Source organism: Danio rerio, chromosome 7 (assembly GCF_052040795.2).
Source record: "Danio rerio strain M-AB ecotype USA chromosome 7, GRCz13ab, whole genome shotgun sequence".
NCBI lineage: Eukaryota > Metazoa > Chordata > Actinopteri > Cypriniformes > Danionidae > Danio > Danio rerio.
Window position 1 is genome coordinate 57,328,163 of NC_141027.1, and position 69,338 is coordinate 57,397,500.

The 69,338-nt window shown below is 34.7% G+C and overlaps 3 protein-coding genes across 58 annotated transcripts in view; all 3 read left to right on the forward strand.

Annotated features, from left to right (window-relative positions):
- Positions 1-15,902, forward strand: part of myo9aa (myosin IXAa) — a 256,784-nt gene extending 240,882 nt beyond the window's left edge. For 30 of the 50 annotated variants that reach the window (XM_087258425.1, XM_087258438.1, XM_087258463.1 and 27 more), the window contains 7 exons: positions 177-282; positions 3,693-3,824; positions 3,947-4,070; positions 6,702-6,755; positions 9,407-9,609; positions 11,383-11,525; positions 13,998-15,902. In XM_087258425.1, the coding sequence (XP_087114551.1) occupies positions 177-282; positions 3,693-3,824; positions 3,947-4,070; positions 6,702-6,755; positions 9,407-9,609; positions 11,383-11,525; positions 13,998-14,410 (1,175 nt within the window). In that variant the 3' untranslated portion in view covers positions 14,411-15,902. 50 annotated transcript variants of the gene reach the window in all.
- A 1,043-nt stretch (positions 15,903-16,945) lies between these two features.
- scamp2l (secretory carrier membrane protein 2, like) lies at positions 16,946-34,559 on the forward strand. Of its 5 annotated transcripts, NM_201194.2 has the most exon segments (10): positions 16,946-17,072; positions 19,557-19,634; positions 24,069-24,146; positions 24,385-24,499; positions 24,585-24,713; positions 27,044-27,203; positions 29,467-29,568; positions 30,469-30,586; positions 33,189-33,329; positions 33,332-34,559. In NM_201194.2, coding segments are annotated over 9 exon segments (978 nt in total). In that variant the 5' UTR covers positions 16,946-17,015; the 3' UTR covers positions 33,332-34,559.
- A 2,462-nt stretch (positions 34,560-37,021) lies between these two features.
- Positions 37,022-59,736, forward strand: enosf1 (enolase superfamily member 1). 3 transcript variants are annotated; one of them, NM_001076742.2, is given in 15 exon segments: positions 37,022-37,180; positions 37,304-37,409; positions 43,096-43,211; positions 43,284-43,370; positions 43,487-43,513; positions 45,355-45,427; positions 45,552-45,590; positions 46,380-46,462; positions 49,244-49,366; positions 49,986-50,120; positions 50,197-50,238; positions 52,101-52,230; positions 53,260-53,359; positions 55,924-56,005; positions 59,123-59,667. In NM_001076742.2, coding segments are annotated over 15 exon segments (1,326 nt in total). In that variant the 5' UTR covers positions 37,022-37,096; the 3' UTR covers positions 59,222-59,667.
- The last annotated feature ends 9,602 nt before the right edge of the window (positions 59,737-69,338 follow it).

Below are 69,338 nucleotides of genomic sequence, written 5' to 3' on the forward strand. Positions count from 1 at the left end.
GAGACCAAGCAAACCAAAACAGAATTTTAAAATGCATTAATTATTCATCTTTATGCACAGTATCCGTCAACAGAAGCATTGACCTTATGGATCCTCTTTTTAAACTTTAGGTTGAGATAAATTAGACTTTTATTGGTGCATAATGTTTTCTAATGGATGCCAATGTCTTTCTTCAGGCCTCCAGGACAAAAAGGAAGTGATTCGAGGAGTTTACTCTGTAATCGACCAGCTGAGCAGAACCCATCTAAACACACTGGAGCGCCTTATTTTCCATTTGGTCAGGTGAGACAACAGCATTATTACAATAAGTTTCCATTAGTTGATGGTAGTTTGTGTATTTACTAACATGAACCAAGAATGAACAATAATTGTGCAGAATATATTAATCGTAATTTAATGTATTATTTAACTCCAAAGTAATGCTTGCTAACATTAGTTAACACACTGTAAGTTAACATGAAATAGCAATGAAGGACTTAATTTGTTATTTGTCTCATTGTATAAGAAAATACACATTTTTTTACAAAGTTGAATAATACTTTAATGAAGGTATTATTTATTGTTTGTTCATGTTAATAAATAACATTATACCAAACATTAACTAATAGAACCTTATTATAGAGTCACCACTTGATTACATCTGAATCTATGCGTTTTTCCAGGCTTCTCCTTTGTTTGTTTTTTTGCGTGTCACTCTAGCGTTTGTCTGTTTCTGAAAGGATCGGATGTCAGAAGCACTTCAATAATCACATGCACGTAATGTTCATCAGCTCAATAAGTTCGTTATTTCAAACATAGATGCGCACGCAAGCTCTATTGAGAAAATGAAATCACTTGTGGTTTAGACAGCCTTGTAAATAAATACAGTGCACAGATTCTGCTCTTCTTCTTGGCTTTGTGACCATTCATCAAGACGATGACAAGATTTGTTTAAGCTTGGGTCGACCATGGCTCGTTATTATATCTATATATTTTTACGGTGTAATGTCTCGACTGTGCATTTAAAAATGTCACTTCCTTTGTTTTCATTCTCCTGCTTGTGTACGCACTGGTGATGTTTTTGTGTAAACCAATAGCAATCAGCTGTGCATCTAGCTCCGCCTTTTGGTACCCTTTTGTCATGCTTGCTTGATAAACCAAAAGGGTACCCAAAAAGCGGTACAGTACGGTTAGCTTTTTGGTACCTTTTGACACTGGAAACGGTCATAAAAGGGTACCATAAGAGTCAAAGATAAGACATCTCATTTTAGTGCCTGCATCAAATACAGTTTACAAAATGTTTTATATAGTGCCAGGACTACGCTTAAATATAGAGGGGACGGAGCTTTTGCTAGTGTTAACACCAAATAATGGAACAGCTTACCAGTGTCAATTCAAATGATATCATCTCTTTCTTTGTTTAAAGTAAACTCATCATATCAGTTTCATATGTATTTTTTTATTTAAAGAAGTGTATAACAACTTAACTTTCATTCAATTTGAGTTACTTTTCATTAAGTGTTGTAAACTTTTTTTGTACAGCACTTTGGGCAACAATTGCTGTTTTAAATGTGCTTTATATCAAACAACTATACTTAGCAAGCTGATCAATTGCAATTAAGGTGTCTAAATAATGTTTACTACAAGTTTTTTAAAAACAAACTCCCCAAATAGGGATGAAATAATTATATTAGTCACCAGCATTACAGATTATGCATCTTGTACTAAATACTGTATACAATGTTTCGCATAAATGAGTACACCTATTACAGATCTCTCTATTTTTATACTAGTATTTTATACAGGATGCTTTACAATAATATAGTTGTACATATACAGTAGAATAGTCAGTTCTAAAGCCAAAACTGGAACAGAGTAACAGTAAAAAATTAAATTAAATAAAATCACAGTCCAAAATATAGTACATTGCCAGCAGCTAGCTCACTGCAACTCTCACATGGTTACCCACTGAAGCTAAGCAGGGCTGTGCCTGGTCAGTACCTGGATGGGAAACCACATGGGAAAGCTAGTTTGCTGCTGGAAGTGGTGTTAGTGAGGCCAGCAGGGGGAGTTCAACCTGCGCTCTGTCTGGGCCCTAATGCACCAGTATAGTGAAGAGGACTATATACTGCTCATCTTTCAAATTTGATGTTGACTCTCTGTGGTCATGAAAAATCCCAGGATGTCCTTTAAAAAAAAAAAAGAGTAGGGATTTAACCCAAATTTGCCCACTGGCCTCTGTCCATCATGGCCTCCTAACCATCCCTATATCCGGCTTTATCACTCTGTCTTCTTTCCACAATCAGCTGGTGTGTGGCGTGCGGTCTGGCGCAATATGGCTGTTGTCGTGTCATGCAGGTGGATGCTGCACACTGGTGGTGGATAAGGAGATTCCGCCCCAATCTGTAAAGCGCTTTGAGTGTCTAGAAAAGCACTATATAAATGTTAGGAATTATTATTATTAAATCTAAAAACATAAATACAACTTTAATAAACAAGAAAATCAAAAGAAACATAACAAATATAAAATGTACTTCAAATTATGTCGTTTGTACATTTGTTGCAATAACATGTTTAAATTGAAATGTATTTTCTTTCTATTTCTAAAGACGTTAGGTGACCAAACTCTTATTTTAGTTGCTATTACTACTAATTGATAACTGTTTATTAAACTATTTTGTTTAAATGCATTAATTATTTTTGGGTATATTCACTGAGGAAATGGATAAAAATATAAAACGGTGGTACAGTGGGTAACACTATCGCCTCACAGCAAGAGGCTCACTGGTTCGAGCCCCGGCTGGGCCATTTCTGTGTGGAGTTTGCATGTTCTCCTCGTGTTCGCATGGGTTTCCTCTGGGTGCTTCGGCTTCCCCACAAGTCTAAAGACATGCGCTATAGGTGACTTGAGTAAGCTAAAAATCGTCCATAGTAAAAGAGTGTGTATACCTGTTTCCCAGTGATGGGTTGCAGCTGGAAGGGCATCCGCTGCATAAAACATGTGCTTGATAAGTTGGTGGTTCATTCCGCCGTGGTGACCCCAGATTGATAAAGGGACTAAGCCAAAAAGAAAATAAAAATAAATGTAAATACCAAAATACAATCATTTTCAAAAGATGTACTCATTTAGCACTGTATTTGGCATGATTTTTTTGTCATATAAAAAATTGTTACACCTAATAACATTCTGTAGGTGCCTGTAAACCATTGCGTATATACCATGATATTATTAATATTAATATTAATAATATAACATTCTTACTCAGGAAAAAACTAAAATTTTAAACAGGTTTTTAATATATATATATATATATATATATATATATATATATATATATATATATATATATATATATATATGTATGTATTGTGATTCAAAAAGAATACCACAAATCTCGGGTTGATGTGTCTGGAGGGGGTCATATTGAACATCTATGGTCTTGTTTTCTACAGAAAAACACTTGAAGTACTCTTCACATTGATTAATTACCCAAGGTTTTATCATGTTTCTTGCCACTTGCTTCCTATTTGGTTTTGGTTGTCATTTTTTGAAGTCATGCCCACAGGCAAATCTAATTGGCTTGAAATCCCAAATCTGCATATGCAAGTACTTATATTTAACATTTTGTCCAGACTCTTGACTTTCAGCGAGGACATAACAATTATTTGATGCTGGCAATATCATTCCTGAGTTTTGTTTCTTTTGTCTGCAGGATTGCCTTGCAGGAGGAAACAAACCGCATGTCCGCGAATGCGCTGGCTATCGTGTTCGCCCCCTGTATCCTGCGCTGCCCTGACACCATCGACCCTCTGAGGAGCGTTCAGGACATTGGGAAAACCACAGCGTAATGAACAACTCTTACCTAAGTTGAATTCAATCACAGTACTAGTGATTGGAGTAAATTTTACAGTACTAGTACTCCACGATTACTGTGTCCATTACATCAGTGTTTTGTTGTTTTTTAAGGTGTGTTGAGCTGATCATTTGTGAGCAGATGAATAAGTACAGGGCCCGGCTAAAAGACATCAATACTTTGGAATTTGCAGAGAACAAAGCCAAGAGCCGACTAACGTTCATCCGCAGGTCCATGGTAAGAGCGGCTGAAAGTCCTCTTTTTTTCCAAACTTTTAAAGACTTCCACAAAACACAGATGTTTAAAGCCACGCCAAGTAGCACATGCTTCTGGATCAACTTCCTTGCTGGAACGTTCTTATCAACATTTTATTTTAGAGGTAGTTAATGATTAAGGTCAGTTTTGTTGACAGGAATATTGCTCCACGAGCAACAAAAGATTTAAATTCAGCAAGCAAGACGAAGCCTTTCAAATGTTGGTCTTGGAACAACATTCTTATCTCAATTCATGCTCTTTAAATGCATACCAAACCTAGCCGAGAGAAATGGCAGATTGATAAGAACTGATCTGCAACACTCAGCTATAGCTTAATTTGAACCTAAAATCTGACTGTAATTTACGCATATTTGCAAATGTACACATGTTCAGAATTTTTTTTTCGTTTTGTAAGCAGGACTTTTATATTTTTGAATACAGAATCTTAACTGTAATGAATCTATATTGATTCTTTTAATCGAATACTGTTTCAGTTGATTCATGAATCTTGTCTATATAAAGTACACTATTTGACAAAAGTCTTGTCCATCTATCCCAATTGTAGGAGCAACAAATAATAACTTAACTTCTAGTTGATCATTTGGAAAAGTGTAACAAAGTAGATTTTCCAATGAATCATCTGTTGAACTGCATCCCAATCATCACAAATACTGCAGTAGACCTATTGGAACACACATGGACTCAGGATTCTCACAGAAATCAGTCAAGTTTAGTGAAGGAAAAATCATAGTTTGGGGTTACGTTCAGTATCGGAGTAGATGGTAACATTAACAGCCTGAGGTATCACGACATTCATGCTGCCAGTTCAGCAGGATAGCTTTCCTTCTCATACTTCAGCCTCCACATCAAAGTTTCTGAAAGCAAAGAAGGTCAAGATGCTCCAGGATTGGCCAGCCCAGTCACCAAACATGAACATTAATGAGTATGTATGGGGTAAGATGAAGAAGGAGGCATTGAAGATGAATCCAAAGAATCTTATTGAACTCTGCACGCTTTCTTTACCATTCTTAATGACTTTATTAATAAGTTATTAATTATTAATAAGTCCTCCAAGCTCATGGGAGTCATACACAATATTCATTCTTTTTCCACTGCACCATAAATTTATATTCTATACGGTACATTATTTCTGTTAAGTGACAAGACATTTGTCTACGCAAAGTCAGACCTTACTGTCCTACTTGAATAAATAAAAATCAAGACATGATCATATTTTATTTTGGTAAAATAAGCGTAATCTAGAGGCCTTTGTCTTTCATACAAGCCACTTCTGATGCCAAATGATTAACTAGAAGTCAATTTTATTATGTGTTGGTCCTAAAACTTGGATAGGTGACAATACTTTTGTCAGGTAGTGTATAGTTGCTATAAAATAAACTCAAATGAATACATTAATTTCATGTAATTACTCTGTAAGTGATAAACCATGGGGGAAAAAACAGTACAGCACCTTGTAAATATTATTTACAGTATTATTACATTTACCCTCGTAGAATCCTATTCATTGTTTGCATCTTGTTAGTCCTCTGGAGAAACAACCCTTACAGTACTTACAGTAAAAAAAAATAAAAAAAAGCACACGGGCTTGTTAAAATAACATAAAAATGTGACAAAACGAGTGGTGTAGCGGACAGGCACAAACTGTGTTGATATTGTAATAATTTTGCCAATAACGTCAACTGATGCTTCCATTAAGTCATTAAAGTTCCAAGTGGTAAAAAAATTGTTCTTACATTAACAAAACCACATTCAAAATAAGAATTGTGATATATACTGCATCTCTTTAGTGCATGGTTAAAGTAGGAAGTATTGTTTTTGTTAATGTAGGAATTATTTAAGTAAAACAAAGTGATATTTTTGTGTATGAGATTTAAAGGAGCACTCTACATAAAAATGAGCCTTATTTTACAACTCCCCAGAGTTAAACAGTAGAGTTTTACCATTTTTTGAATCCATTCAGCTGATCTCTGAGTCTAGCGGGAACACTTTTAGCTCAGCTTAACATAAATCATTGAATCAGATTAAATCATTAGCGTCCGGCTCAATAATAACCAAAGAGTTATATAATTGTCCTACATTGACTCTTGATACATCATGTACTAAAATCCATGGAAATGGGGAGTTACAACTGATATGATTGTTTGTAATATATTTTATATTTAGGTTTTTGCCATAAACATAGCCAATGCTGCTGATATTGCATTAAAATGTGAATTAATTAAATAAATAAATAAATAATAGGAAAATTATCAAACTTATTTTTGACCTTTTTGACCGATATGCTAACAGTCTAGTCTGATTTAATGATCTGTGCTAAGCTAAGCTGAAAGTGTTACTGTCAGAACTGAGGCTGATTGAATTCAAAAATGGAAACTGTTTAACTCTAGGGGAGTAGTAAAATGAGCCTTTTTATTTAATTAATAGATGATATTATTTTTGCAGTTCTGTAATTACACTACTATTATAAAAACTGTACCTGCATCATAAAGGAAGTTGCTCCAGGATGTTCTACTTAAGTGCATCACCCACATTTTCTGTGTCTTGACACTAACCCCAGTCTCTCCTCTCCCTTCCCTTCCCTCTCTAATCCAGAAACCCGTAATAATTGCTGTTAGATTTATGAGCATAACCCGCAGTGCTGCGGCGGTAGGTATTCATTTACTCACTGTTTATTATAAGTGTCATCACGTACACCGCGTCCCAGCACTGTGTGGTCCGTCTGTCTTCATGATATAAGACGCTTGAGCAAGAAACTCTACAGCTTTGATACTGGTCACTCAGCACATCATTCATCTAGTGTATAAAGTCACTTTGGTTACATTTCATTCTAGTAATGTTGCATTGCATGTCTGGGGAATTTAGAAGAAATCTTTTTGTTGCATTCACTCCATCTTCCTTTTTTTTTTTTACTTGCTTTCTCTGGTAATGAGCAGTCCGGTTCAATGAGAAAGGTAACCGCTTCAGGCTGAATGGAGTCAGTGTTGTCTGTTCAGGGTCCAGAATTAACTAAGAGTGGCAAACAGCTACCAAATCAGACTTTCCTGCCTGGTTTACAGCTAAATAAAGTCTCGGCCATTGTGTAAAAATGCATTTATAAGCCAATCAAATCATGAGATACAAACGTTCATTTTGGACCCTGCATTCATGTTTTGTTTCCATAGAATGTAGCCTGATATAGAGAGTCTTAATGGGATAGTTCACCTAAAAATGAACATTTACGCACCATTCACTTGCTTGTTCAAAAAACCTTTATGAATTTCTTTCTTCTGTTGAACACAATGGAAGATATTATGAAGAATGTTGAGTGACATAATTGAAAAAAAAAATGCTCTGCATAGTATATTTACATTTAGTCATTCTGCAAATGCTTTGGTCCAAAGCGACTAACTGTTGAGGAGGCATTTAGTGATTTAACAAGAAGAGGCAATACAAACAAGAAGTGCTAATTATTAGGGGTGCGACGAGATGCTTACTTCACGAGAAGAGACACGAGATTCAGTTCACGAGAATAAGATGAGATATTTACAAGATTTTTTTTAAATCCTTGAGGAAATCATTATCATTAAAGGTGTTGTAGGTGATCTGCCAAAATGCTAATTGGTTAGCATATTAGCTTTGGACAGCAGGGGAGGGACTGAATATTCAGAGTAGCATGATAAACAATATAGGGAGCTATCATTGTTCAGAAATGACCCAATGTGAATACAAAAGCAGCTTCAGCTCAATAAAGCAGGCTAGGCTGAATAGCGCTATTTACTGAGATTTTTTTGTTCAACTAAATATAAATCTACATTATCGATGCTGTAAAATGAGACTGAAAACTGTCACAGCAATCTTTTACCAGGAGATTTTAGAGGCTGAACAACACGTCTGTGCATAGAACCCATTTATAACAACAACATCTGCATCAGCTAAAATAGTTTTAAAACCGAACATTGGACTGTGAAGAGATTTTCAACCAGCACAGCAAAACATGCTTCTGAAGACGATCAACTACTGCACTTTTAAGGTCGTATATTCAAATAAAATCTTTATTTAAAAAGAAAAACATCACAAGTTGCAAAACTATTTAGAACTTTTTAAAATCAACTTGCAATAAATGTTTTTTTTTCCTATTTTAATGAATTTTATGCTGTAAAGAACATGCAAACACTGTGAAATATTTAATATTTAATAAATTATGCCATAAAGGACATGTAAACACGCAAAACTGTTTGCTATAAACTCTACTGACTGGCTTTTACCCTCTACAGTTTTACATGAAAAATCAAACTCCTTTCCACAAATTGAATGTAAAATGTATCTGATCATGTCATTTTTGGTATTTCATTTATAATTTTTCAGCAGTTTACTTTTATTTAGAGACATTTCATGTCAAACTCTAAGCTACTAAATGCAAGTATAAAGTAAGGACTGATAGGAGGGAGTTGTTTTAATGGAGTTTGATACAACAAGCCGAATGAAAAGAAAACTTCAGTTTTTTCCAGGTGGCGTAAATGTGTGTTTGCTGATGATGATGATGATGATGATGACGATGGGTGTGTGTCTCCAGGAGTTCACTGTGTGTGTGCGCTTAGAGAGGTTCTTTACTGACTCAATAGGTGCAGAGAATAGTATCAAACAGCCATGTATGTAAGGAATATCCTGTCACAAAATTCAGCTAAAAGTCCTACACAATGGTAATAGTTTGATAATGGAGTGTACATGTCTGTACTGCACCTCAATAATGCCACCACAATGGGAAAATTTCAAGTTTTCATTCAAATCGTGTTTATGACGAATATGAATCTACAGTGTTATTTCATCTTATGGTTCATTTGTGTGGCTGCAGTTGTAGCAGCGGTTAGGTCGTCACAAAAGCATAACACAGGAGCAGCCCAGGTGACCAGGTGTGTGCAAAACACTCGATTTATGGTTCAATTCCAATCCTGCCTCCTATATTCTGTGCTAAATTCACCCTAACAATCCATCACAACTCAGGAAACAACCTCAATGAGAAATCTCGTTGTGAATTCTTTTTGAGATCTCGTCACACCCCTACTAATCATATAAAGGAACAGTTAGTGCTTAGAGAACTGAGTAAGGAGTTTAAATAAAGTATATTTTTGTATTCAACAGAAGAAAGAAACTCAAACAGGTTTGGAACAAGTGTTGGATGCGTAAATGAACAGAATTTTTGGGTGAACTATCTCTTTATGAGTGAAAATGGCAAACACAAAAGCAGAACAATTACCAAACTATTACTTTCTATCAGTCTGAAGTTGCAGTGCTCTGAAGTGTTGGGTTGTGTTTTTCAGGGTAAAGGCCCCGTGCACAGGTTGAGGTATCGCACACCGTCTCCTCCAACGAGTCCTCGCTCTCCCACCGCCCCGGAGGTCATGCAGGATAGCGGAGAAGAGGAACCGGGCAGAGATCCTGAAGTCTCTGAGCAGCAACAGGTCGCCATGCAGCAGGAAGAGAAAGTACTGACTGAACAAATCGAGAGCCTGCAGAAAGAGAAGTAAGAGAAGCATTTATCTTGTATACTTTGGACAGCAAACTGGAAACAAATACTAAGGGTTTTATGTTTTAATATATATACATACTTTATACAAAAATATATAGTATATTAATATGATGGCAAAATTGAGTTTTCAGTCATGTGATGCTTTTGTTCGTTTATTCGTAGTTCTGCTTAACAGCTTACATATTTTTGTAGAAGTCTTGATAGTTTGATAAACTTTTAAGGATGAGTATTTATTTAAAATAATAATTATTTTTTTTTGTAACATCAGACATTTCATTACTTTTAAAAACACTTTTAATAATTTTTGTCATTGCTAAATAAAATAATTATTTAAAAATTTTACAACATATTTAAAATTTAAAAATGATAGTATTTTAAACATTTATTCAACATTATTATTATTTATAATAATTATAACTATAAACTTTTTACTGAGCACAAAATTAGCTTATTACAAAGATTTTTGAAGGATCATGTGACTGAAGACTACAATTCCTTGCTGCTGAAAACTCAGCTTTGCTATCACAATACCTTAAATGATCAACTAAGTTAATAGTGAAAATATGAATGTTAATATGTATCCATATTGGGGGTTTTATTTTATTTTACTTATAGTTAAAGTCAGAATTATTAGCCCCCCTGACTTATTCGCCTCTGTTTTATTTTTTCCCCAATTTCTGTTTAACAGAGAGAAGATTTTTTTTAACACATTTCTAAACATAATAGTTTTAATAACTCATTTCTAATCTCTGATTTATTTCATCTTTGCCAAAATAAAAATAAAAAAATATTTTACTAAATCTTTTTCAAGACATTTCTTTAAAGCTTAAAGTGACATTTAAAAGCTTAACTAGGTTAAATAGGTTAACTAGGCAGGTTAGGGTAATTAGGCAAGGTGTTGTATAATGATGCTTTGTTCTGTAGACCATTGAAAAAAATAGCTTAAAGGGGCTAATCATTTTGTCCCTAAAATGTTTTTTTTTTTAATTGCTTTTATTCTAGCCGAATTAAAACAAATAAGACTTTCTCCAGAAAAAAATATTATCAGATATACTGTAAAAATGTTCTTGCTCTGTTAAACATAATTTAGGAAATATTTAAAAAAAGGAAAAAAAATCAAAGGGCGGCTAATAATTCTGACTTCAACTGTCTTATTTTACTTACATTCAGTAAATAAGTAGTATTAAATAAAGTATGAATTTGTATTAAGAAATATCCATAAATTAGCAGTTTTACATATTTTGTAATTGAAGTTTTTTTTATTTTGTTTTACTTTTTTCCCATTTATTTGTGCTTTTGAATGGCATTATGGGCATATTGATTTTTCTTCCAACAAATTGTAACCTCGAAAAGTTGGAAAAAGGTGACTTTTATGAACATTGTAATAGTGTAAAGTGCTATATTGTTTGGGTTGGTGTTGTATATTACGCTACAAAAACCTTGTAATAAACTGCCAGCATATTTTCTGTTATTTTACAAAATTATTTCAATATATTGCTTCATATACATTATATTATTTCAAACTACTAAAATGTCAATAAAAGTGGCTTTGTTAAACTGTTGAGTAGATTTTTTTAACATTACAAGTTGACAGAGCGGAGATCAATGCCCCATAATGCAATTCACAACCATGAATAAACAAAAAACATTTGTGAATCACAAAATATGAAAACTGTTCATTGACAAATATTTTTAACAGTGTATTGTAACTTTCAGAAATAGAGTATTATTATGAACACATGTAAATTTAAGTTGATCTGGTCACAGGGAAGAGCTGACGTTTGAGATGCTTGCTCTGGAGCCACGGGCATCTGATGATGAGACCCTGGAGTCTGAAGCCTCGATAGGCACAGCAGACAGCTCTGAAAACCTCAATGTGGACTCTGAGGGAGCCACTTCTGACTTCTCTGGTAAGATATTGCTGGATCTTCCTACTAAACATGTTTGCATCTAATTATACTTTTAATGATATACATAGATGTATTTTTGTGAGCAACAGATTTACAACGAGAATTTAAAAGCTAAAGGAAGCCTGAATATGTCTGTTCAAATACTAGATGTATAGTTATGTTATTTTTTGTTAAAATATTTAAAATAAAGTAGTTTATATATATTTTTTTTTCCAACATCAGAATATCTTTTTGTGAGCTCAACAGAAGAAAGAAACTGTGGAGGGTACAATACAAAAATTGTAAACAGTACAATGGTATACTTTCTAAACATTTTAGGTACCATAAAATCCACATGAAGCATGCGGCTTCATTTAGATCACCCAACCCCACCCACACATATAATGCAGACACTTAATATTTAAAGGTGCTGTATGTAAGTTTTTCACTCTTTGAAATGCTCGTACACACCAGGACTCCTTTCGTTTGCGTTTCCCTTCATCGTTTTTCCAAGACGTTTTTACTTCACTGGCATTTTCACTGGCGTCGAGCAGAAGAGTATGCAAAATCACTCCAGCTCTAGCGATGAAGAAATGATTATAGGCCTTTTTCAATGACGGTCGAACGCACATCCTGTAGACCGATTATTGCTTATCCCTACTTTCGGCCAGAGTAATGGAGTCAGATACACTATAGTTTTCACTACCTCTCTGAAAACTTAGCCAACATTTACCATTTACAGCGGATGTCTTGTGGACCGACATTCTATCGCTCAGTGGAACAATAAGCAGCTCCACGTTCATATCACCTCTGGGCACCATTGACAGTTTTGCATTTGAGCGCCTCCAAGTGCCGTTAACTGCAACTTCAGCAGCTCTGCGCACGTGAACAATGGTGCCAACCTGATTGGTGGAGAAGGTTTTAATGTGGCACGTCAAAACAAAAAAACAAAAAAAAAGAGCACGAGGCGTTTCTTTAAAAATGACGCCTTTACACCAACCATTTTGCGTGTTGGTGTGCACTATCACATTGACCCTCTTTTTTGAATCATGAGGTGTTAAACTTCGACTGAAACGTGAGCAAAAAGCATCCCTGTGCAAGGGCCTTAAAGCATAAAAATATCATAATATGTTTGAAGATATTTTAAAAAGTGAACATTCTTGTTTATCTGAAAAACAATGCTGAAGTCAGTTATTCTGCTTTAAAAACATGTTTTCCGTGCCGGAACAGCTGTCTGTTTAGGTCAGTTAACCCGCAAAATGACAGTTTTGGCAATTACATTTCAGCACCTTGGGTTGCCTTGTTGCAAAACAGCGTATTTCATTCAGTTAGTCAGGAAGGCTCTCAAAGCATGCACTCTAACAAAATTGTAAGGTTTATAATCCAATTAATGCATATTAAACCTCTTTAACATTATTAAATATAGATGCCGAATCACTGATATGTGTTGGTTTGCACTGAGTCTCAGTTCTAAAGTTCAATTTCAAACAAGTTCATTTTATTTTTTTTAAGATCTGAGGCAAACTATCTGCTGCTGCTTTCAGTAGTATGGCAATAAATGTAATGTGAAATGGCATTCAAACTCATATCATTAGCATTTAAAACTAAATAAAGCAGACAAGGTTACCTGAGGTGATCATTGTCAGTTTTGTGTTGTTCACCTATGAGATAAAGAAGCTGTTTCTAAAGTATACATTTCCGGTGTTGGTTAGAACAAAAACTCCTAAAATATGGAAATATTCTTTCTATCATGTGCCGACATACTACTTTTGATGTTTTCAATCTGGCAACCTGCACTTGCGTGAGTCTTAAACCAAGCGTGTAATACCTAGTTCAACCACTGGGTGTCAAATTTATATACTGCACCTTTATTAATATTAAATGACAAGCTAAGTGCATTTTTAAGCTACACTTTAAAGTAAATTTTAACACTTGTTAATGCTAATGCTTGTTTTATTTTATTGCACAGTTTTGACCACCAGGTGTCAGCAAGTAAAGCGTGTGCTTTACTTTGAAACAGTGAAACATATTCCAAAACAATTTGTTTAATTTGGCGGCTTGGTGGCTCAGTGGTTAGTACTGTCGCCTCACAGCAAGAAAATCGTTGGCTCGAGTCCTGGCTGGACCAGTTAGGATTTCTGTGTGGAGTTTGCATGTTCTCCTTGTGTTCATGTGGGTTTCCTCCGGGTGCTCCGGTTTCCCCCACTGTCCAAAGAAATGCACTATAGGGGAATTGGATTAACTAAATTGACTGAATTGAAAGTGCATAAATGTTAGAGTGTATGGGTGTTTCCCAGTACCCAGAATAGTTGGTGGTTCATTCCGCTGTGGTGACCCCTAATAAATAAGGGACTAAGCTTAGGGAAAAATAACTTTTTCATCACTAGTACACAGATATTTAGAAAATGTGTTTAAGTATTAAAGTACAATAGGCCAGAGGTAGCTTCAGCGCTAGTGTTTTTAACAGCATTGCTGTTCTCTTTGACTCAACAGAGCGAGGCCCAGCGCTGGCCGCCACGAGGCCCAAGAAGTCTGAAGGAAAGAGCAGACGAGTTCTGCGGAAACAACCCGAATCTCTGGACTCCATAGATTCCTGTTCCACCGTCTCCTCTGTGTCGTCATCCTACATGCAACCGACCTCGAGAACCCATAAATTAAGCTTGCAGTCCAAATCGCCTTCCAAACGGTTATATCTGTCAAGCCCATCCGAAAGCCTGGACCAGCCAGAGCAGGACGGAGAAGAGAGGCCGCAGTTCACCAGCCGCGGGACCTTCAACCCAGAGAAAGGCAAACAGCGGCTGCAGGGGGCCAAGAGCTCGCCTCAGAGACACAGAGAGCAGAAGAAGGATCCCGAGCTGTCGCCGCAGCAGGTGGTGGTGTACGGCAGCAACGAGTTCATGGTATGAAGGCCACACGGAAACACATCCATCCACAGAGAAGAGCTCCATCCCTCCCTGCTAGCTCACTTTTGCTGCATTATAGTCCTTAAGTGCCATGTTGAGGAGAGAGATGGGCGGCTTTCCGATCTGCATGCGGAAGAGCAGGGCAAAGGGAATGTAGAACCCTTCCCGCACGGGATGTTCTCCTTTGGGCTCCGTGACTGTGATCGATCCAAAGGCGGGAGACGAAGCCATTGAACTCCACCAATTCAAGCTACAAATCACGGGCTGCTTTGATGTTTACAGTTTAGTACCACGCGAGCAGCATTCTCTACGATGTATTTGCCCCCCTTCCCCACCCTAAGCCTATTTAATAAATTTTATTTACATTGAATATATAAATCTATATAAATATATTATGTGATATAAAGTGTACAAAGCAGAGCACCAGTGACTGCTGGCTCTTTGATTTCTTATATCTTGTAATGGTCATGAGAGAGAGATGATGTTGGGTTTGTACGGATGCTATGTTCAAGCTCCTCTGTATGTGTGTGAGACGAGTGTGTGTGTCTTACGAGAGAACCTCTGGATATGTTTGTGCTGCTTTCTGTGTTCTGCTTGGAGGGAAAATGATGCCATTAAGGGACCAAGCAAACTGGTGTTATAATGCCAGAGGATCCCAACGCTAAACGGAGACTCCAAAGTCTTCCAAAACCGCCACACAGTGTATTACGTCATTACAGCCATCCATCAATTCATACTTTTCCCATTCCTGTTTTTGTTTTGTGCTCATCTGCCTCGATATTTCTTTAAGAAATGTGTTAAAATGCTAAATCGCAGTTACTGGATTCCTTATGGTATTTTAAATATAATCATTTTTGTCTTCAAAACCATGGGAGCATTCGTGTCTTGAAGCTCCTCTATCCAGAAATTGACTTAATATATATTACTCGACAGTCTCTTCTGCCTCTCTCTCTATATGAAACATAGTGTGATATGCCCCATTTTGTTTTCTAAATATTTAATGATTAAATAGAATCCAACTGTATTAATCCACACAAGTGCATTTGTTCCGATTTGACACCACCGTCATTCACAACCTCCAGGAACCGAAATGAACAAACTTAGTAATTTTACCAGCAAAATATCCCATTTATGATGCCTGTGTCACTGCTTTCTGCACAGCTCACAAACAGCAGTTGTCACCCAATGTTAAACTGTGATTATACCCAGTAACTTCTGCATGTGGTGGGCTGTATTTTATTTCTTTCTCTAGGAGCGAGCGTACGGACCTACAGTATACACAATCTCCCAATTTTGACTTAATTTATATTGTATTATTTAGATCTCATGCATTGCTGACACTGGTCACGCCGCCTGCAGGATTGAGCAAACAACTGTCTGGTCTCAGATTTGTCTTCTGTTATGTAGAGTTGAGTGTTGAACAAATATTTCTTATGAAAGAGCAAAATAAAAAAGTCAACAATGGTTGTAAAATAAATTACACATTTTGAACAAATACGAGTTCTTCTGCTGCTGTTAGTGCTGGACTTGTTCCACCCACATTCAGCTTGTACTTCAATTGATTTGAGAACTTGATTTACCTGTTTGTCTTGCAGGTCTTGAAGAGTTTGCTAGAGTTTTTTCTCACTTCAGCAAAAGGGTGCATCCAGCCTAAGGGAATTATAAATGTGTGTGAGGGCTGGTCAACTTGTCATACTACTGCTAAAGCTATTCTGACACAAAACTAGATTTAAAATATTATATTGTGAAATATCGAAACAATTTTAAAAGACTTTAGTTAAAAAACACATTTTAAAGTGTTATAATTTAATTTATATAGCAAACTTTTTTTGATGCCAAAGCTGAATTTTCCGCATAATTATTCAATCTTTTTTTCTTTCTTTTTTTTCATTTTTTTTTCATTTTTAGAACAGTTGACACTTAAAATATTACAGAAGACTTTTAAATAAATGCTGTTCGTCAATTTTTTTTATTCATCAAATAATTCTGGACTGATTCATCTCAGTGTTAACTTTATTACAACTATTAATATCTGAACACCAGTAATAATTGATAACTGAACTCTAAATCTGTATATTATTTTGATACCTGAAATATCATGTGACATTAGAAGGTTTTTGTATTGGACAATAAAATTAAGATTAATTTACTACTGATATTGGAAGTAATACAGTTTCACAGGGATCAATGACGTTTTAATTATTTCATAAATATTATTTATATAGTAATATCATATTTCACAACATTACTCCTTTTATACTATTTCGTCTAATTTCGCCCATACGAAACTTATTCCAGTGTTATAAAAACCCAATAATTGCTGAAAAGCTAAAGATACCACAAGAAAGGCGCTTGAAAAATCGTACTATACTATTAAAATGTTACTTCTCAGTACGTGAAGCAGGATAGCTCCACATAAAACTAAAGCAGTATTCATTTCAAGCAGTGTAAGCAGAGCTGGAACATGAGATCTAAAGTTGAGCTAAACCTGGAGTGACGCGACGACAGTTTAAATTGCGCATGCGCGGCCGGCGAGGTGTGTGCGCCCAGAGAGTCGCGCTGTCAGGTACACAGAGCACCATAACACCTGTGCGGACCGCGAAACAAAATGTCTGGATTCGATAACAACCCCTTTGCTGAACCGGTTGATGTCAATCCTTTTCAGGTAAATACCTTCTTATTTGTTGTTTCTTTGGTTATTTGTAAAATGTTTAAAGTCTCTTTTTTGCGCTTTAAACCAGTTTGGTTGGTTTGTTTAGTTTGGAGTCACTAGAGTAATAAGGTGAGATTGACAGACGCTAAGCCAATCAAATGTCAGTATTCAGATGCCAAGCCAATGATCTTCTGATGACGAAACAGGAAGAGTTTTTTTTGGTTGAATAAATTGGGTTTCTTCAAGGTATGTAAAAATATAACTACTGCTTTTTAATTAAATATTGACTATCCTGACCATGCAATCATTACTTAGAGAATATAAAGCCAGCATAAAAACCACAAGCGAGTTTTCATTTCACAGGCACAAGTGAATGACTAAGTTACCATGATCAAATACAACAGGTGCATCTCGTGTTGTAATGCTAGTCTTCTTTTGTAAATAAATTCTCACGAACTCTCTATCTATATGTATACTCTCTATAGTTATAACTAGAGATAAGCACAAACAAACAGAATCATAACCATGCAGAATACGTAATGCTGGTACTTTAAGAGACGACAGGCCACTTTATTAGGTACACCTGTTCAACTGTTCATTGACGCAAATTTCTAATCGGCCAATCACATGGGAGCAACTCACTGCATTTAGGTATGTAGAAATGGTCAAGACGATCTGCTGCAGTTCAAACGAGCATCAGAATGGGGAAAAAGGAAGTTTTAAGTGACTTGGTTCGACAGGCTGTGCATCTCTGAACGCACAACATGCCCATCCTTGAGGGAGATGGACTACAGCAGCAGAAGACCACACCAAGTGCCACTCCTGTCAGCTAAAAACAGTAAACTGCGGCTGCAATTCCCACAGGCTCACCAAAACTGGACAATAGAAGATTAAAAAAATGTCACCTGGTCTGATGAGTCTCAATTTCTTCTGCGACATTCGGATGATAGGGTCAGAATTTTGTGTCAACAACATGAAAGCATGGATCCATCCTACCTTGTATCAACAGTTTAGGCTGGTAGTGGTGTGGGAGATATTTTCTTGGCACGCTTTGGACCCTATTAGTACCAACTGAGCATTATGTCAACGCCACAGCCTACCTGAGTATTGTTGCTGATCATGTCCATCCCTTTATGACCACAGTGTACCCTTCTTCTGATGGCTCCTTCCAGCAGGATAATGCACAATGTCATAAAGCATGTATCATCTCAGACTTTTTTTTCTGAACACGATAATGGGTTAACTGTACTCAAATGGCCTCCACAGTCACCTGACCTCACTCCAACAGAGCACTTTTGGTATGTGGTGGAACAGGAGATGTGATGTCATCATGTCAATAAGGACCAAATCTCTAAGAAAAAATTTCCAGTACCTTGTTGAATCTCTGCCAAAAAGAATTTAAGGCAATTCTGAAAGCAAAAGGTGGTCCAATTCGGTATTTAAAATTGGGTAAGGTGTGCCTAATATAGTGGCCGGAAGTGAGTGGATATTAATATAATTTCTGAGCTGATTCTCAATATATGGCTTTCAAAAGTAATTTATATTGTGCGATATAGTGTCAGAAATTATTGCGAGAAGTCATTTTAAGACGAAAACGAAAATAGGCATAAACATCTTTAAGGGACAAATAAGGTTATTTAGATTCTGTCATTTTTTTTATTAGCATCATTTCTTTTGGGTTGTGCTGTTTAATTCCCAGAATTTCTACAGATTATGTTGTATACTGTAAACCCACTAACTTTTTTTTTTTTAATCACGTCCATAATGCTTGTTAATTTTAAATCTGAAAAATGTTTACAGACTGATATATTTTTGATCTGATGTGGCTAATAGTTTTGTAAAATATAAACAGATTTTTCAATATAATGTTAACAGACTTTCTCTGTGAATTTATGTTTGGAATTTTCACTGCAAATGCAACGGAATTGCTCTTTTTTTTTTTTTTTTTTTTTTTTTTTATCTGTCAGTAAGCATTGTTTCGAAAGGTGTAGCTCGACTCAAGCTTGCTGACCCCTTCATCAGAGCATTAGATGAGATGACAGGGGCTGCGTAATTAGCTTAAATATATTACTGCCATTAATTTTTATCTAAACATGATGAATGATAAGTCAATACATTGATTGGCTTGCTTGGTCTGGGACTTGAGCTGTGCATCGATGGATTTGCTCTTCAGTGTTTGGACTTTCAGCTGTAAAAATTAAACCAAACTGAACTAAACTCAACTTCAACTATGAAAACTGGACTGACAGTTTCAATTTACTAGAACTTCTATGTTAAGTTGCTTTGACACAATCTACATTGTAAAAGCAATTTAGAAATGAAGATGAATTGAATTTATTATTGTTAGAGCTAGGTCTACTTGTGTAATGTACTTTAACAAAAAAAAAAAAAAAAAAAAACAATGCTTCATGCTAGTAAAGTGTTACATAAATAAATAAATAAATAAATAAATAAATAAATAAATAAATAAAAAGTTCTATTTCTTGTGTTTGACAGGATCCATCAGTTACTCAGGTGACCAACACTTCAGCTGATGGCATAGGAGAATACAATCCATTTACAGCCGGTGCTCTGGTAAGCATGACAAACTGTTTGCAATCTTCATCCTTTTCTCAGTTCCCTTTACACTTATCTTTATAGCCTTTTTATCAATCATTAAAAATGAGGTAACAGAGTAATGTATAGCATCCTTTTGTGCTTCGTCATGATTGGAAAACAATATGATCCTATTGACATGAGGGGAAAAAAAATCACAGAAAATAAAATTAACTATTGTAGTGTGTATACTTAAGTCCCATGTTGGTTAAATAGAATTGAATTTATCGGTCCACATTTAATGAATGTTTTTGCTATATTTATTTTTTGGCAGAAAATAATCTAAAGCTAAAAATCAGTAAAGTTCTGTCAGATTTTAGTTTTTCATTTTTGTCAAATAATGATGTTAAAAAAAGTCTGATGTTGATAACTTGTGTTTGCTTGTTTGAATAGATTTTATTGTTTATTATAATATAACAATAATTCTGAGTAGTTTTTTATTTTTATTTTTTTTAGCCATGAACATACTGTAGCTAATCAAACGGACATAGCATTACATAAAACATACCATACAGTTAGGATTGATTACAGCAGATAAAAAAATCCAGTTCTACCATTTTAATAATTCTATATTCTACCAGTAAGTTTTTCTTTGCTCCATGTTTCAGGGTAAAAAAAAAGTTTTCAATTGTTCAATTAATCTAAAGCAATTAAAACTTTTCAGTTAAACACAAAAGGTAGCGTAAACATTTTAGGAACGCTATGAAATAAGATTTACATTTTCTGATGTAAAATATCAAATGAAAAATACATTTTGGTTTTAAGAAGTTGCCAAACAAAAATACTATTCACTTAATAAAAGATAGGCTAACATCCCACTGAAAATACAAAACTATGGATAATTATAACTGACCATCTCTATTGTGGTTTCCCTTCAATCTCATTGTTTTCATGCTTGCCTATACTGTACATTGTTGGGAAGAAGTGAGCTCTGTTTCTGTGTCTTATTCACAATGAACCCAACTTCTAGTGTTAAAATGCAATGTACAGTTGAAGTCAGGATTATTAGCCCCCGTCAATTTTGAGCTCCCCTGTTTATTTTTTCCCTAATTTCTGTTTAAAGAAGAGAATTTTTTTCCAACACATTTCTACACATAAAAGTTTTAATACCTTATCTCTAAAAACTGATTTATTTTATGTTTGCCATGATGACAGAAATTATTTGACTAAATATATTTTAAGACTCTTCATTTCAGCCTAAAGTGACATTTAAAGACTTAACTAGGTTAATTAGATTAACTTGGCAGGTTAGGGTAATTATTCAAGTTATTGTATAACAATGGTTTGTTTAGTAGATTATTGAAAAAAGTATAACTTAAAGGGGCTAATAATTTTGACCTTTTAAAATGTTTTTTTTTTTTAATTATTAAAAACTGCTTTTATTTTTAGCTGAAATAAAACAATAAGACTTTTTCCAGAAGAGAAAATATTATCAGACATGCTGTGAAAATTTCCTTGATCTGCTAAACATAATTTGGGAAATATTGGAAAAAAAAAAAAAAAATCAAAGGATGGCTAATAATTCTGATTTCAAGTTTAGTTAGCAGCTGAATTACCAAGCAAGTAGGATTATTTGGAAAAAGAACGATGTAGTACCGAGTGTTTCCCAAATTCGTAGTTCCTCTGTCACAGGTCCATCATTTGAACCATGTTAGTTACAATGTAAAATGCCCATAATGACATATTTTTTTTTTTTTTTGCAAATTATATTGTTTTATGCACATTTAAAAAAAAAATCCATTCTTAGTTTTGGTAAAAACATGCACTTGATTTTCAAATTAATTGCATTTTTATTGACTATATGTAAACCATATGTATTTCCTTTACACATGTTATTGACAATATTCCATATTCTATTCTATTAAAACCACTTACAAAAAGCTAACACGTATTCTAATCTCATATATAAATGATTTAGGCCCATGTTATAGACCTTTTTCTTGGAACGCAAAATTACCCATGATGCTTTGCGTGTATGCGCAAGGAGAATGCTAAGAACTTCCGGTCAGCAGCTGATGCATGTAAACAGTCACATTTGGACAGCTTTGAAACGATAGTTTTAATTTATTTTACCAGCTTTTATCATCTTTGAACTAACTCTGTTGTCCATCAGCACCATCTCCTGGTCTGATCATTTAAAAAATGCAATCTAATAGGATGGAAAACAGCTGCTGTAAGTCGTTTTTCCCTCGTTGTCAGACGGCATCTTCTGCCGTTTAAATGAAGCCTCATCATCACTGAAGTCAACAGTTTCTCTTTCTTTCAAATATATAACCAGCCCAAACAAATGTAGTTCACCAAAATGTTTGACAGGCACATACGTAGCCTGTACTGTCCCACTGACACACTGATTTAATATCTGTTACAACGTGAAAATATAGGCTAGTGTCATTTCGAAATGACAGAAAAACACAAACCGTGGTAAAAACAACACATGAAATTAAACATAAAAGGCTTGCAATTAGAATGAACAGCAAATCAGCCAGCAGAGGACTTTTATTGGTCATTTTTGTAATTTAAGATCATTACTGAGAGTTCAAACACTGAAGAGCAAATTCATCGATGCGTAGCTCTACCAATCCTGAACCATGCGAGCCAGTGGCGACAGCGGAGAGGGAAAAAAAACTTCACCAGATAGGAGTGAAGAAAAAAAACCTTGAGAGAACCAGACTGGCACGACCATTTTTATTTCTCCGCTGGCCAAAAGTCTTGTGCAGAGCTGAGAACTTCTGACAGGCCGGGAACACACACACACACACACACTATTTCTGACAGCAGACACGTGAACTAGGAGAATGTTTTTCTCGTATTACTGACGGGCTTGAACCACATCTGACAGATTTTAACGGCTTTAACAGACACATTTTGTTGTGTGTCACAAAAACACTCTGTAATATATTAAAAACGCTATTGAAACCCATTTTCGGAGCCCAAATTACCAGTTGTAAACGCTGTAAACAGAAGTTTTTAGCATTCTACCGGAAGACGCTGGTCGCTATGGCGCCCACCATGCAGCAGCCATGAAAAAGGTCTATATACAGATACAATTCTTAATAAATGGCCTACAATAAATTAAAACATCAAAATATTTACATTTACATTTTACATTTAGTCATTTAGCAGACACTTTTATCCCAAGCGACTTACAAATGAGGACAAGGAAGCAATTTACACAACTATAAGAGCAACAATGAATAAGTGCTATAGGCAAGTTTCAGGTCTGTAAAGTCTAAGAAGGAAAGTATTAGTAATTTTTTTTTTTTTTTTTTTGAGTACAGTTAGTGGTATATCCAGAGAGGCAATTGCAGATTAGGAAGTGAAGTAGAGTCGTTTCTTGAAAACAGCGATTGACTCTGCCGTTCTGATGCAGTTAGGGAGTTCATTCCACCAACTGGGCAGATTGAACGCAAGCATTCGGGAAAGTGATTTCTTCCCTCTTTGGGATGGAACCACGAGGCGACGTTCATTCACAGAACATACGTTTCTGGAGGGCACATAGATCTGCAGAAGTGAGAGCAGATAAGAAGGAGCAAAGCCAGAAGTCGCTTTGTAGGCAAACATCAGAGCTTTGAATTTGATGCGAGCAGCAACTGGCAGCCAGTGCAAACGGATGAGCAGCGGAGTGACATGTGCTCTATTAGGTTCATTAAAGACCACTCCTGCTGCTGCGTTCTGGAGCAGCTGAAGAGGCTTGATAGAGTTAGCTGGAAGCCCGGCTAGAAGAGAGTTGCAGTAATCCAGTTTGGAGAGAACAAAAGCTTGAACAAGAAGTTGAGCTGCATGTTCAGATACGAAAGGTTGGATCTTTCTGATGTTATAGAGTGCGAATGACTCTATATCCTATATTTTTTTGTTTTCACAATCTTTAGATATGTAACAAAGATTCTGCTTTTAAATAATAGTTCACTTATAGCTTTCGTCATGAGCTATAGCTGTGTTTTGGTTGCTTAAAAGTTTTCAAAGTGCACAATGAATGGAGCGCAATTGTCAATATGAAGATCGCTAAAACTGAACTGTTAAAATCCTTTAACAGCTAATTACACATTAGAGAGATTACTTTGTTTTATTGTTTTAAATCATTTCAAGTTTAAGTGTTGGAAAGTAATAGGGCAAAAGGGGATAACTGAGATTACTACACAAGCAGGAACTATGCTTTTAACTACAGCTCCAGAGGTGTAGTACAAATCGCACAAGTTTGCAAATGTTTGTTACAACAATGGATTTAGGAAATCCAAATCAATAAACTATGTTTGTAACAACAAAACTTGATGCACTGCTGGTCGTCTATCAATTAGTTGACTTAAGGAGACAAGCCCTTATATTTCTTGAGGAATATTCAATTTTTTCCCCAATGAAACATCTAATAGTTGCTATCACAAAAATTTGAAAAACATTTTTCCTCTCTCATTTTAGGATGGACACAGGACAGTCCCTTTGTCCGCCACTTCTCAGCCAGCGGTCCTTCAGACAACAGTGGAGCCCAGTCCACAGGTTAGTGCAGTGTTATGTTGAATCATCAAAGCACACAGGCATATGGTGATTTAAATTTATCACTTATATCATTATATATATATATATATATATATATATATATATATATATATATATATATATATATATATATATATATATATATATGTATTATATTTATTACTAAATCATTAATGCTCCTAAAGGTGGCATTCCTATTTTCATGCTTGTATATAACGCTGTGTGTTTCCTCCTTCAGGCAAGTGTAGCCTCAGGACAGGCTGAGCTCCTCCGTCAGCAAGCGGAGCTGGAGAGAAAAGCAGCAGAGTTGGAGCGAAAAGAGCAGGAGCTTCGAGATCGTGATGCTGCACGAGGTGAGCCTTTACAATGCTGACCACATTCTGTATTATATCTGAGGTCATTTGCACTCCTGACCTGACCGAGACTCTATGCTTGTAGGTAAAGAAAACAACTGGCCGCCGTTGCCCAAGTTCTTGCCAATCAAACCTTGCTTTTATCAGGATTTTAATGAAGAAATTCCTGTGGAATATCAGAGGGTTTGCAAGATGATGTACTACCTCTGGATGTGTAAGTTCTTTGAACAGGAATTCAGGTCTTCTGTGCATGTAAGCTAAATTAAAGGTGCTCTATATAAGTTTTTAACCTTAAAGCATAAAATACCATAAAATGTTTGCAGATATTTAAGAAATATGCTAAGTGAACTTTCTTGTTTATCTGAAAAACAATGCTTAAGTCAAATAATATAATATAAATATTACAAGCGTAAACATTAGATGAGCAGGTTACACTGTAACCGCTTGTCCTAACAACACAATACCTGATGAGATAAGCAGTGATAAGCAATTGGGCTGTTTGCACCAGAGGAAACACGACATAAACTTAGAAATTTACAGCCATTCAGAAGCACAAAATAGTGCACTCACTGCACTTCAATGAAATGGAAAGGTTTATAATTGAATTAATACTTATTAAACCTCTTTAACCTTATTAAATTTAGATGCCGAATCACTGATATGTGTTGGTTTGCTCTGAGTCACAGTTCTAATGTTCATTTTCAAATAATTAATTTATTTTCAAGGTCTGAGATGAACTATCTGCTGCTGCTTTCAGTAGTATGCCAAAAAAATGTCATGTAAAATGGCATTCAAACTCAAACTATTAGTGTTTAACACTAAATTAAGAATCTGAGATGATCATTGTCAGTTTTCTGTTGTTCAGCAGTGAGAAATAGCCCTATCATACACCCGGCGCAATGTGGCCCAAGGCGCGATGCAGTTGTTGTTTGCTAGTTTCAGCTTGGCGCAAGAGTCGTTTTGACGTTTTGCTATTTTGAAAAAAACTATAATAGATTTTTCAATAGACCGGAACAAACCTGGTCAATTGTCCAGCGCAGAGCACGTTAGTTGTGCGCCTCGCTTACACACTGCATAATACACACAAGATGTAGAGCAATACGCAAATATCTTTACATATGAAAAAGAATTCAAATATATATATATACACATATGATATAAGAGTATATGTAGGATATAAATATAAAGGATTAAAATATTACAAAACATATTATTTTCTAGCCTACATAAATATAAAAACTACTGCCTTCATGCTACTACTGCAGTTCAGTTCATTTACAACAATTTGCTTTTGTAAATTGTTGTTATTATTTGAAATATTATTTATTATATGCTTTTTATTGCGTTTTATTAAAAAACAAGCTTAGATTTGCCCACTTGTCAGGTTTTAGACCAAATGGGGCGTAGCATTTATATTAGGATATAAAATTAAATGCTGGAAATTAGAACTAAATTTAGAAATAGTTTTGAAACAAATATTTGCGCTTAACAAACAAAATTAATTATTTATAGGCTAATTGATATCCGTGCGTACAAGGTTTCCCTATCCTCGAGAGCTCATTTTTGCTCTGTAGATGCTCTGTTTAACTGTTTTCTTGCTAGTAAATTGCTCAGTTTTTCCACTTACACTTAGTTTACGTCATGTAAATAACAAATGCACCATGGCGCAACGCAACTGGCTCTTAAATTCTCTAAACACACCTATAACTCATTAAGAAAATAAGCTCAACCCTTTTAGACCATGCGCCATGGAACAAAGCAGATTTTTCCGTCCTTATATTAGAAAAAGTGGATTCTGACATGCCCTGAATGCGTTTGCACCCTGCGCTTTGCACTTTGCGCGTGGACCGTCAAAATAGAGCTCGAAGCTGTTTTAAAATATAAATTTCAGGTGTTATTTACCACAAAATCTTCCTATCCCGTACTGTTGCTTTTGTTTAAAACACCGTTTAAATCAGCCTTTAGGCTTGATAGTCAGGCACACTCCTGTTGGTGTCGTCAATCTGGCAACCTGCGCTTGCATGTTTTGAACTAGGAGTGCAATACTTAGTTCAACCACAGTCTTGTGATCATTCTGTAATTATTGTAATTTGCCAATGCTGTCCTCAGTAATATAATTTGTAAATGCTTTATTATGAACAATATTGTGCTAAATTATTTTTAATGGTTGTAATCAATTCTTATTTTTGTATAATGTTGTATGAACATATCTAGAATATTTTTATGGGTCAAATAAAATTTCTTCACGATCAACTGTATCATTTTAATGCATCCTTGTTTACTATTAATTTAAATGATTAAGTATTAATTTCAATATAAAAAAAAAAACTGCAACCCATCACTGGGATATAGTCTATCAAAGTTTCCAAAATATTTTAATAAGTCAGGCAAATTGCTTTTTGAGATTCTGCATTTTATAGTGTTTTATGCTGCTAACTTTGATCATACAAGTCTTGCACTCTTTATTTAATGTCTCTTTTTAATGTTTTCTTTAGCATACATTTTCTGAAATGCTCGATCTCTCTCTGAATACTTTTTCTTCAGATCACAGTGTGACACTGTTCCTGAATCTGCTGGCCTGCCTGGTGTATTTCACTGTATCTACTCAGAATGGAGTTGACTTTGGACTCTCAATCCTGTGGTTTATTTTGTTCACTCCTGTTGCTTTCGTCTGCTGGTACCGACCCGTATACAAGGCCTTTAAGTGAGTTCAGGCTTTATATTTCATATTGTGATATTATTTTCCTGACTTTTCCCCAATTACAACTTGGCAGTATTTGTCGCACAATTTAAATGACATATTTTTACATGACAGAAATAAGAATGTAAATTTGTGGTGAATGATCTCATTGAGTCAAGATGTTGTGTGAATAGTACAAACATTTTAATTAACAGACATTACCAAACGTCCCCATCTGTTTACTTGCAGCACATTAAGAACTGGTTATATTACGTTTTCTGAAATGCTGTTTTAATGTGCAATGAGCAGGGCCAGACAGAATCTGGTGACATTTTTGCTATTTCTGCGCAGAATTTTGTGAAAAATCTGTGGATTTATATGGATTTTGGCAGTATAGTAATTAAAAACTTAAAAAAAAAAAAAATATTTAAGGCTTACAATGCAAAGCAAGCAAAAAAACAAAGAAATTATCTAAGTTCATATGTCAATTAAATGACAGAAAACAATGCTTTACAAACTCTATTGTAAATAAATCATCTAAACATTTACATATTAGTTTATAAAATTGCTGGAATTAATATTAAAATGGAATAAATAAATATATTTTACACACATTTACAGTACGAAAGTAAATAAATAGACTTGATTAGCTAAAACAAATCTGTGGATTTCTGCAAGCACAGATTCCATGTTGGCCTAGCAATGAGGCAGGATCTAAATAAATAAGCCCCAATTTGCATATATTTCCTGACTAGTTCTGTAATCAGATCACAGGATAAAGCATAGCTCAAAATTCTTGTTTTATAAGATGTATACAAATTCTAAAGGTCAATAAAATGTTAGATAATTCAGAATTTAGGTAATGTTTTGTAGTTTGGTGTATTTAAAGCAAATATTTCTGGCTCACTTTAGTGAAAAAACTCAACAAAAACATTCTGTAAAGGTATGCAGCCAAATGAAAATTCTGAGCTGAAATCAAAACGGAACATTTTGGATGCACTTAGACAAAAACTGTAAACAAATTATTTGTTATAACAAATGCTGTAGAATACACAAGTCATGTCACTCGCATAGTTGAAATGGGGAATAGTTTAGCGGTCAGTATGGCGAATGAAGCCCCACCTACTATTACAGTAGCCAATCATCGATCGATCGATATAGACTGATGTTTCTCTGGGGGAGAAGCTCGGACCACACGTGTGTTTTTACGACAGATTTTGTGGTCAACAAGCACACTGGAATCTCAGTGAATACATGCTTCACAGACAAGAAATATATCTAGCTAAAGCTTGAAACTGTACTTGAAAGTTTTTTTTAGTTCTGTAATCTTTATGAAACGAACACGAGGTACAGTCTATACTGTCAAATGCACATCACATGACAGCAACTACTCAAACTATGCCCCAAAAACTAGTAGACAAAGAGTCACTGTTATTTCTGGATGAGATTCGCCATCAAGAACAAGTTGTGTATTACTTCAGAAGAACCAGGCGATCTGTCTTAGCATTATTCAGAGGATGACATTGCGTAACAGACCCGTGGATTAGGTTGATGTCGTGATCTCTTTCCTTTCGAGTCCGTATGCGCATTAGCTCGGGCACCCTGAAAAAATGCCAATTTTTGTTTGATTCGAACGTTTAGAAATGAAACTTATGACATTTATATTGTTACTTTTTTTGGTGATTCTAAATATGTAATGGGACGTAAGCTTGGCAAACAGTTTTGGAGAATTAGATTTTTTTTTTTCCCCCATTCAGGCAGAATGCCCGAGCATACTGCCCAAGAGGCATTTCAAAGATGGCCACAGAGTGAAATGAATTGCCTTAAAGAGACTTTGGTAATAATTAGCTATCGTTTTATTAAATAATGGAACTTTTGGAAAGAAAACTTTGACTTTAACTCACTAACTTAAATTATACTGATTTAAAAAGAGCACAAGACAATAAAATACCCACATTATATTAACAGTAAAATTATATGGACTGTGATTGAGTAATTTTACCAGTGTTGCCATGACCACACAGCATTGTTTTAGAGAAGTTTGCTCCATTTTTTTTTTTTTTTTTTTTCACTTGAGCATGTGTACAGTGACTAAAATATTCACAGAGTGGATCATTTTGATTATAACTCTAGATAGAACTAAGCAATAACTCTACATTTTAGAAAATTGTGGGTTGTTTTCCCAATTTTAATCTTTTCTGTATAGTTTTGACAGATTCACTCTTAAATAAAACATTTGAGTACCCTCACCTCATCTGTAAGTGTTTCTATTTTGTTTGTGTTGCAGATCTGACAGCTCCTTCAGTTTCTTCTTTTTCTTCTTCATCTTCTCATTCCAAGTGATCGTGTACATCATTCAGAGTGTGGGGATCCCCGGCTGGGGAAACAGGCGAGTCGCTCTTTCAGTGGAGACCTTTATTATAGTGTGTTTTGAATCTTTGTGTGCTCTTCTTCTCTGCATGTTCCTTTGACTGTTCTCCTTCATAATCTGCAGGTGTTGATTTTCCTGGGCTTTCTGTGAGTGTGGGATCTGTTATCTGTAATGACATGGACATCCTCATGGTCATATGCTTTTCTGGTGATCTTTTCAGCAATCTGCCTAGGTTTTAGTTTGCAGTTTCAAACTGTTTCCACTCTTGTTTTCATGTTTTATTTTTATGTGTCTACTTAGATGCAGCTTGACAGCTACACATTTGTTGTTACTATAAACAAACTCTCGTTCAAACCTTTATAATATCTTGTAGCAGAAACTGTGATTATAGAACTTCCATTATCAATAATTCTGTACAACAACAAAAAAGTCCACCAGTCAGATTAGCAAATAATGCCAAAAGAGCTTGCCAGGAAAGAAAACTTCTCCTGAAGCTCTGTGAAGGATGTCATTAAATCAGTTTCATTATTGCAATATCTTTAAAATATGGTGTTTATTCATATAATAAACAACTAATTCAGTTTTAGGATTTGTCTTTTTCATTTGATTGTCATTCGCAAGGCCTCATTGGATTGTTGGTATTTCCATCAAAGACTTTTTACGTTTTGTACTTTTTACACTGTTTGTAGTTGGCACTTTACTTTTTAAGGCAGCCATCTTTCCTAATATTCTACAAATCTCTAACTCTCATTGGTCTATATAATATAGTCTAAATAATATTGTCTCTATAGTCTTAATAATCAGAGGTAAAATTGTGTACGTACTAAAGTTTCATTCCTCCTTTTTTAAGTGTATTGTGTTGTATTTGTTTTAGTGAAAGTGTATGCTGATTATTGTTATGTACTGATTGTGTTGCAGTGGTTGGATCACGGCCATCTCGGTGATCAAAACTAACATAGCCTTGTCTGTCTTCATGATGGTGGTGGCTGGATTCTTCACTGTCAATGCCGTGTTCTCTGTTATCTTACTGAAAATGGTAAGTTGGTTACAGTTGTGGCCATGTCTGCATTTGTTTATTATTTTGCTAAATTTTAATGTAGTTGCATTTTTTTACACCACTGTATGGATTCTGATTTGTCATGTAATGGCATAGTGTATTATTTCATAAAAACAACCAGGGCGATTTTAGTCTCAAATCTATATTTTCCATTTTAAAAAAGTACTTGTGTGGGAAACAGCCATGTGATAAGTGGAGTATGTTTCCCAAACAAAAATGAAATTTGCGTCTAGAATGGTGAAATTAATGGGAATGGGAAATAAACAATAATCTAGTAACAAGTGTTTCCCAAAAAAAATGATTTTCCTGCCCCATACAAATAATTTAAACTGTGTTTGTTATATAGTAATACTTCCATAATGACATTCTGGTGGAGTAACATCTTTAGAGAAAACAAATTTTTTTTTTTTTTTTATTGTGTGTTGCTGTTGTTTTAGTAATGAGCATTTAGCTTGCTCACTTCATTTTTTCCCTGTCTTTTTGGAACTTTCCCCTGCATTATTAATTGAAGCAGTTACTTTTCATGTAAACTACATGCATATTTTCTTTTGTAAACATTATTGATAATATTCCATGTTCTATTGTGCTTTTGTAAACAAACCATTAAACCATTTACGATGACATTATCTTAAACAGAAACTGATATTCATTTATGATATACTGTAACTGACATACTGATATGTGGTCATACTCATACAATGACATTATTTTAAAAATGAAGCACTGTAAAAAAAAATTTAATTAAATCAGTTTAATTTTTAATCAAAATCTTTTACAATGTATCTAAACAATTTGCAAGGGCTCATTATGTTGTTGGTATTTCCCTAACAGACCTGCCAAAGGTTGGTAAAGTTGATTAAAAAAAAAAAGTGTTTGCATCAAGAATAACTGGTAGTGAAAAAACATTTTCATTTCATTTACCATAACTGATTAAAAAAAATGTAAATCTTGTTTAAAAGTTTACTGTCCCCCAGGTCCTAATGCATTAAGCTTTCTTCTTGAGCATTCGTGATCGTTCTGTATGAGCTTCTTAGATGTTGTTTTTTTTCTTGGTGGGAACAGATAGATCTCACATTTATAGTTAATTCTGGAGTTAAAAAATGAAAACAGTTGCACATCATCCTGGTATTGACATTAATGATTCAGGCATGCAGTATGTACATATCTGAATGTTTATACATTCTGAGACTCACCAATGGCATTTTATTTAAATAGCATTAAATTACATGGCTCCAGTTTTGAATGCAACATTTCAACATTAAATATGTGAATTTAAATCATTCCAAAAATGTGTTATTTGGAAAAAAAAAATGATAAAGTGAAGTTTGATTTGGAAGAGTTTCAAAGCAAATACAGCACTCTTTAGGTGGAATGTAATAGACCACCAGACCACGTACTTTTGGTATATTCATTGATTTCAGAACACACAAATGTTGCAAGTGAGTGAGATTTGTAGGATTTGTCTTTGTTTTTTCACATGGGGAATGTGATTTGGTAACAGGAATGAGTGAAAACCTGAGGACACCACTGAAAGCATGCATATTATTTAACATTTTCAAATATATTTGGAAAAAAATATTTAAAGCTCAGATGGAATGCAGAGGTACACATGCATGTAAAATAAATGTTGAAATGTTGCATTTGAGATTGGGGACATTCACAAAATTCTATTTTCCTAATATTTTACATTGTGGTATTTAAGTGATTACAAAACTTTTCAGTCTGATTTATGTGCAGGACAATTTAGAGGTAATTTTCATTCATATTTTTACACATGATATCCTGGGGACATAAATTGCACCCATCTGGAGAAATGGCCTATTTATTAAAGTGTATATTAAACGTTTAAATAATACAAAAAAAAAACTTTCTATGGAAAAACACTTGAAGAAACAACACGCTGAAAATGAGCTGATCATGCTTGTGATTACTGCTGTACATTAGTTTTGGCATTTTTTTTAAAACTGACTTTTATAGTTCACTCCAATTAAAGAAAAAATGCCATCATTTACTCGTCCTCCACATAGTTTTTTACTTCCGGTGAACACAAAGGAAAACTCTGCAGAGTTTAGCAATTTTCGCGGGGAGTGGGACTAAATGGTGAGTAAATTTGAGTTTTTAGGTGAACTTCAGCTAAAATCAAACCATGGTTATGCCTACAGTTTATTCTCCCTGATCCATTTACAGTATGTACATAATGCAATTTTAAACTGCATAAAATTGCGTTTTAGTAAGATGCCAACATGGGAATTACTATTAGGTGCGTGTTTGTTTTAACATTTTGTACATGACTATTTCAGAGCTGAAGTCCACTAATTTGCTTTTAAAAGTGTAATCCGACATTTTCTTTCAAACAAATTCTGGACTGTGAGCAACACATTATTATATCTTCTATGACCCGAAAAACAAAGGACAGACACATTTCAAGGCTGTGTTTGAAGGAGTTTTTCCGAAACGGGACAGTCTTTATCGCCCGCTGTGACGCATTCTGTCTTGGAATGCAGTTTTGGAAGGATGCAGTGTCTGAATTAGGACACGGCTAATGTGGGATTTGTGCACTGATGTCTGCTTTGTTTTTCAGGTTCACTCCATGTACAGACATACAGGTGCAAGCTTCCAGAAGGCTCAGGAGGAGTTTTCTCAGGGGGTCGTCACTAACCGAAGCTTCCAGTCTGCAGCCGCCACTGCTGCGTCCACAGCGGTACAGGGTGCATTTCATTAACACACACACTCCCTGCTAAAGACTCTCAATAATTCATCAAACTTCCTTCAAACCTCTAACTGAAGTTTGTATTTAAGATTTCTGATTCACCCCCCCACAATGAACATTCATTTGGTTACTGAAAATATGTGGAGGTAAAAGTTACCTGGCTGTTGATCGGTGAGGCACTTTACATGACAGGGGCTTTTAGTGAGGAAAAAGGACTGATCTTTCCTCAGGTTTTCTTAATGAAGGAGATAGTTAGTGGTGTTTTTATGCAAAAAGTACTACAGTAGTGTTTTAAGGCCAATGTTTAACTGACAGTTCATGCAGTGATATAACGTTGTTACAATATAATCAATAGTCCAAATTCCACTCAATCCAAATTTACATTTTGTCCTGTTACTGTTGGTCTGTATGTATTTACAAAACTTTAGTTACACTTTTATTTTATCTTAAAGAGATAGTTCACCCAAAAATGAACATTAGCTCATCATTTACAGTACTCTCCCTCATGCGGTTTTTAACTCTCAAAAGAACAAAAACACAAAAGAAGATATTTTGAAAAATGTTTTTTGCTGGAATTTCTGAGTAGGAAAAATATATTATACACTAAAAAAGAAGGCATTTGACCCTTTATTCGTTAGAACTACTTGAGCTGCAACAGAACAATTCTTTTTTTTTTCTTTTTTTGTTAGTTTGTTTAATTTTCAATACTTTTACATTTGTAAAAACTAAGTAAATTTCATTCCTTCATGTTGTCCTTACACAAATTGATTGTTTGGGACCCAACATTTTTACAGTGTAGAAGTAAATGGGTGTCAGCTATCAGAAAATATCTTATTTTATGTTCAACAGAGGAAAGAAATGGTGAGTAAATGATGACAGAGATTTCATTTTTTTTTGGGGTGAACTATCCTTTTAATATCCTAACTAACAGAATGTATTGTATGTTAGTTGATATTTCAGCTGATGGTTGGTTTTGACAACATTTTAGCAACAATTTTGCAACAAGAAACTATATTTACTCTTAGACTTTCTTTTAGCGTGGACTGTTGTGAAATTATACATGCTGTTATCTATGTTACAGTCTTGATACATTCTTAAACCAATGTAATTATTTTGCAGTGTTCTTAATGATGAACAAAATATGTATATATTTATAAATTAAGCCGATTATTTTACTATGGTTGACCTGGGTGAGCTGCTCTTCTGTTTTTGAGTTACTGTTGAATAAACATGTTCTGATTATATTGGTCATTGGAAGTTATTATTGCTGTAATAGGTCACACTTTACTACACTTAAATGTTTGCTCTTTGTTCAAACAAAATGAGCAAAAATAAAATTCTTGTTTTTTTTAATTTTATTTTATGTTCAATCTGCTTAAACTTGTAAAAACAAATAAGTTAACTTAATTCTTTCATGTTGTCTCAATGCAAATCAATTGTGTGAGAGCTATCATTTCTTACAGTGTATAAGGATTTATTAGTTAGTATTCACTAACATGAATAAAGAAAGACGCATTTATTAATAGTAATTCAACATTTACTACTTATTATCAAAGTTGTGCACGTTAACATAATTCACTGCGAGTTAACTAGATTTAACAATGAATGCCTGTATTTTAATTTCTAATACTGAATTAAATATATTGTTCATTGTTGGTTTATGTTAGTAAATACACTTAAAAACATTGTCTAACAAAGATTAACTAATGAGACCTTATTGCAAAATGTTACAGTGCACAGTAATAATGGGTTCTGCATTACAATATAAAGTTGATATTACAGTACATACATTTATTACTATACAAAATAGATTAATGTAGGTGTCTTAATACTGTTTAAACTTGAATTGTAACTATGGAGCTTTTTGTATCCAGCATATTTTAATGATGTCAGCAAAATTATCAGAAATTTATAATGAGCAAGCATTAGCTATACTGTTTGATAGTTATTTAAAATGTAAAAGTAAATAAAAGTAAAAGTGAAGTTTACCAAACTGTGCTACTATCAAATAAAGCCCAACTGACTCTGAAATACAGTTGAAGTCAAAATTATTAGCCACCCCTTTATTTTTTATTTTTTATATTTTCCAAATTATCTTTAACAGAGCAAGGAAATTTTCACAGTGTGTCTGATAATATTTTTTTCTTCTGGAGAAAGTATATATATATATATATATATATATATATATTTTTTTTTTTTTTTTTTTTTCCGGCTTGAATGAAAGCAGTTCTTAATTTTTTAAAACCCATTTTAAGGACAAAATTATTAGCCCCTTTAAGCTATTTTTTTTTTCGATGGTCTACAGAACAAATCATTGTTATACAATAACTTGCCTAATTACCCTACCCTGCCTTTGTCACTTTAAGCTCTATAGAAATGTCTTGAAAAATAACTTACTGTCATCATGGCAAAGATAAAATAATTCAGTTATTAGAGATGAGTTATTAAAACTATTGTGTAGAAATATGTTGGGGAAAATCTGAAAAACAGATATTGGGGGAAAAAATAAATAAAGGGGCGAATAATTCAGGGTGCTAATAATTCTGACTTCAACTGTGTATATAAGTACATAATAAAAATAAATGATAAAGTATTCACAAGTGTGCCCAATACTCATCAGTTATCAAAAATGTTACATACAGTGCATAAGTTAAGAGCTTTTCTGTTTTGACTATTTAGAATTATATAGATATTTTCATTTTTTACAATGCTGTAATAAAATTTTTTATTTTTATATGAAAGTGTGCAGTTATGAATATTGAACTAATAAAATGATCATAATAATCATATAGACTAAGCTTTATTTTTGACAAGTCAATAAAAAAAAAAAAACTTTTGTAGTGCAAATCAAAATTGTGAAGTATATTTTTCCTTGAAGATATTTTAACCAAAGCAACAATTAACATCAATATCTCGTTAAAACGTGGAGAGAATTTTTTACAGGATAACATGTATGAAATAGAAATGCATCTGACAAACTAGAACTATATCCTTGTCAGATCAGCTTAAAAACACTTAAATAAATAATTATTTTTTTTGCACAAAATAAAACAATTATTTCAGATAGTTTGTTTATAAATGATCTTGTTTTATTTATTTTTTTATTGCATACTTTAACAGAAACATGTAAACGACATCAAAAATGATAATATAATAATTATTATGACAAATATTAACTTATTAAATTATTAAATATTATCAAATACAAATGTATTAATTTTATTAGTTTGTAAAACATAAATAATTTAATATGAGCAAAGCATAGCACACCATGTTTACACATTTTCATTTTAAAGATTCTCAGGGAAACATTTGTAATATTTTATAAATATCTTTCATTTTTTTTTTTTTTTTTTTGCTTTTCAACCGTTTTACAGAAGAACTCAAAAGATCAAAATCAATACAAATCGCTGTTAATATAAGCGATGACTTAGCAAATTTTTGTTTATGTATGTGACCTTTTGCCAATCCAATACAAAGATTAACAATATATTCAATATCTTTTTTGGATTTGTTTTGTAATAAAAATATGACTCATTGTAAAACAATGTAACTTTGACCTATCAAGAACATATTTTGCTAAATCCAACCAGAAATGTTTTTAATGGTCATATGATCATGTTGTTGTCACTTTTAACGTCATCCTAAAAACGCCAATCACGTTTCTACAGCTCGCATACATTGTCAATAAGCCAATCATAGCTGTCTTTGGGCGGAGCGTGTGAGTTGTACTGTAGTATTGGATTACAGTCGAGTGTACAGTAGGTGAAGTTTACAAAATGCTGGCGATCAAAATCATAAATGTGTCCGTGCGTGATGTGAGATTCCCGACGTCACTGGAACAACATGGATCCGATGCAATGGTGGGTCACCTTCTTAATTTACTTCACTTGTTCTCCATGCTGTTGAACTGTCATCTCAGAGTTGCTCGATGCACCATCAATAAAGAATGCACAACATGTAAATTGAGTATGATTGATTTGCAGCACACAGATCCAGATTATTCTGTGGCGTATGTTGTTCTGGAGACGGACAAAGCTGAACTCAAGGGTTACGGCTTGACTTTTACTGTGGGAAGAGGGACGGAAATCGGTGAGTGATCTTCACTTATCCAACAAGTATACAAATATGTCACATGATAACCGTCAAATGTCATATGATTACAGTAACAACTCAAGTATGGCACCTTGTGGCGAAAATTGGTGGTGATGGAATAAAATATTATGTATACTTGGTTGAAATTATTATTAAAATTATTAGCTCTGCTGTAAAATTGTTAATATTATGTTAATATTACATAGAATTGACTATTAGTGCTGTTAATCCAACATCTTACAAAGATTTGTAGTCTACAGGTTATTTATTTGTAGGCCTACTGTGTATATAATATTTGCATATGCAATATTTGTTATGCATATATTACAAACATGCCTTTATGTTTAAAACATGAATTTACACTACCGGTCAAAAGTTTGGGGTCATTTTCTTTTTTTTCTTTTTTTTTTTAAATTTTATAAAATGATTCTGTTTATTAAGGCAGTATTTACTTTATATATATATATATATATATATATATATATATATATATATATATATATATATATATATATATATATATATATATATGTATATATGTATATATATATATATATATATATATATATATATATATATATATATATATATATAAGTAAATACTGCCTTAATAAACAGAATCATTTTATAAAATTTAAAAAATATATAATGTGTGTGTGTGTGTGTGTGTGTGTGTGTGTGTGTGTGTGTGTGTGTGTGTGTGTGTGTGTGTGTGCGTGCGTGCGCGTGTGTTTGTACGTGTATATGTGTGTTTCAAATACTTATTTATCAAATATTTAATCATTACCTACTGTCAGGGTCAGACAGATATCTCTCATATATACAGGGAGTGCAGAATTATTAGTCAAATGAGTATTTTGACCACATCATCCTCTTAATGCATGTTGTCTTACTCCAATCCAAGCTGTATAGGCTCGAAAGCCTACTACCAATTAAGAATATTAGGTGAGGTGCATCTCTGTAATGAGAAGGGGTGTGGTCTAATGACATTAACACCCTATATCAGGTGTGCATAATTATTAGGCAACTTCCTTTCCTTTGGCAAAATGGGTCAAAAGAAGGACTTGACAGGCTCAGAAAAGTAAAAAATAGTGAGATATCTTGCAGAGGGATGCAGTACTCTAAAAATTGCAAAGCTTCTGAATTGTGATCATCGAACAATCAAGCGTTTCATTCAAAATAGTCAACAGGGTCGCAAAAAGCGTGTGGAAAAACCAAGGCGCAAAATAACTGCCCATGAACTGAGAAAAGTCCAGCGTGCAGCGGCCAGATGCCACTTGCCACCAATTTGGCCATATTTCAGAGCTGCAACATCACTGGAGTGCCCAAAAGCACAAGGTGTGCAATACTCAGAGACATGGCCAAGGTAAGAAAGGCTGAAAGATGATCACCACTGAACAAGACACACACAAGCTGAAACATCAAGACTGGGCCGAGAAATATCTCAAGACTGATTTTTCTAAGGATTTATGGACTGATGATATGAGAGTGAGTCTTGATGGGCCAGATGGATGGGCCCGTGGCTGGATTGGTAAAGGGCAGAGAGCTCCAGTCCGACTCAGACACCAGCAAGATGGAGGTGGAGTTCTGGTTTGGGCTGGTATCTTCAAAGATGGCCTTGTGGGGCCTTTTCGGGTTGAGGATGGAGTCAAGCTCAACTCCCAGTCCTACTGCCAGTTTCTGGAAGACACCTTCTTCAAGCAGTGGTACAGGAAGAAGTCTGCATCCTTCAAGAAAAACATGATTTTCATGCAGGACAATGCTCCATCACACGCGTCCAAGTACTCCACAGCGTGGCTGCCGAGAAAGGGTATAAAAGAAGAAAAACTAATGACATGGCCACCTTGTTTACCTGATCTGATCCCCATTGAGAACCTGTGGTCCATCATCAAATGTGAGATTTACAAAGAGGGAAAACAGTACACCTCTCTGAACAGTGCCTGGGAGGCTGTGGTTACTGCTGCACGCAATGTTGATGGTGAACAGATCAGAACACTGACAGAATCCATAGATGAAAGGCTTTTAAGTGTCCTTGCAAAGAAAGGTGGCTATATTGGTCACTGATTAGTTTTTGTTTTGTTTTTGAATGTCAGAAATGTATATTTGTGAATGTGGAGATTTTATATTGGTTTTAATGGTAAAAATAAATAATTGAAATGGGTATATATTTATTTTTTGTTAAGTTGCCTAATAATTATGCACAGTAATAGTCACCTGCACACACAGATATCCCCCTAAAAAAGCTAAAACTAAAAACTACTTCCAAAAATATTCAGCTTTGATATTAATGAGTTTTTTTGGGTTCATTAAGAACATGGTTGTTGTTCAATAATAAAACGATTCCTCAAAAATACAACTTGCCTAATAATTCTGCACTCCCTGTAATACGAAGTCTCTCATGATACATTTACTGAAATGCAGATTATATTACTTCACAAACTGTATTGTAAATAAATCAAATTAACATTTTCATATTAGTCAAAATTATTACTGAAATTATTTTAACAGCTGAAGAAATATAAATGTGCACACATGTAAATAAATAGACGTAATCATGGGCAAAAAATCTGTGGAAATCTGCAGATTTCTACATGCACTGATTCCGCGTAGGCCTACTTGTTGTATGTAGTTTCAAATGAAATTATTACTCCGGTCATTATTGCTTTTATTACTATTACATTAAAAATAATAATAAATAAATGTTATTATTAATATTAGAGTGATGTTTGAAAGATCATGTGATTGAAGACTGAAGCAATGAAGCTGACATTTTTTTTAATCACTGGAATAAATGATTAGATTAAATGATAAACTACTTTTTATTGTTTTATAGTGCAAAACATTTTACAACGTGTACTGTATTTTGATCAAATAAATGCAGCCTTGGTGAGCAGGAGAAGATTATTTTAAAACATCTAAAAATCCTACTGACCCCAGACTTTTGACCAATAGTGTACTTGTCATATATATGTCAAGTTGAGCTTTATTGTAATACCACTACATGTGTAAACATACTGAGGAGCGAAATGTCATGTTTCGAAGGACAACGGTGACCCATAATAGTAAATATAAGCACAACACTGGACATATAGACAAAAAGAAAAACAAATGCATAACTAACATCTACTAAAAGGTACTTATCTATACTCATCTAATAATGCAAATTGTTTTTGTGTGTATGAGTGTGTGTATTTATACAATGAAAACTCACAAAACACGTTTATATATTATGTAAATACATCGCTCTCTTACCCATGTTGTTGGGATTATTCACTAGTTTCAAATTATCCATTATCCACTAACTGCTACTGATACATTGTGATGATGTGCCACTTGGTTGCAGTGCACTTGGGTCCATTAAAATATATAAAATAAAATAAAAACTGTCAGACTGTTGACTGTAAGAGGTAGATTTATGCTGTTTTAATGTTATTTTTTTACTAAATAAATATGCAGGTTTTGTAAATGTGGGCTATTTGCTTTTTTGAAAAGTCATTTGCTTTAAATGGCTTTTGTTTGTGTGTGCGTGTATGTGCGTGCGTGCGTGCGTGCGTGCGTGCGTGTGTGTGTATGATTTGAAATGTCAAGCAATCCTTCAATTATTCATTTGTTCATTTGTTCATTTATTCATTCATAATTTTTATTGTTAATGCAAACTTTACACTTTTATTTCTTTTGAATATTATTATCATTAATAATCATCATCTACAAACTTTTTTTTTTTCTACAACCTGTAGGTTTGTTAAACAAGATCTGTGTGTGTGTGTCTTGAGTATGTGGTTCGGGTATTCATCATGTTGTTGGGAACAAATGTCCCCTCAAGCATAGCAATAGACTTTTTGTGTCCCCATGATGAGACCGCATGTGACAGCTCATATATCATTCAGAATAAAGTATTTTTGAAAATGTTAAACTGCAGACAAAATGTTTTCTTTATGTTTTGGACATACAGTGCATCCGGAAAGTATTCATAGCGCTTCACTTTTTCCCTCATCTTTTTATGCTACAGCCTTATTATCAAATCTCATATAATCAAATCTCAAAATTCTACACACAATATCCCATAATGACAATGTGGAAAAAAAGAGTTTTTGTAATTGTTGCAAATTTATTAAAAATAAAAAACCTTAAAAATCACATGTACATAAGTATTCACAGGCTTTGCTCAATACTTTGTTGATGCACCTTTTCAGCAATTACAGCCTCAAGTCTTTTTGAATATGATGCCACAAGCTTGGCACACCTGTCTTTGGGAATGTTTGCCCGTTCCTCTTTGCAGAATCTCTCATGGTCTATCTGGTTGGATGGGAAGCGATGGTGTACAGCCATTTTCAGATCTTTTCAGAGATGTTCAATAGGATTTAGGTCTGAACTCTGGCTGGGCCACTCAAAGACATTCACAGAGTTGTTTTAAAGCCACTCTATTGATATTTTGGTGGTGTTCTTTGGATCATTGTCCTGTTGGAAGATGAACCATCACCCCAGTATGAGGTCAAGAGCACTCTGAAGCAGGTTTTCATTCAGGATGTCTCTGTAGAGTGCTGCATTCATCTTTCCTCTATCCTGACTAATCTTCCAATTCCTGCTGCTTAAAAACATCCCCACAGCAATGATGCTGCCACCACCATGCTTCACTGTAGGGGTGGTATTAGCCTAGTGATCAGCGGTGCCCGGTTTCTCCAAACTTAGCGTCTGGCATTCACTCCAAAGAGTTAAATTTTAGTCTCACCAGACCAGAGAATTTTGTTTCTTATGGTCTGAGAGTCCGTCACATGCATTTTGGCAAATTCCAGGCGAGGAGTGGCTTCCACCTGGTCACTCTACCATACAGGCCTAATTGGCGGATTGCTGCACAGATGGTTGTCCTTCTGTAAGGTTCTCCTCTCTCCACAGAAGAACGCTGGAGCTCAGACAGAGTGAACATCGAGTTATTGATCACCTCCCTGTCTAAGGCCCTTCTCCCCCGATCACTCAGCTTAGATGGCCGCCCAGTTTTAGGAAGAGTACTGGTGGTTCCAAACATCTTCCACTTACGAATGATAGAGGCCACTGTGCTCATTAGAACTTTCAAACCGGCAGACATTTTTCAGTAACCTTCTTCAGTCTTGTGCCTCCAGACAATTCTGTCTCTGAGGTCTACAAACAATTCCTTTGTCTTCATGCTTTGTTTGTGCTTTGACATGCACTTTTAACCCTTTGACCTTATATAGACAGGTGTATGCCTTTTCAAATTATGTCCAATCAACTGAATTTACCACAGGTGAACTCCAATGAAGCTGCTGAAACATCTCAAGAATGATCAGTGGAAACAGAATGTACCTGAGCTAAAATTAGGGCTTCAGGGAAAGGCTGTGAATACTGATGTACATTGGATTTTCAGGTTTTTTATTTTTAATAAATTTGCAACAAATTTCAAAAACTCTTTTTTTCCACATTGTTATTATGGGGTATTGTATGTAGAATTATGAGGCAAAAAATGAATTTAATCCATTTCGGAATAAGGCTGTAACAAAAAATGTGGAAAAAGTGAAGCGTTATGAATGCTTTCCGCATGCACTGTATGGTATAGAGTTTGGATAGGGACAGAGTTTGGACAGCCCGTCTGAATAGTACAGAATTTGTTGAATCCATGGGAATTCCAAATAAAGCATGAAAACAAATGTATGTGTTTTTCTATTTTTAGTTGTGTGTGCAGTTAAAGCTTTATCCACCCTGGTGGTGGGGAAGACTTTGGAGGAAATAACCAGTGACTTCCGAGGCTTCTACAGACTCCTGAGCAGCGATGGTCAGATGAGATGGGTAAGAGAGACACACTGAGTGCAGACCCTTCAGTTCATTAACAGCTAAATGAATAGATGAACTCACTTACAGATCGGACCAGAGAAAGGAGTCATTCATCTGGCAACAGCAGCCGTATTGAATGCTGTCTGGGATTTATGGGCAAGAGTAGAGAGAAAGGTGAGCAATAAAACCTTCAGGACAAATTTGTCTGCATGCTGTCTGCTTGCATTCAGTAGGTGATGTAATAATGAATGTAGAATACCATTAAAAGTCAGAATCAATGTGTTTTGCAGCCCTTGTGGAAGCTACTTGTTGACATGGTAAGTGTAAATGATATTTGGTACTTATACGATTATATGTAAGATATAAAAAAAGAAGTTACTGCAGTTAGGCATTATTAGACATTGATTGGTGATTGGACTGCAGTTTTGATAATATGAAATAAATGTAAAAAAAAAAAAAAAACAGTGAGTTAATATTTTAAATTATTACATTAAGAAGACTAATAAGGTTTTATTTCATTCATACATACATACTGTTAGGTCCATAAATATTTGGACATCGACACAATTCTATCATTTTTGACTCTATACACAAACACAATGGATTTGAAATTAAACTAACAAGATGTGCTTTAACTGCAGACTGTCAGCTTCACTTTGAAAGTGTTTACATCCAAACCAGGTAAAACGCTGTAGGAATTACAGCCTTTTGTTTATGTCCCTCCCACTTTTTCTGTCAAACTATACAAACTGTTGTAATTCCTACACCATTACCTAGATTTTAATGTAAATACCCTCAAATTAAAGCTGACAGTGTGCAGTTAATGCACATCTTCATTTCATTCATTTAATTTCAAATCACTTGTGTTGGTCTATAGAGCAACTTTGCAAGTTAAAAATCAAATAGAGTACAACTTAGTGTAAGACCAAAACATCCCATGAGTAATCTAGAGCCGGTGACATAATGCTTCAGGTCTCACATCTTCAGAACACAACTTAAGATATGTCAGGTTAAATCTGAGAGCTCCCTCGTCCTCTATAGACAGCAACAATCCTGAGACATTCAGTCTTCTTTTTTTAAAAGAATACATTTGTGCCCAACCCCCATAAATATAAATATGAATGTACTTGCCTATATCTTCTCTTCTGTGCAAACAGACATATGCCGATGTTCAATAACTCTATTTATTTTGATAATGAACATGCACAATATTGTTACTGTGGAGACTTCACAATATAGTGACTATTGATTTTTTTCAACTTTTAAATTTTTTTGTATTGGCAGTGGTGTTCATAACGGCACCAAATGACTGACGACTTGATGGACTGTTTATTTTCTAACACAAACATTTTCCCATGTTATTCCGACCTACAACATTGGAAGTTCTGTTCTTATATATGGCCTTTTGTTTGTACAGTTTATTTACCTGGAGTCAATGCAGTGAGCACCACAGAAGTATTTAATAACCTTAGGTGATGCCTAATAAATCATTCAACTCAAAAGTCGCAATTGTTTATGGAGATAATGACCAACAAAAGTTAGTCAGTTGTTTATAACCATAACATGACTTTTAATGCATTGATGTTTACTAATGAGACCATATTGTAAAGTGTCATCTAAATGTACTTATCATAATTTGCGAGTTTCATGTGCAATAAAGCAACACACCAAGAATTCTCTTCTTGCATCCTAGGTTAGTATTTTGATAATACTGTATACCATGATATAAAAGCAATTAATCACAACACAAACATCTGATACTGGCAGAAGCCTGGAGTCAAATCAGGGTGCGCATTTACAACAGGCAATCTGACATATTGCCAGCAGTGTAAAATGCAAGTGTCATAAAGGCTGTAGTAAATGCACACCCTCCCTTGCCATAGAAAACACTAGTGATGTCTATGAAGGATGAGAAGCTCTTAGATTAAATCTCAAATATCTTAATTTGTGTTCTGAAGATGAACAAAGGTCACATGAGATTTTAATGTTATGAGAGTCAGTCATTAATAATACAACTTTCATTTTTTGGGTGAAATTATTAAAAGTTATAAATAATCTACAAATCTTTCATTGAGGTTGAGGTATATTGTGCAGCTCTTAAACACTGAACGTTCATCATTATGTTTATTTTCATATATATTTTAAATCTTCTGCTTAGGATCCTGCAAAGCTGATCAGCTGTATTGATTTCAGATATCTCACTGATGCTCTGACGGAGCAGGAAGCTTTAGGTCAGGATTTTATCAGCTTTGTTAAATATTGAGCTGTTGTTGAACATGTATATTATTGAACATTGAACATTGAACAAATATTGAACATGTAATGCTTTGCCTTTTTATTCTGTCTTATTTTTAGATATATTGGTAAAAGGCAAAAAAGATCAGAAAAGTAGAGGTAAGAACCGTTCACAGAGTCTTTCAATGTTGTTTAGACATCACTGAAGTCCTTACATGAACTACAGTTCAAAGGTTTAGATATGATCATATTGAATTAATATTTTTCATAGAGTTCCCTTTGATCACAGAAGTACTATATATATTCAGTAATAATGCTTAAAATTGTAGGTGAACAGTTTTATTATTATTTAAATCTATATTTTTCTGTTCCTGTAGCATGCATTTAATTGTTCCAAGGTGATGATAAATATTGTACATTGCTAAAATATGTTTATTTATTGCTAAATAATGAATTCTGAGAAAACTCTGAGAAAATCGTGGAAAAAGAAAAACTGTTTCCAGCATTGATAATGACTGATGATGATAAAAAAGATGTTGCATCAAATAAAAGTATGGGAATATGATCTAAAAGATCATGTCTTTGAAGACTGGAATGCTGAGTATGTTTCAGCTTTGTCACCACAGTAATAACTTGAATTTAAAAAAAACAAATATGGTTATTTTAAATAACAATTAAATTTCACCATTTTATTTTATTTGATTAGTAGTAAAGTTTTAAGCTCAAGGTAAAAAATAAATCTTAACAAACCCTTTATATGACTTATTTAACAGTAAAAACATGGTCTAACAAAGTGAGCGCATAAATAATCCGCCTTTCCACAGATAATAAATTTTCTCTGTGGGCATTAATGATTTTTTTTAAATGTATAATCTTTCTGGGGCTGTAAATGAACTATACTGACATTATCTTTATTATCTGACATCATCATCACCAATCACTTTACAGAGGAACAGATGTTGAAAGAAGGCTATCCTGCCTATACCACTTCCTGTGCCTGGCTGGGTTACACTGACCAGCAGCTTACACAGGTATGGCTGTTCTTTATCTGTTCTTTATGGTTTCTGCTGCAGTATAAACACATTGAGACACAGAAGTGATTTTAGGATTTTCATTTAAGAAGGGACCAGCTCTTTAAAAGGGCATAATAATTAAAAGATATATGTAAATTGATTAATTTTTCATATAGTAATTGTAATAAGTAATAATATGAAAGTACTACAACTAAAATCTTCGACTAATATGGTAGAATTGTGTATAGTTAACTTATAGGGCTCTATTTTGACGGTCCATGCGCAAAACGGAAAGCGCAGGGCGCAAAGGGGAACGGGAAAATCCACTTTGCGCCATGGCGCATGGTCTAAAAGGGTTGAGTTTATTTTCTTAAATCGTTATAGGTGTGTTTTGATTATAAACCAATCAGAGTCTTATCTCCCATTCCCTTTCCCTTTCTCAAAATAGCAGCGTGCCAGCAAAGCGCCAAAACACACCTGCTTTTTTAGACCAGAACGCCTACGAGCGCAAATGCATTTGCAAATGCATATTTAAAAAGCGTGGCGCAACACCTCAAAATGACCCTTGCGCTGAGCTGAAAGTAGCAAATAACAATTGTGTCAGGCCTTGCGCCACATTGCGCCGGGTGTATGATAGGGCCCATAGTATTCATCTGTGTTGCAAAGTCAGCCATATGAGTACTGAATGAACTAAAAGGTCTTTCTGATTCCACATAAACCCGTTTTGATGTACAAGCATAACATTGTACTGTTTGCATTTCTCAGTTAAAATACAAACCTCTTTCTATACTCGGATACATTTTTGTTTCTATTATTATTAAGAAATGAAACTCTGTCACTTTTCTCATTCAAAATGACAAATATAAGCAATTCATTCACATATGCATATTTCACATTATCGTCACCTTGGAATTATAAGGTTCTATCCGCGTTATGAATGATTTTGAGATATTGAGCTTTAAAGTTTTTGCATTCCATATACAGTAGCAAACAGTGTATAATAGTTTTTTTTTCATACATTAACATGACAGAGACCCTATATGGACTCTAAATATAAATTATCAAAGTTCTCTTACATTTGCAAATTGGAGTAAAAAACACAGGTCATTTTTCACTTGGAAGGTTCTATCTTGCAGATCATTGACTGAAGCATTACTTTTCAAGAAATACAATCAAAAAATATATAATTTGTTGTTTTAACAACATGTTGATGCTTGAGAAAGTTAAATTTTTGCCTTCTAAAACATTTATTTAATGTTTTTGGTTGAATATTTTTTCTTGTTCAAATTAATCATACAAGGCTGTGCTAAATATTTTGTCCAGTGCAGATGTAAATTTTATCTAATCAATATGGTAATATTTATTACATTTTATTCTTTATATGAATTATTAAATTATATTTATTGGATTATTTGCCCCTTAAATTAAATTAAGTATTTGGCTTTTAAGGCTTAATATTCGATTTAAAGAAGAAAACAGATGAGCAAATGAGTTTAATAAACACAGAAAAATGTTTCACTGACTGTATTTACACAAATAAAAATGTTTTACCTTTGATATATGACTTTTTAAATAACTGTTTCTTTTTTAACAATGTAAAATTTAACATTTTATCTTAATGTTAAAAATGTTTCTAAATCATCACATTTACACACACTTTTTCAGTTTCAGGTTTCTTCTCAGTTTTGTGTGGTGTGCAGCATTATTTAGTCGACTCTGATTTTGTGTGACTTGTCTTTCTGGTGTTTCCCGCTGTCAATGGAGCAGTCCGTCGAACTGACAAAGAAAGCTGATCTTGATTGGTCCTCATGCATGCATTAAAAAATGTTGATTGGCTAACAGAAAGAATCTTATAGAGCCAAGCAAGAGTTCAACTTTGCAGATAAAGCTTTTTATTTTTTTAAATAAAGTGGTAAAATGTAAACAACTTATAAAAACATCACAGAATATAAATAAGTTGTCATTTAATAAGAATATGTCAATATCTCAATTTTGACAAAAATGTCAGAGAGAACCTTATAATTCTAAGGTGACGTTATGGCCTGAGTTGAATATTAAACCATAACAAGATAATCATACAAGACAACAGTTAATATTCAGATAAAATTTGTACATGTGCTCAATAGGTGGTTTTTTGCATGACTCTATGTATAGTTCTATGCAATCTCACAGCAATTACTTAGTGCTACGTGTAATGTAATATGTTTTATATTCAAAGTTAATTTTGAATTTAAAATAGCTAAATGTTCACTATGAGCTAACAAAAAATTTGTCTTGAGGAAACAGCTGTGGTGTGATGATGAAGGGTAAATACTGCGAAAACAGTAGATGGGAAACCATTTGCCTCTTCATCACATTTATTAGCTGTATCTATAACAAAAAAACTGTAAATATACAGATATTATAACAATCTATCCATAAATGCGCCGCTGTTTCCATATCAAATGTAATGTAGACTGAGGTCATCACAAATTAGTGTATACCATTTAACACAATACTTTTGTATTGGGACAACATAAAGGAATTAAGTTAACTTATTAGTTTTTACTAATTTAAGTGGATTGAAAATAAAACAATTAACTTTCGAACTGTCATTATATCGAGCTCATTTTAAATAAGTAGATTGAACAAAAGCAAAAATATTTGTGATGCCTTCATGGAGCTAATTTTAAGCTAGCTCAAACGTTTTAGGGGTGCTGAGTAGAAATCGCATTTTCTGAATAGTCTAAAATTTTCGTAGTTATGCCCATGCCAAGACATTAACAAAATTCTTTTGTTCAACATGTTTTTCTTTTATAGCTCTGCAATGAAGCTCTTGCTCAAGGATGGACTAAATTTAAAGTGAAAGTCGGGGCTGATTTGCAGGATGATATTCGTAGATGCAGCCTTATTCGAAAGCTGATTGGACCAAACAACACACTGGTGATTCAAAGTCAAATGTTTGTGTTTTGCAAAACAATACACTGCTGGAATAAAGTAGTTGGTTGTTTTAAGTAGATCAGATTTCACTTCAGTCAAAGGATTAGTTCACCCAAAAAATAAAAAAGGAAAAAGGCCTATAGTCAGCACTAGTTGTTAGCACTGTCATCTCACAGCAAGAAGGTCACTGGTTCAAGTCCCACCTGGGTCAGTTGGCTTTTCTGTGTTTGCATGTTTTCCGTGTTGGTGTGGGTTTCCTCCGGGTGCTCCGTTTTCTCCCACAGTCGAAGCACGTGTACTATAGGTGAATTGGATAAACTAAATTGCCCGCAGTGTGTGTATGTAAATGAGTGCGTATGGAGGTTTGATTTCCCAGTACTGGGTTGCAGCTGGACGTCATAACACATGCTGGATAAGTTGGCAGCTCATTCTGCTCTGGTGACCCCTAATGAATAAAGGGACTAAGTCAAAGGAAAATGAATGAATGAAGATGTTTGCTAAGGACAAGCCTACTTAAGAAAAAAAATGGTGAACTAACCCTTCAAAGTTAGTCCAAACTAGGAGCAGAAGGTTATGTTTGGGCTATGGAATTTTATAAATAAACTTTATATTTGCATATCAGATGATTGATGCCAACCAACGGTGGGATGTTAATGAAGCAATCACCTGGGTAACCAAGCTGGCAGAGTTTCAGCCACTGTGGATTGAGGAGCCCACCTGTCCTGATGACATTCTAGGTCATGCTTCCATCTCTAAGGTAAACTGGTTCAATATGTTCACTATAATCTCATGCAAGTCAGGTTTTGAGTTTTTGTGTCTGTGTGGTGTTCTAGGCACTTGCACCGTTGGGTATCGGAGTTGCCTCTGGAGAGCAGGTCAGTGTATGTGTGATGGTGCAAGAGTTGCATTATAAAAGGACCCACTTTAGGTTTAGATGTCTCACTGTTCTCCATTATGCTTTGTTATTTACCAGTGCTGTTTCAAAGGAATAGTTTCCCTCATGTCATTCCAAACTTGTATCACGTTCATTCTTATGTGAAACACAAAAAGGTGATACTTTTTTTCAATTATGCCTAACCACCAAGTTAAAAAACACTTTAATTGTCTCAGGATATAAATTGCAGCATTCGCTCTTTTCTCACTATGTGTGAAGGTTTATTGGTAATAGCCTATTTAAGGTAATAAGTTTAATCGAGCATCTGGTCTAGCACTGTAATATGAACGGTAAGAATTACATTGTTTTATCCTTACTAAAGTCCTTACTAATTCCTGCAGTATTTTTGATGTAAAAGATTGGGTATTTGTAAGTCATTTAAGGTGAAAGATGCGTATTTGAAACAATGCAATGCAGGTTTGATGAAACTTCAGATATCTCAAACAGAATGTCAGTATAAAACTGCAACAACAATAAAAATAATAAAATGTAAATGACACATTAAACGCGGATGCATTTTCTCAAAAATACTGTGAGTAAGATGGCTGTTGGAAACTCATAAGCCCTTGCAAAGTTCTTATTTAATGATAATTGCCAGATGTTTGAAACATGTCTATAGATTGAATTCAAACGGCTGTTACTTGTCAATAATTATTTTTAAAAAAATAACAAATGAATAACCATAAAGCCACAAGGTGCATGATATTTTGTGTGGAATTGTGCTTTTACAGTTCCTGTAACTATTGTTGCATTATATCGCTATTTGCAGGGGAAAGTAGCTACTTAAAATGTTACACTGTTTTAAAAGTAGCTGAGTTACTGTCAAGCTACTGAAACTTGCAGTTACATTTGTTATGTTGCTATAGTTGCAGCTACACTGTTAACGATTTTTGTAAATTTCACTGTATTTACCTGTAATATAACTCATATTTTACTGTAGGATAGTTATGCAGAATGTTACTGTATTTTAAAAGTTGCATTGTGAAAACGAATGTCTTTTTTACAGTAATGACATATGAAACTGTAAATACATATACAGCAAGATAAATGGTGCTGTAAATATACAGTATTTTTGTAACTGACTTACAGTAAGATATTGTAGATTTTACAGGAAATTGTTAATGGTGTAGCTACTCTTCAACAGTTTAAAAGACCTAATTTTTCTGTGATTAAAGCCTCTGTCTGTTTTTATTAACAGCACCAGATATAGCTGTGGTCAGGGGCAAATGTGAATATTAGAGGGTGGGGTTTGGGGGGATGGGGGTCATGGGCCCCTAATAATATGTCTGGGGCTCCAAAAATGCATGGGCCCTGAGAATTGTCCAAACTTTAGCCCCCACCCCACCCACCTCCACCACCCCTGCAGCGGCACCCCTGGCTGTGGTGTACACAACAGTTGATCCCAGTTGTGTTGTCCCATTTCCATCTGGACACAGACATTTTTTTAAAATAATGGGTGCATGGAAGCACAACTTTCTGAAAAAAAAAAAAAAAACTTGATCACCTTTGTCTGGATGTTGTCAGTATGCAAACTATTACAACCCTACATGGGTTTGTCCAGGAATTGAGACTGAAATTCCTAAAATTTTGACTGTTTTAAAATATAATTGTTTCGAAAAAGCATAACTGTTAAAACACAGTGGGCCTTGGTGACTTCTATTTTTGACTTCCATAAAAAAGGTTTGGAATGATGCGAGGGTGAGTACATGATGACAGAGTTGACTTTTTCTTTGTCAAAATTTAACTTTAAAGTTGTCTTTGATGGAGCTGAATGTCTGTTGATCATTGTGTGCTTGTGTGCAGTGCCATAACAGAGTGATGTTCAAGCAGTTTCTCCAGGCCTCAGCTCTGCAGTTTGTTCAGATTGACAGCTGTAGGGTCGGCAGTGTTAATGAGAACCTTGCCACTATACTCATGGCTGCCAAGTTTAATGGTAAATGGTTTATATATGTTATCATCAATGTACAGCAAGCGATTATGTGCTGTAGTGACTAAATTGAATGTACAGAGTGGACATGTGGGCAACAATGGGGTATATGCACACAGACTTTGAATTTTCAGTCAGCCAGCACAAATCTTTTAATTACAAAATTGCCATATTTGTTTCTTTAAAAATCAATGATCTACTCTGCCTAATAGTAATCCGATTTAAAGTGGGTCTCCAACCAGTCAAGGAGCACTGCATTAAATTCCATTTCCCCCAGCCATGTCTTTAAAGTACGACAGATTATTTTACTCCAGTATTTTCTGCGCTAGTCTGCTGCTTCTGTCTTTCATCTCTTTTCATGCTTAAACAACTAAATGAATGTTGTTTAACTGATGTAATTGTAATTAAATCTGTATTTTGTAATTAAAAATGTATTTTAATTACATCAAAACATCGGTGCTGTAAAAGAAACCTTATGAAATACAAAACAGTCACTTTAACCTTTACCGGAAGTTTATTGTTGTCTAAAAAACACTATCTGACTGTGCATAGAGCCCATTTCACAAGTTTATTTTATAGGATAGTTCACCCAAAAATGAAAATTCTGTAATCATTTACTCACCCTTGACTTTGGAAGATATTTTGAAGAATGTTGGAAACCTGTAACCACAGGCTTTCATAGTATCTGTTTTTTCTACTATGTAAATGAATGGTTACAGGTTTCCAGTCAAGAATGAGTAAATGATGACAGAGTTTCAGTTTTGGCATGAACTCCCCTTAGAAATCTTATATTGTGAAAAGAAAAACACAAGAACTGGTCAAGGAATTTAATATCTCAGCTTATACAAACAAATCACAGAAAAAAAATCTGTTATCATAAATGCAACCTTATCTTTTAAATCTTTTGAATACAATATACTTATAAAATTTAAATCAAAATGTGAAATAAAAGGTGAATATTACTTTGGCCAATACTGTAAATATTTGCATTTTCCTGCAATTTAAACATACAGTATGTCCTGTTTTTCTCTGCAGTTCCTGTGTGTCCTCATGCTGGCGGTGTTGGACTGTGTGAGCTTGTACAGCACCTTATTTTGTTTGACTACATTTCAGTGTCGGCTAGTTTAAGTAATAGGTATGTGCAAACAAAAAAATGTGTTATTTGTGTGAACCTGGCTTGTCATTTATTAAGTACTTTACCTCATTGTTATCAGTGTGGGTAATAGGTAGAGTCAGAATCTGCAGACATCTTTTGCAATTTCTGGGCAGAATTTTGTTAAAAATCTGCATATTTACAGTTGAAGTCAGAATTATTAGCACCCCTGAATTATTAGCCCCCTGTTTATTTTTTCCCTCAATTTCTGTTTACTGGAAAGAAGATTTGTGCAATACATTTCTAAACATAATAGTTTTATTAACTCATTTCTAACAACTGATTTATTTTATCTTTGCCATGATGACAGTAAATATTATTTGACTACATATTTTTCAAGACACTTCTATAGAGCTTAAAGTGACATTCAAAGGCTTAACTGGGTTAGTAAGGTTAACTAGGCAGGTTAGGATAATTGGGCAAGTTTTTGTATTATGATGGTTTGTTTTGTAGAATATCAAAAAAATAATTTAGCTTAAAGGGGCAATTATTTTGTACTTAAAATGGTTCATAAACAAATTAATCTGCTTTTATTCTAGCCGAAACAAAACAAATAAGACTTTCTCCAGAAGAAAAAAAAATTATCAGACATACTGTGAAAATGTCCTTGCTCTGTTAAACATCATTTGGGAAATCTTTGAAAAGGAAACAAAATTTCAAAGGGGGGCCTAATAATTCTGATTTCAAGTGTATATGCAGAATGATTTTGGGAGTATTAACTTAATATATAAAATACACAATCACACCTTTTAAAGTTTTATTTTATGTATACAATGCAAATCCAGTTATATCAACTTTTTTGGTGAACAAAGTAAGTCTATCATATAACATATCTACTAAAAGACTTTTTAGTATTACTTATTAATTTACAAACTGTACTGTAAATAAATCGAATGAACTTTTCAATTAAATTAATTTGATCATTTTTGATCAAATTAAATTTCTATGTTAAACATGAATATTTCTGAAATAAATTTAACTGAATGTATATAAATTTACACATATTTACACTGGTAAATATATAGACTCAATGATTGGCTAAATATTTGCTGATTTGTGCGTGCGGATTCCGTGTGGGCCCAGTCATAGACCAGTCAATTAAATTAATACTAAATAATCAGTCAATTATTCAGCTTTACTTTATAATTAAACTGCCTTTTAAATTAATACATTAAATAATACAGAATATTACTGATTAAATCAATGAAATATTACTGATTAAATCAATTCCAGTTAGTTATTTTTGTATTTGTTTAAAATAAATAGATAAATAAAAAATAGGGAAGATTAGTCATTAATTAGCTTGTCAAATACTGTAATAAAGTTTCCTTGGTTCAGGTCAGTTGACTCATATTCATAACTCCTCATTTAATTATTGTGTTTTCAATTTCTAACAACATTTGTATGTAAATATCAAGCATTGAAAGAAATTAGATTGGATATATTTCAAATAAGTAAGAAAATGTCAGAAACTAGACAGCATTTGTTTGGTTATGATTTGATGAGAAGCTGAAGTATGAGGTGAACAAAACCATTCTTCTATTTAGGCTTAAGAGACAAACTACAAGCTTTACGTGTTTATATCAGTTTTATATCTTCTAAATGTGAATTTTGTCAACGCTTTGGAGCACACTAGTTTATAAATATCTTAAAAACGAACAATACTTATACTAACATCTAAAAAACTGTATTTTAAATTCATGGGACCTTTAAATTAATACATTTGTATATTAGTCTATTATATTACTAGGATCAAATTGATCCCAATTAAATTTTTGTATTTGTTTAAAATAACTAATTAACTAACTAACTAACTAACTTACTAAATAAATAAATACATAAAAATAGAGGATATGAGTACTGTAATATAGTCCCTTTAGTGCATGTCAAAGCACACATTTATATCATAGGTCACTCATATTTATAACCCCTCATTCAAAAACTGTATATTGTATTTTTTTTTAAATGTACATGTACATATGGAGCATAAATAGAAATTTGTGTAGATTGGATATATTTTAAATAAGTTCATTTCCTTCACAGAAGTAAATATATATTTGCAGTCTCCTGATGTATTAATCAGGGAAGCCAGAAATGAAGATTTAATTTATGATGTCCACATTTTTAGAGAACTTTCCATTTTTGGTGAACTATTTCTTAAAGAGGTCCAGTTATGCGTTTTACATGTTCCTATAATGTGTAATGTTACCGTATGAGCATGAAAAAGTTTCAAAATACAAAGTCAATTCAAAGGCAGTGATTCTATTTATCAATGCGTTCCGTATCTAAAGTGTTTCCTTCCAGGGACACTAAATCTCCAATTTTTGACATTTTGATACACACTCAGTATCTTCCTCAGCTATTTACATTCACAGATATAACCAACAGAACCTGCACTGGGAGTTTTCGATTATAACCTTCATAGTTGACACAAATTGAACTTAACATTCACAAGTCATTCCATTCGATAGCGTTCTGTGCTTCGCGTCTGCATATAATGAAAAAAATTCATTTGTTTGATCTTTTTCTTTTTGTGTACATTAAAGGATGTGTGAGTTCGTGGATCACCTTCATGAACACTTCAAAAGCCCCACCGTGATCAGAAATGCCAAATACATTCCACCAAAAGTAAGTTAAACAAGGAAAAAACAATAGAAATGAAAAGATAGGGTTGGTTAAGGATTTTTGCTTAATAAAATGTAGCAAAGAAGTAAATGATGATGGCTGAACTGAACTGAACTGGAATTACTGTTTTTGTTTTTGGCTCTTTGGCTGTGAAAAGGGACATAGAATAGGTTAAATAATGAAATGAATAAAAACTGCACCATGAATTTATATTATATACTGTACACTATTTCTGTTAAGTGACAAGACTTTTGTATAAGCAAAGTCAAATCTTACTGTCCTAATAACAATTAAAAATCAAGGAATGATCATATTGTATTGTGGTCAAATAAGCATAGTCTAGGGGTCTTTGTCTTTCATATAAGCAGTGATATAAAAAGTACTAGAGATCCAGTCTTAAGTAAAAGTACAAGTGCTCTATCAAAAAGTGACTTGAATAGAAGTAGAAGTGCTCTTTAAGCACCATACTTAAGTGGAAGTACTAAAGTATTCAACATTTTTTATACTTGTGTTGCAAGTAGTTTATTTCAAAGTTTACTACTTAAGTACTGAAAGTAAAAGTACAAGTATTGTGCAATGTAGTTCTTAAAGAAAGAAGTCAAAAGACATCATGTTGTTTTGTTTATTTTAAATATCTTTTTTGGGGAAATGTGATTAAGCAGAATAAAAGAAACATGGCTTGCGTTACTGTTTTTCTCTCGCGCTTAAATTACAGATCTGACAGATTATAACAGCTTTAAAACACACCTTTTAAAGTTGTGTGTCACAAAAACAATCTGTAATCAACTCAAATCGCTATTGAAGCCCATTTTCAGATTGCAAATTACCGGTTGTAAACGCTGTAAACAGAAGTTCTAAACATTCTACTGAAAGATGCTGGTCGCTATGGCGCCCTTCATGCAGCAGCCAAGCAAAATGTCTATGATTGTAAAGAGTAGGGGTGTGAATCTACACTGGTCTGACGGGTTGGTTCGGTTACGATTATCATGCCATCAATTCGGTTCAATTCGATATCTCGGTGCATTGACGATGCTTTCCATACATAATTACATTTTTTCTTCACAACACAAGAATTTTTTTGATTAAAAACTATAAATATATTTTTATATTATTTGTAATACAACTTTGTTCTTTAATACAGCAGTAAGATATATGAACTATACCTTTAATTTGACCTGCTCAAAGAAAACACTCTTTCTGAATCTATCTTACACAAAACTCCAACCCATGCACAGAAGACAGCAGGAGCATTTATAACAAACTAATGTAAATGTTATCCTGGCGGCTTTTTGAGCGGTGACAGGCGAGGTCTCTATGATTGGTTATTGTCTTCATCTGCTCAACAGCAAGGGCTGCATTCGGCTTTAGAAATGACCGATGGTGGGAAGAACAGATGCAGTTACAGTCTTTATGTGCATAATACGCGGTTATCACAGATAATCCATAATAGACACAGTGGAGAAGACTCGCACCTCAGGCACGCTCGTGTCTGGATCCACAAGTATCGCTTTAACAGCCAAGGGGAGAGGAAAAGTTATCTCACAAACAGGCCAGCGGCTTGAATGTCTAAAGAAGACAGAGATGGAGTTTTTTCCATAGTAGTGAAATAGCGGCTCGTGTGCTGTGCCGCCTTCATTGTAGTAAGAGCGTTATTTAATCGCCCTGCCTCCTTTGGCATAGTATTGCGACATCGCGCATAGGAGATAAATCACGTCAGTGCGTAATAACCAGTTATGATCTATTACTGAACCGATATCAATAATTTTGACACCCCTATTAACGAGTAACGACGCAGCACATAAAAAAAAATCTGTCGGAGTAAAAGTATTAAACTCATCGAAAATATGTACTGAAGTAAAAGTGGAAGTAGGAGTAAAAAAACAATACTCCAGTAAAGTACAGACACTGCCTTTTAGTACTAAAGTAGGTCAGTTCAGTAGTGAAGTAGTTCTACTTTGTTACTATACATCTCTGCATGTAAGCCCATTCTGATACCAAATGATCAACTAAAAGTCCAGTTATTATTTGTTGTTCCTAAAACTTGGATAGGTTACAAGACTTTTATCAGGTAGTGTACATTATAAACATTCTTCTTCAGCATGTAATATAATAATGTTTATTTCTAATTGTTTTGAAATTGACAGTGGAGAATAAAATACATATGTGGCCCTGGCCCTTTTTATACCCAACCTTTTTAGAAAATTAAGTAAAGATAATGTTCCATATGGAGTTTTTTTTTTTTTTTTGCCTGCTGTAAATATAATGAAACATCATTTCTGAGTTAGTATTATCCATTGCTAGGAACTTAATTTGCACTAGTTTAAAAGTGATGTTTTCTATATTGTATTTCAAATACTTCTAAGCCAAAAAATGTTCTATCCTAACAAACCACAAATCAGTGGAAAGCAGTGCTCAGCAGATATAAGTACACCCCTCACAAATCTCTCTTTTAAATTCATATTTTGAATAGGAAGCTATACAATAGGATATTTGTGCATATACATTAGTGTAGTCAGTACTGAAGCCAAATCTGGAGCTTATCTTACAAAATAACTTACGACAATGGTCCAAAAACTAGTTCAGCCAAATTTATATGTTATTAAAAATTATTAAATACAAATTTAAAAAAAGGAATATCAAGAGAAACAAAAAAAATAAAAAGATGGATAAGTTTACTATAAATTTTGCAGGTTGTAATTATAATTTTTTTTTGCAATATTTTGATTGAATTTAATTGTATTATCTTTCCATTTCTAAAGATGTTATGTGACTAAAATATTATTTTAATAAATATATGTGTGTTTAATAAATATGTTTGGTTGTAAATGCACCAAAATACATTGCCTATATTCACTGAGAAATGGATAAAAGTATTCATTTTTAAAATGGGGTGTACTTAATTATGCTGAGCACTGTATATGTAATCTCACATACTGTATGTAAAAACAAAAACCTTTTCACAGTTTTTTTGGTCCATATACAAAAGTTATGTATTAATTAAGTGGGATATTGTATTATAAATACAATTTCTAAGTTAATCAAAAACATATTACAGTAAGATAGGGTTGGGGCAACTTTAACTTGTAACAATAGCATAAATGTGTGTTTCTACTTCTCAAGGACCCTGGATTCTCTTGTGAAATGCTGGAGGAGTCTGTGAAAAAGCATCAGTATCCTGAAGGGGAGGTTTGGAGAGTCTTTGAGAAACAGCAGAAGTGATAGAAACCAACAAAAGCATGTTACTGACTGCTGAGGAAATTAAAAATGACCAACTAAAGGCAGAAAAAAACTTGAAGACCTGTCAGGTTGTCTTGATTGACTTAAAGGGCATTATAAATGAATGGGAGAGTAAATAGGGAAATATATATTTTCTTAAACAAATGGTTTAAACTATATGGAGTCTTTACTGTAATTCTTTACTCTGTTTTGTCTTATTTCAATGTTCTTAATGGTCATACTGCACTGTGACAGGACTAGAGATCTAGTGAATGCTGACACTATCTGTTTAATAGTGTGAATAATGACTAAAATGTGGAATTTTATCTGTGCATTAACTGAGGGGGACTGTATGGTATATGTACTTGGTGAATGTTACCAATCAAACTGAAGAAACTTACCTATTTTTATGCATTTAAAAATAAACATAAATATGTAATGTTTTGGTCACAGAGTTGTTTTGCTTTTTCTGAAGTGACTCACAGCCAGCCACTAATAATTATTCATGCATAGAAGAACTGGAGAGTTTGTGTTTGTCTGCAGAGCAGTAAGAGAGAGACTAATGATTAATGGCTTGAAGAAAGTGTTTGGGGAAAACATGTCAGACTTTTTAGCTCCCAAATTGCAATGGTTTTCTAAGAGTTTCTTGAGCTGGGCAAGAGCATCTTAACGCTGACAGTCATTCTTCCACTTTAAGGCAGTATTTATTTTATTTATTTATTTATTTATTTATTGTAAAAACATGGATTCCTGAAGTCATCTGTCACAGGAAGTGTATTGGTTTTCTCCCTTTGGCAGAAGAACCTTCTTACATGTTTTCACTCTGACTGAAAAACAGGCCAATCAGAACAAAACACAGACTCTTCCGATCCAAACGGGTTTATTAATATGCTCGCCTCAAGCAGTGTATGATTAGCCACAATATTTCCTACAACATTACAACAATTATATTTTTCCCTTGATTCTAAGCTTATCTAATCTTATATTAAACTTGTTACATACAGTTGAAGTAGGAATTATTAGCCCCCTCTTTATTTTTCCCCAATTTCTGTTTAACAGAGAGAAGATTATAGTAATAATTATAATAATTATAGAATTATAATAATTCTGACTTAAAATGTATGTGGGACTCTTATTTTGAAAACAGGAGAGGTAGGGAATGGAAGCAGGCATTCATCAACGGCCATTTCAAATATGGTCAAAACTAACCATATTATATTTAGGCCAAATTCTAGGATTGGAAATTGACCTGTAGAATCGTTTAGATGGGTAGACATAGTCCCTCCATCGTGTCCTCAGTCTTCTCCGAGGCCTCCTCCCAGTGGGACGTGCCTGGAATACCTCCCTAGTTAAGTGTCCAGGGGCATCCGAAACAGATGCCTGAGCCACCTCAGCTGACTTCTTTCAATGTGGAGGAGCAGCAGCTCTACTTCAAGCTCCTCCCGAGTATCAGAGCCCCTCACCCTATCCATAAGAGTGCGCCCTGCCACCCTTTTAAGAAAACTCATTTCGGCCTCTTGTATCCGAGATCTTGTCCTTTCGGTCATGACCATAGGTAAGAGTAGGAACGTAGATTGACCAATAAATCAAAAGATATCACTTTCGGCTCAGCTCCTTCTTTACCATAACGGACCGGTACATCGACCACATTACTGCTGCCGCTGCACCAATCCGCATGTCAATCTCACGTTCCATCCTTCCCTCACTCGTGAACAAAACCCAGAGATACTTAAACTCCTCCACCTGGGGTAAGGACTTTCCTCCAACCTGGAGATGGCAAACCACTTTTTTTTTTCGGTGGAGCATCATGGACTTAGAATTCTCATCCCAGCCGCTCCACACTCTCCAGCAAACTGCCCCAGTGCATGCTGAAGGTCAATGTTCAATGAAGCCAACAGAACAACATCGTCTGTGAATAACAGATGAAATCCTGTGGTCCCTGGACTGAACCCCCTCCAGCCCAAGTCTTCGCCTTGAAATTCTGTCCATAAAAATTATAAAGACTTCTATTAGTCCTATGCATTTATGTGATGTAAGTTACATCATGTAGATCAGGGGTCACCAAACTTGTTCCTGGAGGGCCGGTGTCCTGAAGATTTTAGCTCCAACCCTAATCAAACACACCTGAACAAGCTAATCAAGGTCTTACTTGGTATACTTGAAACATCTAGGCAGGTGTGTTGAGGCAAGTTGGAGCTAAACCCTGAAGGGACACCGGCCCTCCAGGACCGAGATTGGTGACCCCTGATGTAGACTGTCGGAAAATGAATAGTTGGCTAATATGGCTAGGAAATTCCGGCGTAATAATCAAGGAACTTTGCTGCCGTACCATGGCTGCAGCAGGCACAATGATATTACAGTGCCTGAAAATATTGCAGCCATCGAGAATTTTCATTTTCTGTTTGTATTAGCACACAATGGTCAAGTTTTAAATAAAAATATGATTAACTCTGGTCATTTTGGTGATAATTGTCTAATACAATTATGCTAAGCTAAGCTAAAAGTGCTCCTTCTGTTCAAGTGATGTACTGGTCTGGAAAAAATAACTTAACTCTCGAGAGGGTTGTAAAATGATAGGTCTGTTTTTCAGTTTTCATGTACCTGTAAACCTCAGTAGATCAGAGGGGTCTGGATCCAGAGCTGTTGAAGATGCAATCTGAGCTACATGCAATGTTTTTTAATAGGCTCACCTAACCCCACCCATCACAGTGATGTCACTAGATCCATTGAGAGCATTGTGTCTGACATTGAATTTCTGAGAGATGCAGTCTCAGCTTGCATCATAGTTGCTGCGTCCAGATACTATTGGCAGTAGATTAGCATTTCAAAAATCACTTTTCCCCGATTCTGGTTTGTTTTATTGAAGACATTTGACAGTTCAGTTCTGTTTGCATTAATGTTCAGTTGAAGTAGTTATTCTTAAAATGTACTAAGATAGTAGTTAGGTTTGGTTATTAGGAAATTGAATAAGATCATGCAAGATGTCTACTTTATACATGCTAATAAACAGGCAATATCTAAATAGGCATGTAATAAAGCCATAAGTTAATAGTTAGAATCGGTATTTAGCCTGAAGCACTGGTTAGTTATACAATCACTTTCTTTTTATTCATTTTGCATGTAAATTCACATTTGTAACAATTTTTTAAGATATCATGAAAGTTGATTAATACTCAGGCCAAGAGGTGTTTGGGCGGTTCAGAAGACTGACCCCTCATTGACAAAGGTCCAGAATTCGTCTCAAAAATGAGCTCATTTGTCCTATTTTGACTGCTATATTTTCAGAAATAGTGAAAATATCCAACCGAAAAGCCTTCAAGACTAAGTGGAAACCTTTATTGGCCTAATTATGTTTGATTAATTGGTTTTGGCCAATGCTAACAAATATTGTCATTTTACAATCTGACGTAGGATAAGTCATCTTTCGCTTCCGATTTAAAATAGAGAAAACATTTTACAGAACAAACGTTTGTATTCTAAATGTTGGACCTTATTCCTAAAATTAAAAAAATGAGCAATAAAAAGTGTGAAGCACCAAAAGCGGATCATATTGAAATTTATTTAAATACTACTTTGGCAGTTATGCATAAATTTTCAGATGTACTTTTTTTTTTTTTTTTTTTTACAAGAGAGGCTAGACAAATTGTGAAGCTCTACATTATTATTCATCATCATCATTATTATTACTATTATTATTATTATTATTATTATTATTATTATTATTATTATTATTATTGATATTATTATTTGTTACATTTTTTTTATCGAAATGACCAAATTCTGACTAAGGAAAGTCGAATGTGTTGGCCAGTTTTTTATTTCCCTAATAAATGGCAACAGACTTCATTTTTAAATTTAAAACATTACCAGATTCCTATTTTTTTGTAATGATATATGAATAAATAAGGATTTTAAAAAATAAGTATCATTACTTATTTCTTTATTATAATTTAAGAAAATATTTTTGGTGTATCTAAAAGTGAGGTTATGATGCATCTGACAAGCTAATTCAGCTAAAAATAGTGCTTAAATGTCACTAAAATGCAGTATTTAAATCTTATAATAAAACAAAAGAAGGGGAATAACTGCAAAAAGGTCTATTTTTTAAGAAAAAGAATACCCCCTTCACCGGGCTGGCTACGGACTTGATACTTGATAGTTTGGTATCTTGTTTATCTTGATAATAAGTATGTTCGCACATACAATTGACACGTTTATTTATTATTGAATACAGTGATTACACAATTTACTTAAACTAGGCAACTATAAGCTTTTCCATGAGCTGATGAACGATTGTCACGTAAGGTTAGACAGTTTCCAACCATAAGGAGGCGCTGCTTCCCTGTCTGAGAATGTCATCTGCAGTTCAATGTTTCTTTTTACGATTTAAAGGGCATCAGATGCAAGAAAGCGCATGGAATCTTTTGCCAAGCCTTTTAATGTGGAAGAATCAAAGCTTTGTGCTCGCACTGACTCTACTTGGTGAGCTACTTTAGGCACAAGAGAATCGCAGGCATGTTTATAATTACTATAGTTACTGTCCTCCATCTGATCATTCAGCAGAGTAAAGAAGCCTTTGGTAGAAGTGAAGCACTGTTTATAAGAAAAAGTCGAGTATATGGGAGCAAACAGGCAGCGTTAGCATTAAATAAGTTACTGCAATGTATCCAGCCATGAGTTCCATTAACATATAGGTTTGCTTTGAATTATTCAGGAGAGCTTAATAACGTTGATGAGTCTGCAGAGATAGCATGTACCTTGAAATGCCCCATTCCCTATTTCATAAATTGGATTTTTTTAGTACCTCACAATGCCCAGGGACAGATGAAATGAGTATGAACTCTTTTATATTCAAACTCAATAATATACAGCATAACTTGAATCAGTCTACTCAAGTAACGGATTTCAAAATGCAGGGCTTCAAATTTACATCAGTAAAACAGCCCTATTACTGTCCAATTATTAAGCAACATGACCTTAAGAGGAACGGCTCTAATATAAGATGAAAAGCTTTGGTCAACTACAAATTAGAGAATAATCACTTAAAGTATTTTTTTTTTCCACTTGCCTTCAGACTAAAGATAGTACTCCACATCTTTGCTTGCAGTTTGAACAAAATGATGTCCAATTATAACAAACTTTTCTCTGTAATAGGTAAAAAGGATTCTCCTCTGACAGGGTTTATTGAAGGTACATTTATGACTTTTTAAAGACATTTTTTAAAGTCCAAAATAAAGAAAATCTAATGAGAAATAAATTGAAGGAAAATCAGCTCTCTACAAGTATTTCAAGGAAGCACATAAGGAGTAGCCTAACAAGAAACAAAATTATTTGACTTTTAAATTAGTTTGATATACTGCAAATGAATGCTTAATAGAGATGTTATTAAATAAATATAAAATGCAGCATGTCTCTAATTTATGCAGTATCAGTCTCAGGTGTAGCGAATTGGCCCAAAGTAAATTGAAGATTCATTTAAGGGGGCTTTAAAAGAAACGACTCTTTAAATCAAACAAACGTCCAGTGATCTTTCGAAGGGTCAGTTGACTTTATATACATATTATATAATATTAATAAAAATATTATATTTGGCAGGAAAAGGACTAGAAAAAAAAGAAAAGTGATAGAGATGGGAACGTTTGTGCTGTTATCCCATTAGGATCCGCGCCTGCTGGACCTAGCTGTCCTGTGCTGGAATGGAACAACTCTCTTTTCTGCTGCGTGTCCTTAGGTACCAGTTTTTATAAGGATGGTGTTGTACCACTCTCAGGAGCTGATTTGACCAATGAGAAAGATAATTGCCAAGGAAAGTATTATTGTTGGGCAGCTTTGTGATTTGCATATGCATTCTGGGTTAACTAAATGTTAATATGTTACATAAAATGTTAATGATCATTCAGTACACCAGATTAGCTTCCCGGGGACATCAATTCAATTCAATTCAATTCAATTCAATTCAGCTTTATTTGTATAGCGCTTTTACAATGTAGATTGTGTCAAAGCAGCTTCACATAAATGGTCATAGTAATTGGAACAGTGTGGTTCAGGTTTTAGTGTTTAAGTTCAGTTCAGTTCAGTTTAGCTCTGTTCAGTGTGATTTAATCATTACTGAGAGTTCAAACACTGAAGAGCAAATTCATCGATGTGTAGCTCTACCAATCCTGAACCATGCGAGGCAGTGGCGACAGCGGAGAGGGAAAAAAAACTTCACCTGATGGGAGTGAAGAAAAAAAACCTTGAGAGAACCAGACTCAGTTGGGCACGACCATTTTAATTTCTCCGCTGGCCAAAAGTCTTGTGAAGAACTTCCTTCGCCGTGGTTTATGCTGGAAGATGGCCTCAATGAAGACTCGTCTGTCCCTGGAGCGTCGCTGGAATCAGACTCATGTTCTCCACTCCCCACGACCATCAGCGCAGCAGCAGCTCAGGATATGGCCTGGTCCCGGATATGGAATCCTTGGGATCATCACGTCGCTGGTCTTGGATCCAATCAGTGACTCCGCCTAATCTGAGGACCTCGGGATGAGTATCCCCAGGTGAAAATAGAGAATAAAGAGAATAATTAGCGTAGCTGCTGTTCATAGTGTATATAAGCAAGATGTAGAAGCCAGTGTGGAACCTGCTAGGTGATGCACTGAGTGTATGCTTTACTAAACAGATAGGTCTTTAATCTAGTTTTGAACTGGGAGAGTGTGTCTGAGCCTCGGACATTACCAGGAAGGCTATTCCAGAGTGTAGGAGCCATGAAAGAGAAGGCTCGACCTCCTTTACTTGATTTTGCTATTCTAGGTACTACCAGAAGCCCTGAATTTTGAGATCTTAAGGAGCGAGTTGGTTCGTAGCGAGACAGAAGGTTGGTTAGATAAACAGGAGCTAGATTATTTAGAGCTTTATAGGTGAGAAGTAATATTTTAAATTCAATACGAAATTTAACAGGCAGCCAGTGTAAGGAGGATAAAATTGGGGTTATATGATCATATTTTCTAGACCTGGTCAGAACTCTGGCTGCTGCATTTTGCACTAATTGAAGTTTGTTAATAGAGGATGCTGGGCAGCCAGCAAATAGAGCATTACAGTAATCCAGTCTCGAAGTCATAAAAGCATGGACTAGCTTTTCTGCATCTGAGATGGATAGCATATTTCGTAATTTAGCGATATTTCTCAGATGAAAGAAGGCAGTTTTAGTGACATGGGATATATGGTTTTTAAAAGTTAGATTGCTGTCAAATATGACACCCAGATCTTTTATAGTAGAGCTAAAGCTAACTTTGTATCCCTCTAATTGTAAATTGAGTTGCGAGATCTGCTGTGTGCAAGATTTAGGCCCAATAAGTAATAATTCTGTTTTGTCTGAGTTTAAGAGAAGAAAATTGTTGGTCATCCAGTCTTTGATGTCTTTGATACACTCAGTTAGTTTAGAAAGTTCAGACGTCTCGTCAGGTTTAGTGGAAATATATAATTGAGTATCATCTGCATAGCAGTGAAAGCTGATCCCATGTCTTCTAATAATGTCTCCCATAGGTAGCATGTAAATTGTAAACAGTAAAGGGCCTAAAACTGATCCTTGAGGCACCCCATACTTTACTGGGCAGATTTGTGAAGGCTGTCCATTAAGATTTACAAACTGGTAGCGGTCAGTTAAGTATGACTTAAACCATTGTAGAGCCTGTCCCTGGACACCTGTAGACTTTAAGCGATTTATGAGGATATTGTGGTCAATGGTATCAAATGCCGCACTAAGATCGAGTAAAACTAATAGCGAGACGCACCCTCGGTCAGCAGCTAAGAGTAAATCGTTGGTTATTTTCACTAAGGCGGTTTCTGTACTGTGGTGAGCCCTGAAACCTGACTGAAACACTTCAAAAATATTGTTCGTCTGCAGAAAAGAGCATAATTGAGTGGAAACAACTTTTTCTAGTATTTTAGACATAAATGGAAGATATGATCAAACATGAACTATCTACAATCTTGATTAGCTGGTAGTGTTTAAAAACACTTGATTACACACAAAGAGGGAATAAAGGTTTACATTAAAGCCATACATTTTAATCTAGTACTAGCCTGAATTAGGCTGCACATAGCTGGTTTTGGCTGGACTCCCAGCCTGGCAGGGCTGGTCAAGCTGGTTTTAGCTGGTCATCTCCCAGCCTGACCGAAAGGGGTCTGGATGAAGACCTGGTGAAGTGCAATCTGAGCTGCATCCAATGCTTTTTAATGCGCTCACCTAACCCCACCCGTCACAGTGATGTCAATCATTCCATTGAGTTTATTGTGTCTGACATTGCATCGCTAGGTGATGCAGTCTCAGCTTGCATCATAAAGGCTGCATCCAGATACTATTGGCCTGACCAGCTATAACCAGGCTGGAAATGGCTGGAAACCAGCCTGGAAGTGGCCAAAACCTTGCTAAAACCAGCCAACCAGCCTAGGCTGATTGAAGTTAGTTTTTTCAGTAGGGGTTGTATAAAAGCTTGACCATATCTCTTTCCATTTCCAAGCGCATTTCTTTTGTGGGGTAAATACCTTAAGAATCATATTACACACTGACTATACAGTCTGTTTCTGGATAGAAAAGGTTGAAGGTGTATTATTTGTTGAATAAAGCAAAATAATTGTGTCACATCCGTAAGACAGAACAGCTCCAATATTCACCACTGGATGGCGGCATTTTAATGGTCATTGCTTACTGAATCCGAAATTTTTGTCTGTAATTTTTGCACGTTAAAAAATAAATTCGATCACACGCTGTGTGAATCGTACTGACACTGCCTCTAAAACTTTCGTCTGTCATAAAAAAAAATTGCCAGATTTGAAAAAAACTTTTACAGGCATTTCTGACACTTCAAAGCCACGGTACAATTGAACGGCAAAATACAAATGTCGTCATGAGGTACAGATAAATTATGACAAAACACACTGCATAATATAAGACAAAATGTGGCAGAAAGTTGAAAACCCATATACTGGATTCAGAGACTGGTGCACCTCTTCTCTGCCAACACAATCTTACGGCAATTCGTAACTTTTTGATTTAGTGGCTAGGTTCGTATGAATTCGTACAATCTAATTCAGACAATTTAGTACGACTTGCTCAATCCCCAATGACGGTTGGGTTTAGGAGTGGGGTTAGGTGCCACGCCTTCTTTTCAAAATTGTACAATTTCGTTTGACTGAACTCACGAATTCGTACGAATTAGCCACTAAATTGGCAAGACGTAAAATACTTAAGTTTTCTCGTGAGATCCCTGCAGCTAGGCTGTGTGTGTCCATATATTTGACATGCTGTCCATAGACATAATGTAAAATATAGATAGACACATCATAATAGAAAGACATTCCATGGTCTTTTGCTCCTATATGTCAACACAGCCACCATCTATCATAATGTCTATGGTACTGCCAGTCTCTCTCTTTAGGATTTGTTTACGTACATAATGAAGTATCGCAAGCAATGTATCAAAACTCCACTGATATCCTGAAATAACCTTTGCATTTTGTGATAATCCAGCGCAGCTTTTTGATAAGGAGAACTCTCTTTCCTCAGTATTGGATAAACACAATCTGTAAACTATTCCTCTTTCTTTTTTAACTTTGTGAAGTTTATTCATAAACTAATTTCGAGAGGATAACGTGCTTATGATTTATCACGGCCAGTCTCGCATTTGCTAATCACTAATCTTCCAATCATATGAGCCCAAGCTACTATAAATAGCCTCAGTTTTCAGTCCACTTTATCTTCGTTTGGAAGAAACCCCCCTCCTCCCCTATTCTCCTCCTTTACCTGTGATTGGGCGGCACGGCGGTCCAGTGGTTAGCACTGCGAGCCACACAGCAAGAATACTGCCGGCCCTAGTTCCATAGGACCGGTGGGTGTTTCTGTGAGGAGTTTTGTATGTCCTCCCCGTGTCCGCGTGGGTTTTCCCCGGGTCCTCCGGTTTCCTCCCACCATCCAAAGACATTCAACATACATAACAATCAAGCTTGTCTAATCCCTTACGTTCCCTTAGCTACAGCGGCAGGGGAGATCTGAGATCCAACAGGAGGAAGCCCCGGGCTCGAGGAGCCCTTGAGCTCGGGGCTCTCTCCCGGGACAGCATGCCAAATAAGCTTTGTAAATCAT

Bases quoted from the DNA above. Each gene is read 5' to 3' on its own strand.
- scamp2l (XM_087258862.1), top strand. From the start codon at position 17,016: ATGTCTGGATTCGATAACAACCCCTTTGCTGAACCGGTTGATGTCAAT. The intron at 17,073-19,556 runs GTAAATACCTTC...TGTGTTTGACAG, and splicing joins TTGATGTCAATCCTTTTCAG to GATCCATCAGTTACTCAGGT. The intron at 24,714-27,043 runs GTAAGTTCTTTG...CTTTTTCTTCAG, and splicing joins GATGTACTACCTCTGGATGT to ATCACAGTGTGACACTGTTC.